Genomic DNA, 72,089 nt, shown 5'->3' on the forward strand with positions numbered 1-72,089 from the left:
GAGAGAGAGAGAAAAATATAGATATCTATATAGATATAGATATAGATATATAGATACATAGATTTTCTAGTTTTACAATCAGGTACTTAATAGATAATGTGTTCTCTGGATCCATTAGTAATTGAGTGGTATATATTAACTTCTTCAGTCTAGATCCATTATTGCACCATCACGTTTCGTCTCTTCTTCCAGTAGTATCTGTTTTCCCACACTAGGCAAATACAATTCTTATTGTTATTAGTAAATATACAATTGAATATTGACATCTTTGTTATCTTTTTCTCATAGTATCAATAAAATCAGTTTTAGATTACTTTTCTAGCCAAAACATATCTTAATTGCATTTGTACTTAAGATCCATATGTTCAATCAGTATCCTGTTTTCGCTTTTTTAAAAAATTTCCCACTAGTATTCAAAATGTCTCTATTGTTTATAATTTGAAAGTGAGTTATATTTGGGTAACCAAAAGCTTCATTATTCAAACTTCTTAGTGTTTTCCTGTTTCCCTTCTTATATCAAAATCTAATATTCTAGTTAAAAACCTTATCTTTCTAGTTATCATAGTACTTCTATTTCTAGCAATTATCTATTCTCCACCATATTCAAACATCTAGTTAACAATATAGTATCCCATCCAATGGCTCAAAACCTCCATTTTCTTCAGCCTTACTCTAGCTTTCTTTCTTTGCCGACTAACTTTTCCAAGTCAATGCATTTGAATCATCAAGTAGTTTTTCTTCTGTTTTTCTGTATGTTGTTTGGAATAAGAAAGACCATTTGGTTAAAGTATTTTTGGAGGAACGGACCCCACTGATGTTCATTAAACAGCCTCCTTCCTTCTGCAATTCCCCACAGTTCTCCTAACAGCTCATTCAATCAGTTCTTCTTCCTTTTCCTCGAATATATCCTGAATTCTTTTCTTTTCTTTTCTTTTTTTTTGAAACAAGTTTTATTAATTTTCCAATTTTACATCCAAATATTTAGAAAGCAGCGTGGTGACTGGGTAATCAATAGTCCAATAACAAGATCTTTTGTACATGTCTCAGGTTACCATATCACATTCAAGTTAGTACATTTCTAATTATAACACGATCAGTTCAGACATTTATCAATATATTTTTTTTTACTTATACATATCCATGTCCTGTTTTTAAATTTTATCCCCCTCAGCTCCCGGTTTGTCTTCTGCCTGCTCTCTTCTCCTGTGGACAGCACGGCTCTCGACTCTCGGCCCATTTGGCGGCCCGGTTATGGCTCCCCGTTCTGGTTCTGACCAGACTTGTCTGGCACCATAATAGGCAGCCAGTTCCCCCACCCCATATCTCTGTCCCCCAATCCTCAATCCTTTCTGTGTATGTAGAGTGGAACTTGATTGCGCGGCTTCCGTCTTGATTTTTTTTTGACCCCCTGTGCTTCTTGGATGAGTTCCCGTTAACGGCATAAAATGACGCGAGTTTTCCAATTGCATTTTTTTTATAATTCCGGGCTGTTTATTTAATGACTTAAAGGTGTAAACTTTGCAGAGGCAGTTATAACTATGCTTATCCTTTGCCGAAACTGTTGCATAAATATATCTTGTGGGTAGGAAGAATGTGTGTGAAACTCTCTCTCTCTCTCTCTCTCTCTCTCTCTCTCTCTCTCTCTGTGTGTGTGTGTGTGTGTGTGTGTGTGTGTCAGTGAGTGTGTCTGTCTTGTGGCACTGTCGTCTTTTTTACAGAATAACGGAAGAGACCTTGGAGGTCTTCTAGTCCAGCCCGCTCCTCAAATAGGACACCTTGTAACATTTCAGACCAATGGCTGTCCATTCTCTTCTTAAAAGCCTACAGTGATGGAGCACCCACAACATCTGGAGGCAGGTTGTTCCACAAGGAGAAGGAGGACAACAAGGAGGAGAAGGAGGAAGAGGAGGAAGAGGAAGAGAAGAGAGGAGGAAGAGGAGGAGGAGAAGGAGGAGGAAGAGGAGGAGGAAGGAGGAGGAAGAGGAGGAGAAAGAGGAGGAGGAGGAGGAGGAGGAAGAGAAGGAGGAGAAGGTGGAAGAGGAGGAGAAGAGAGGAGGGGGAAGACAAGGAGAAGGAGGAGAAGAGAGGAGAAGGAAGACGAGGAGGAGGAGAGAGGAGAAGGAGGAGGAGGAGAAGAGAGGAAGAGCAGGAGGGGAAGGAAAAGGAAAAGTAGTAGTAGTAGTAGTAGTAGGAGGAGGAGGAGGCTATGGGCTAAACTCTGCTGGTTTTTTCACTCTCAGATAACTTATGATCTGCACTGAGGCATACACAGAATTCTCCCGCCACTAAGTGAGTCAGCTCAGCCCAAAGGCACGCACTTCCACCCTCTGTTTCCATCGAAGAGCAGCTGAGGCCGGTCCATTCGTGGCTGAGGTCCCCCCCCCTCTCTCCCTACGGCCCTAAGTCCTGCAGCGACACCCGCTCTTCCTCCTCCACCACTGAAGACAAGCGCGACTTTCTCCGGGGCAGCCAGTCCCATAGTTTCGACTCTGGAGTAACAGAGAAGTCAAAAAAATATGAGCAATGAGCAAAAGTATCACAGGAAGCAGTGTTTTATTTACATATATATAGTCCTCAACTTACGACCATTCATTTAGTGACACTTCAAAGTCACAGCGGCACTGATAAAAGTGACTTCTGAATATTGCTTACGAATATTGCAGCGTCCCTGCGGTCACGTGGTCAAAAATTCAGACCATTTGGCAACTGACACACATTTATGACCATCGCGGCATCCCAGGGTCACGGGAATCACATTTTACGACCTTCTGACAAATCAGGCGAGGGAGCCAGATTCCCTTCACCATGTTACTAACTTAACACCTGAAGTGATTCACTTAATGGTGCCAGGAAAGGTCATAAACTGGGGAAAAACTCACTTACTGACTGCCTCATTTAGCGACAGCAATTTGGGGCTCCAGTGTGGTCGTAACTTGGGGATCCCTTGACTTCTGACCATAATGGAATCTGCTTATTGCAGTCGCAAGACATGACAGTTGTAAAACAGATAGATTGATTTCAGGACATTTTGTGCAGCCGTCGTTAAAAAAAAAATCCCCCGGTCATTAAGCGAAGTGGCAGATTTGGGTGAAGCTATCACAAAATATGCCAAATGGCCGCAAAAAAGCCGCAAGCAGTCATGCTATCAAAGTTAGGTGCAGCGACCGCCAGAACTTTGGAACTGGGTTGTAACCAGCCTTCAAGTCGGTTTGTTGTAACTGCAGCCATTAAGTGACCTGTCGTAAGTGGAGGACTATCTGGTTAGAGAAAGAGAGGCTGGCCTTAACCTGGAATTCAGCCAGGCTGGATTCAGTTTGGTGGAGTCACACTGCCACCTGCTGGCGGACAGCAGCTAAAATTCCCCCAAGCGGAATAATAATAATATTGTAATACCAAATCACAGAGTTGGGAGGGACCTTGGAGGTCTTCTAGTCCAACCCCCTGCAAAAGGAGGAAACCTACCGTATACCATTTTGGACAAAATGACTGTTCAATTTCTTCTTTAAAACCTCCAGTGATGGAGCAAGCACAACTTCTGATGGAAAGCCTTTCCACTGTTTTTAGGAAATTTCTCCTTAATTCCTTAATTTAGTTTCCACCCATTGCTTCTTGTCCTGCCTCCAGGTGCCTTGGGGAATAACTTGACCCCCATTTTGGATGCTGACCCCCCTCTTCTTTGTGGCAGCCCCTGAGATATTGCAACACTACTATCATGTCACCTTCTCTTCATTAAACTGGACATACTCAATTCCAGCAGCTGTTCCTTGTATGTTTTAGCCTCCAGTCCCCTGATCATCTTTGTTGCTCTTCCCTTCACTCTTTCTAGAGTCTCTACATCCTTTTTACATCGTGGTGACCATAACTGGATGCCGTATTCCAAGTGTGGCCTTACCATGGCCTTGTAAAGTGGTATTAACACTTCACGTGATCTTGATTCTGTCCCTCTGTTAATGCAGCCTAGCACTGTGTTGGCTTTTTTGGCAGCTGCAGCACACGGCTGGCTCCTATTTAAGGGTTGGTCCACTAGGACTAAGTTCCTTCTCACAGTTACTGCTGTTAAGTCAGGTTCCACCTATTTTAATGAAGAAGAGGTCAGAAGATCCTATTGTCTGAGATGGTATATAGGTTCTCAGAGGGGCTGGACTAGAAGACCTCCAAGGTCCCTTTCAGCTCTATTCTATTCTATTCTATTCTATTCTATTCTATTCTATTCTATTCTATTCTATTCTATTCTACTCTACTCTACTCTACTCCACTCTATTCTGCTCTATTCTACTCTACTCTATTCTACTCTATTCTACTCCACTCCACTCCACTCCACTCCACTCCACTCCACTCCATTCCATTCCATTCCATTCCATTCCATTCTATTCTATTCTATTCTATTCTATTCTATTCTATTCTATTCTACTCTACTCTACTCTACTCCACTCTATTCTACTCTACTCTACTCTACTCTACTCTACTCTACTCTACTCTACTCTACTCTATTCTACTCCATTCCACTCCACTCCACTCCACTCCACTCCACTCCACTCCACTCCACTCCACTCCATTCTATTCCATTCCATTCCATTCCATTCCATTCCATTCCATTCCATTCCATTCCATTCTATTCTATTCTATTCTATTCTATTCTATTCTACTCTACTCTACTCTACTCCACTCTATTCTACTCTACTCTACTCTACTCTACTCTACTCTACTCTACTCTACTCTACTCTATTCTACTCCATTCCACTCCACTCCACTCCACTCCACTCCACTCCACTCCACTCCACTCCACTCCATTCTATTCCATTCCATTCCATTCCATTCCATTCCATTCCATTCCATTCCATTCCATTCCATTCCATTCTATTCTATTCTATTCTATTCTATTCTATTCTATTCTATTCTATTCTATTCTATTCTATTCTATTCTATTCTTTCTTCTTCCTGATTCTATTCTATTCTATTCTATTCTATTCTATTCTATTCTATTCTATTCTATTCTATTCTATTCTATTCTATTCTATTCTATTCTATTCTATTCTATTCTATTCTTTCTTCTTCCTGTTTCTATTCTACTCTACTCTACTCTATTCTTCTACCTCATTCCATTATTCTATTCTATTCTATTCTATTCTATTCCATTCCATTCCATTCCATTCCATTCCATTCTATTCTATTCTATTCTATTCTATTCTATTCTCAATTCTATTCTATTCTTATTTCTATTCTATTCTTTTCTATTCTATTCTATTCTATTCTATTCTATTCTATTCTATTCTATTCTATTCTATTCTATTCCATTCCATTCCATTCCATTCTCTATTCTATTCTATTCTATTCTATTCTATTCTATTCTACTCTACTCTACTCTACTCTACTCTACTCTACTCCACTCTATTCTACTCTACTCTACTCTACTCTACTCTACTCTACTCTACTCTACTCTACTCTACTCTACTCTATTCTACTCCATTCCACTCCACTCCACTCCACTCCACTCCACTCCATTCCATTCCATTCCATTCTCTATTCTATTCTATTCTATTCTATTCTATTCCATTCCATTCCATTCCATTCCATTCCATTCCATTCCATTCCATTCCATTCCATTCTATTCTATTCTATTCTATTCTATTCTATTCTATTCTATTCTATTCTATTCTATTCTATTCTATTCTATTCTTTCTTCTTCCTGATTCTATTCTATTCTATTCTATTCTATTCTATTCTATTCTATTCTATTCTATTCTATTCTATTCTATTCTATTCTATTCTATTCTATTCTTTCTTCTTCCTGTTTCTATTCTACTCTACTCTACTCTATTCTTCTACCTCATTCCATTATTCTATTCTATTCTATTCTATTCCATTCCATTCCATTCCATTCCATTCCATTCCATTCTATTCTATTCTATTCTATTCTATTCTATTCTCAATTCTATTCTATTCTTATTTCTATTCTATTCTTTTCTATTCTATTCTATTCTATTCTATTCTATTCTATTCTATTCTATTCTATTCTATTCTATTCTATTCTATTCTATTCTATTCTATTCTATTCTATTCTATTCCATTCCATTCCATTCCATTCCATTCTCTATTCTATTCTATTCTATTCTATTCTATTCTATTCTATTCTATTCCATTCCATTCTATTCTATTCTATTCTATTCTATTCTATTCTATTCTATTCCATTCCATTCCATTCCATTCTCTATTCTATTCTATTCTATTCTATTCTATTCTATTCTATTCTATTCTATTCTACTCTACTCCACTCTATTCTACTCTACTCTACTCTACTCTACTCTACTCTACTCTACTCTATTCTACTCCATTCCACTCCACTCCACTCCACTCCACTCCACTCCACTCCATTCCATTCCATTCCATTCTCTATTCTATTCTATTCTATTCTATTCTATTCCATTCCATTCCATTCCATTCCATTCCATTCCATTCCATTCCATTCCATTCCATTCTATTCTATTCTATTCTATTCTATTCTATTCTATTCTTTCTTCTTCCTGATTCTATTCTATTCTATTCTATTCTATTCTATTCTATTCTATTCTATTCTATTCTATTCTATTCTATTCTATTCTATTCTATTCTTTCTTCTTCCTGTTTCTATTCTACTCTACTCTACTCTATTCTTCTACCTCATTCCATTATTCTATTCTATTCTATTCTATTCCATTCCATTCCATTCCATTCCATTCTCTATTCTATTCTATTCTATTCTATTCTATTCTATTCTATTCTATTCTATTCTATTCTATTCTATTCTATTCTCAATTCTATTCTATTCTTATTTCTATTCTATTCTTTTCTATTCTATTCTATTCTATTCTATTCTATTCTATTCTATTCTATTCCATTCCATTCCATTCCATTCCATTCCATTCCATTCCATTCTATTCTATTCTATTCTATTCTATTCTATTCTATTCTATTCTATTCTTTCTTCTTCCTGATTCTATTCTATTCTATTCTATTCTATTCTATTCTATTCTATTCTATTCTATTCTATTCTATTCTATTCTATTCTTTCTTCTTCCTGTTTCTATTCTACTCTACTCTACTCTATTCTTCTACCTCATTCCATTATTCTATTCTATTCTATTCTATTCTATTCTATTCTATTCTATTCTATTCCATTCCATTCCATTCCATTCCATTCTCTATTCTATTCTATTCTATTCTATTCTATTCTATTCTATTCTATTCTATTCTATTCTATTCTATTCTCTATTCTATTCTATTCTTATTTCTATTCTATTCTATTCTATTCTATTCTATTCTATTCTATTCTATTCTATTCTATTCTATTCCATTCCATTCCATTCCATTCTATTCTATTCTATTCTATTCTATTCTATTCTATTCTATTCTATTCTATTCTATTCTATTCTATTCTATTCTATTCTATTCTAGTCTAGTCTAGTCTAGTCTATTCTAGTCTAGTCTAGTCTAGTCTAGTCTATTCCATATTTTCTATTCTGTTCTGCTCTACTCTGCTCTACTCTATTACATTACATTACATTACGTATTTTCTATTCTATTCTCTTCTATTCTCTTTGGCCTTTTAGAGCTATTGCTGCCTTAAAGTTAGCTAAGAGTTGTTGCATGAAGAGGAAGCTTGCTAAATCACCAGGAAATGCTCGCTAGAAACGGAACCTCAAATGTAGACACAGACAGGGCGACTGTCTGAAGAGATGTGCTTAAAATATATTTAAAGCTGGATGATTATGCTGAAATATATTTTTGCTGACTCTGCAAATAATGCAAGAGACAAGGGGAACGTACAAGGCTGTGTGCGCGCGCTAAGTTAGTGGCAATGGGGGAGTAAATGTGCTAATGGTTGCTGAATCCAGGGAATCCTCAACTTACAACAGTTCGTTTAGTGACTGTTCAAAGTTACAACGGCACTGGAAAATGTGACTTATGACCGTTTTTCACACTTACGACCATTGCAGCATCCCTTGTGGTCACATGATCAAAATTCTGATGCTTGTCATATTTATGACATTTGCAGCATCCCGGGGGGGGGGGGGACCAGATTCACTTAACAACCGTGTGTCTCACTTAACAACTGCAGTGACCCACTTAACAGATGTGGCAAGGAAGGTCGTAAAATGGGGCTCAACTCACTTAACAAATGTCTCACTTAGCAACGTCAATTTTGGGCTCAATTCTGGTGACAGGCCAAGGACCTACCTTGTATTGCCCCTGCATCCTAAGCAATATTAATAAACATTAGTGGGGGGGGTCTTAGGGTGACCTAAGAGGGGATGGCTTGAAGTGGGAATATCTGTAAAAATGCATTATGGGAGGCGTAGTCTTTGCCCACGACTGTTGGGAATGATCCCTTTCTTCAAAAAAAAAGTCCATGAAAGAGAAAAGTTTTAAATGCTTAAAAGACAACAAAGCAAGACAAGAAGCAATGGGCAATAACCAAGGAGAGAAGCAACCTAAAAATAAGCAGTGAGAACAATTAACCGGTGGAACAGCTTGCCACCAGAAGCTGTGGGTGCTCCAACACTGGATGTTTTTAAGAAGAGACTGGACAGCCATTTGTCTGGAATGGTATAGGGTCTCCTGCCTGAGCAGGGGGTCAGATTAGATGATCTCCAAGGTCTCTTCCAACTCTGGTTATTCTGTTATTGTTATCCCCCTGGATAGAATAGAGCTGGAAGGGACCCTGGAGGTCTTCTAGTCCATCCCCCTGCCCCCTGCGTCTCAGACAGGTGAATGTCCAGTCTCTTCTGAAAAATCTCCAGTGATGGAGCAGTGCCCACGATTTCTGGTGGCAAGCAGTTCCTGTGTCCTTTCTTCTGGGCAGAAGAAAGCTGTTGTAAATTCCCGCCTTGGTGTGCGGTTTAGTCAGTGTTGCACGCCGGGCAGAACCAGTTTCCCGGGACAACACTATTCTTTCACTTCAAGGCCGTTCAGTAGAACCCAACCCACAGTTTAGAAAGTAACGGAGACCTGTGGGCACCAACTCCTGACGTAGTCTTACCCGAAGAGGAATCCTTCTCCAGAAGGTTGAATCCTGCAGGGTCTTCTCTGAGGGCATCGAGTTTTTCGTCCCAGCCTTCCCAGTTTGCCTCTTCCACGCTAGAAAAAGACCCCAGGAGTTATAAGTAGCAGTAACAGAATCTCGCCAGTCTCCGCAGGTGTCCTGCGTTCCTTTTTTTGCTCAAGAGAAGGTCCATTTCTGAAACGGCGTGTTTCATACCCCAAGCGGGCATGTGGTTAAGCTTACCGGAAAAACCACCGTTGGTCTTTCTTCTCCTCGGAGCCGACGGTGAGGAAGCAGCCAGCTCCAGATCCAGTTTCTCTCTATCTCCAGAATAGCAATGGCTCTCTGCAAATAGAGAGTGGTTGGTTGAAGAGAACTTATAAATCAGAGAGAGGGAGAGAGAGGAAGGGAGGGAGAGAGAGAAGGAGGGAGGGAGGGAGAGGGAGAGAAGATATAGATGTGAGAGAGAAGGAGGGAGAGGGAGAGGGAGAGAAGAGATAGATGTGAAAGAGAGAGAGAGAGGGAGAGAGGAGGGAGAGGGAGAGAAAAGACATGAGAGAGATAAGATAGATAAGAGATGGATGGATGGATGGATGATAGATAGATAGATAGATAGATAGATAGATAGATAGATAGATAGATAGATAGATAGATACCGTGTTTCCCCCAAAATAAGACCGGGTCTTATTTTTCTTTTTTCTTTTTGGCCTCCAAAAGAGGCACCAGGTCTTATTTTCAGGGTAGGCCTTACCTCACCTCCGGCACTGACAGCACCACCCAGCTGGTCCACTTCTTCTGGGGCCGAAGTTCTGCAGCTGCATTTGGGCCTGCATTTTGCAGTCAGGCCTTTCCGGAAGGCCTAAGCAGCTGAGTACTGAGCTATGGATCCAGGACTAACCATCTAAAGTTCACTCCTTTTTCATTTAATTTTATAGTCAAAAATTATTTTCGAGAGTCTCTTATCCTCTTAGGTACCTGTTTCAAGACCACAAATTCTTTTCCCCCCCTATACAACAGTGGTTCATCTCTCACTGTCTTCAATATTTCCTCTCTAATTGTTTTTTTCACGAATCTAACATGTACCTCCCTGGGGACTCTATGCCTCCTTGCGTAACTTGAATTGAGTCTATATATTTGATCTACCTCTCCTTCCATCTCATCTTTTCCCACTTCTAGAGCCTCAGCAAACAAGCTAGTAATCAAATCTGTTAGGTCTTCCTCCTTGTCTTCAGGTATGTTCTGTAATCTTAAAAAAAATGTGATGCTTTTTCCATTTCCAATATTGCAACTGTTCCCTCCAAGTTTTCATTTGCCTGTGCTGGTCTTTGATTTTCTTCTTTTATTTCCTTCCATCTTTTTCTCCGTTTCTTCTGATTTATCTTCCGTTTTCTGAACTCTTTGCTCATTCTTTGTAATCATTTGTTGAAAGTTTTCTTATATTGAAGACCTGCTCCTTTATCTTATCCAGATTGTTTCTTGTCTCCTCATGGTTTCTTTTTTGTATCTTCTTTACGTGAAACAATTGCTTCCTCAATTGCTTGTAACGTTGTTTGCATTTCCTTTTGGAAATTGTTCACTTTTTCTTGTTGAAGCACAGCGTCAATCGATCTTTGATATACTGGGCTGGGTGCCCCAGATGAAAGTTCTGAAGCAGGTTTTTTAGCAGTTTTAGAAAGATTTGGGATACTTATTCTGTTTTTTCTTTCCCCCCCCCTCCCCAGTTACTTTGTCCTCAATTATGCCCCCTGGAAAATATCTGCAAAGAAAAACAAATCTTAGATAGATAGATAGATAGATAGATAGATAGATAGATAGATAGATAGATAAGGGAGGAAGGGGAAGAGGACTATGATGTCCTTGGTGCTCTCTGAACTTGACTGTTATCTTGCAGACATTTCATGACTGAACAAGGGAACATGAGACAATCAAACACTAAATGACAGCCTAATCAAGAACTACCAGTGACACTGACAAGGAAAGCCAGTGGTACATAAATAGAACAACTGCCCCTGCCTTCTAGCACTGACGATGTTACCTAGTTGGGTCATGAAATGTCTGCCAAAAAACTACCAAGCTCAGAGAGCAGCAGCTGAACCCTGAACTAACAAATCTTCTCTTCTACCGAGTCTTTGAACCTGGTTCCATTTAAGCCACCGCTGGGCCAGAAATGGCCCCCGTCCCGATCGAAGGGGCCTTACCTGCAAGTGCCAGATGCTCTGGCTGTACCCGGAGACGTTGGTAACGGTTTCACTCATCAGGGCAATCAGCATATTGAGCAAGAGGATGTAGGTCAAGATGACGAAGAGGAGGACCAACAGCATCGCAAAGTCACTGTACTTCAACTTCTCGTTGTACTCCAGGTCGCCCATGCCGATGGTGAATCTGAAGAGCTGCAGGGCAGTCTGAAATAGCCCCGAATATACGGCCTGGTCTTTAGAGTCGTCGCTGAGCGGGAGGGACTCGTTGCGGGCAGAATGGGAAGCGTCCCCGGTGAGAATGACGAGAGCTGCAAGGAGTCATTGGAAATTTCAGCCCTTCCTCCGCGCAATGTTTGGGGGAAACTCCTCCGTTTAAAGGAGAGGAGACCCAAAGTGGCTGGTTGATCTTTGGAGGACCCCTTACTTCTTCAACTGAGCTTATTGTTTCATTTTTGTTTGCATCAAGATCCCAAGAAATGTAGACTCTGAATTCTTTACTGCATGCTCTTTCCATGGCTGAGTCTTTCACTCATTGATTCATTCCTTCACTCATTGATTCATTCATTCACTCATTCACTCATTTATTTATTAATTCATTTACTCACTCATTCATTCACTCATTCACACTCATTTATTCACTTTCATTCGTTCACTCATTCATTTAATTCATTTACTCACTAATTCACTCATTTACTCATTCATTCACTCATTCACTCACTCGTTCCTTTATTCACTCATTCACTCATTTATTCACTCACTTATTTATTCATTCACTTTCATTCATTCACTCATTTATTCACTCATTCATTCGTTCACTCACTCATTCAATTCATTTACTCGCTGATTCACTCATTTACTCATTCATTCACTCATTCACTCACTCGTTTATTCATTCACTCATTCATTCAGTCAGTCATTCACATTCATTTATTAATTCATTTACTCACTGATTCACTGATTCACTCACTCATTTATCATTCACTCATTCATTCACTCATTCACTCATTCATTCACTCATTCACTCACTCATTTATTAATTCATTTACTCACTGATTCACTCATTTACTCATTCATTCACTCATTCACTCACTTTTTTATTCATTCACTCATTCATTCATTCACTCATTTATTAATTCATTTACTCACTCATTCACTCATTCACTCACTCGTTTATCATTCACTCATGCATTCGTTCACTCATTCATTAATTCATTCATTTACTCATTCACTCATTTACTCATTCATTCACTCATTCATTAGTTCGTTTACTCACTCATTCTCTCACTCATTCACTCATTCATTCTCATTCACTCATTCATTCAGTCACTTGTTTACTCATTCATTCGATTTCTATGGCCACCCTTCTCAAACAAGAGACTCTGTCTGGATTCAGCTGGTGGAGCTTCTGTCTGCTCAAAACTGAAATCTACTCACCCTTTTTAAAGCACACTTGCCACAGAAATCCTTCCTAATGTAAATTCTAGCCCAGCTATCGTAGACAGGATTCCCAGAGTTCAAAACAGACCTGGGATACCAAGAGAGGACCTCTCCTTGATCCTTGGCACCCTCCTGCTCGGGTGGAACTAAGAAAGAGCTTAACTTGGCTATGCTCACCTGTGCCTCCCCCATCACCATGACACTCACCTGTTGCAAAGCCAAATAGGAAGATCACATAAACCATCAGGAAGTGCAGAAGGTCCCTCAGGATGGCCTGGAACGAGAATGAGAAGCAATATGGAGATGGCTGAATTTCAAACTCGGCACCTTTAAGACGGGCGGACTTCAGTTCCCCAAATCCACCAATATATCAAGGTGCCCAATTTGAAAATCACTGCTGTAGGTCATTCACGTCTATTGCCAATGTTGCTAACACCAGTTAACCGGGCAGGAAATAAATAAAGACAGGTTGTCCTCCTTTAACAACTGCCTCGTACAGCAATCTTTCGCACTCATGACGAAAAAGCAACGTTGCCACCAAGTAATGTTGAAAAAGTAACCTTGTCCTTGCATTTACAGCCTTTGCAAGAAAGCAGAAGTCAGATCGTGAACGTTGCGATGTTCCACTCTGGAACCACGTCACTTAATGGCCAAGCTACCAGTTTAAACTGTGGTTTCTAAATGAGGGCGACCTGTAATTTGAACTGGCTTCGTTTAGCTTCTGAGCTGCCCTGTGAAATCAGAAGCAATCCAATCTTTGGAAGCGGAAATGATCCGGTTGTTTGATCTACCTTCTGGATCATCACGATGTAGATTCCCATCTGCTGGAGACCTCGGGTGTAGTAGAGCATGTTCACCCAGCCCAAAAGCAAGGCGAACACCATGGGCAGCACGTATTGTTCCACATCTGCATAGTACATCACAGATGAGGCCAGGATGGCAAGTGCCTGTACAAACCTACAAAGTCCAGAGAGAGAAAGAGAAGCAGAGAAGAGTAACTAAGACGATTAAAAGGCCCGAAGGCAAAACATATGAAGAACGGTTGCAGGATTTGGGTCTGGCCAGTCTAGAGAAAATAAGGAGACAGGGGGGTGACATGATAGTCGTCTTCCAATATTTGAGAGACTGCTGCAAAGAAGACGGGGGTCAACGTATTTTCCAAAGGACCGGAAAGCCAGACAAGAAAGAATGGAACTGCTCTACAGTTTCGGCTGGACCATGTATGTGCCGAAGCTTTGCTCTCTTGATTAAGCTATGTTCTTTTGATTAAAAGACTCCTTAAGGTAAACAATGCCTTGAGGTTCTTTGAAGAAGTGCATCTGTCAGCACCATGACACAGAGTTTCCCAACCTTTTGGGGTTGGCAGACCAGAGCAGGGGGAGGAGGGAAGGAAGGGACGGGGTTTTGGGGGGGGGGAGGGAATGCGTGCGCATGCACATGTATGTGCATCAGCCCCCATTGCTCGCATGAGTGGGACTGTGAACCCCCGCGGTGCTTGCGGTAATGAGCCAGCCACTTATGTGGCCCGGTGGCAAATAGGCTGCAGCCCAGAGGTTGGTGACCTCTGGCTTAGGGAATGAACAGATAAGAGAGGACAAAGCCCACAGCTGTATAACGGGCAGAGAAAAAAACAGAAAAAGGACGTGCCCTGTTTTCTCAAACTGTACAAAGAATCAGCGGGAGATTTATACTTTCAGGCCTGCAAGATTCTGTTAATGCAGCTTTACAATAAAGTAGAATTAGCTCATCTGATCATGTTTCCTGGCTGGTTTACCAAAGGTGTAAAATCCCACTGGGTGATTTTGAGGCAATCACTAGGAGACGGAGAGTTCTAGTCTCACCTATAAAGCTGGCCAATTGACCGTGGGCCAATCCTTCTCCGTCAGCCCAACCCACCTCACCGCGTTGTTGTCGTAGGTAAAAATATAGGAGGAAGGAGTAAAGTATTATGCGTGTTCCCTACCTTGAATTATGTATAAAAATAATGAAGGTGGGATAAAAAGAAATTAAAAACAAAGCTAAAGGGAATGTAACAGGAGCATCTCTGAAAAGCAAAGCGACTGACAATTATATGTGACAGCCGCTAGGATTTGGGATCGATTAGCGGTAAGACCGGTGCATATTATATCTAACCCTTCCAGAAAAACAGCAATGCGTACGCACGCACAGGAATATTTCGAAGCAACTGTCCACTAGGAGACTTTTCCACGAAAAGCGTCTTCTCCAGAAGTAAAAACTCTGAAAGGGAATAAACAGGGAGAGAGGTCAGAACACTGCATTATGACAGGGATGTGGGAAGGGGTGTGCAAGACTGGGTTCACACTGGCTAATTGTTAATTTTGGGGCGATTCTGCAAGGCTCTTCAGAGTGCTTCCACCTAGCGTGCCAGTCAGCTGTGCCACAGTTCATGCCACGGCACGGTGGCAGCAATTTTTTGAGAAGAGTGGGTTCTTAAACCTTTAACCGCAGACCACTGGTCCCATATCAATTGCAGGAATGCAAGTATGAATACAATACAATACAATACAATACAATACAATACAATACAATACAATACAATACAATACAATACAATACAATACAATACAATACAATACAATACAATACAATACAAATGCAAGTATGAATACAGGTAATCCTCATTTTATGACAATAGGGACCAGAAAAATTTGTTGTTAAACAGTGAGGTTGTTAAGTGAAACACCCCATGATTGCAATTTACCATCTTCCCTACTGAATGTTGATGGAGATTCTCTATCCTCCAGGTCAGGATTGTCCCAAAGGGTTTTTTTTCACGAGGCAACTGGATTTTCTTGTTTTTCTTTGAAGACGTTTCGCTTCTCATCCCAGAAGCTTCTTCAGCTCTGACTGGGATGGTGGGGAGTGGAAGGATTTATACTCCTCGCAGACAGCTGGTCATTTGCCTTCTTTTGGAGAGTCGTTGAGGCCACTTGGAGGTTTGTCTATGTCCCCAGGGTCACCTGAGTGGTGCAAATGGGTGTGGAGATTTCTTGGAACAGATAAATCTCCAAGCAGCCTCAAGGACTCTCCAAAAGATGGCAAATGACCGTGTCAAAATCCATTTATATCACATTCATAAATGTATGTTTAAAACATTATCCCCCCCCCCGGATTCTGCCATCTCCCGAGGAAGGAGGAGCGGATGTGGATTCAGCCTGCCTTAGGTTATTTCAAAGACCAAGGGAAACCTTTTGAACTGGGGGAACAAAGGGGAGGGTTAGGGAAGAAGGCATCTGGCCTGTGTCTCCATTTGAATCTGTAAAGGAAGAAGGCAATAACCGTAAAGATCCGAAGTTCCCTTTTTCCCATGAAAGGGATGACACGAAGTAAATGATGGGGGGGCTGACCAAATGGGGTTGAGGGAAGGGGGGTTGAACCGGGAACTCTTTATAAAGTTTCAATCTGTAAAACAATACCAGGTCCTGTCTTGTATTTCCACAACCAAACATGTCCTAGTAAAAATTCCTTTTGGACTAGAACTCACTCCAAGAGTTTTTGTTTTCCTAAGACGTGGATGGGGGTGGGTGCTGACAGACTGGCTGTCTGCAAGGAGTACAAATCCTTCCATTCCCCACCATCCAGTCAGAGCTGAAGAAGCTTCTTGGAGGAGAAGCGAAACGTCTTCTAAGAAAACCAAAAAAAGTCCAGTTGCCTCTTTAAAAAGCACCTTTGGGATAATCTTCCCTGTTGGCTTTCCCATTGACTTTCCTTGTCAGAAGCTGGCTGGAAAGGTCACAAGTGGTGATCACGTGACCCTCCAGGATGCCAAAACCATTATAAATGCATGGCACTATCTAAGATTGCAATCTTTTGGTTGCTACAACCAGTGCTTTTTTTTGTAAGAAAAAAGGTGCCGGAACTCACACCTTGTTAATCTTTTTTTTTAAAAAAATAATATTCAGTTCTTAGCAGGACCGGTGATTGAGAAGTAATTAGTAATTTTTTTTCATTTTTAAATTTGGGGTCACACTTTTACACTAAAAATTTAAAGATTTTCAATTCAACGATTTTTTTAAAAGAAATTATTTACCTTTCCGCACTTTGTCAATCACTGTACATACACCCACACATGTCAGTTGTGTAACAAAACATAATGGTTGCCGCCTGCAATAAGCACTCAGCACGTGACCACATGACCAATCACAAGCCGATCAGTGCCACAAGCCGAGCAGCGCCATCACAACCAGTGTGGACAAAGTATGCATGCATTGGACTCGACACACAAGCAGCCCGCATTTAATGATTTTGCCACCGACTTGCTACGCTCGACAGGGTGATTCAAGTCCACGTGGACCAAACATCAATTTTTCAAAAGTTACTTTTAAAACGCGGAAAATCTGTGGCTTCTATGACAAAAAAAAGCACTGACTACAACAGTCATTAGTGCAAGAAGTAAGACACTTCTTCAATGCTATTTGAACTTCCGACTGTTCTTAAACGAATGGTCGTAAGTCAAGGGTTGCCTGTAGGTGGAGTTATGACAAGCACAAGGCTGCAAACACCATTTGTAGAAGAGGCATTCCATCTTGACCATGATTAGGACTGCAATTTCCCTTGCTAAGCAGAACGGTTGTTAAGTGAATCCCACCCAATTATATGAACGTTTTTCAATTGTGGTCGTGTCGAGGACTACCTTTAGGTATTCTCCTTTTTTTGAGAGAGAGAGAGTTCAGATGGACTTACAGAAAGGGTCTAACTCAAAATTACCCCATTCCCTTTATCAAAGGCATCCATTTATTTAAAGACTATTTACCTCACCCTTTAGAGGCCGGTAGTAAGCAGTGGCTGTAAAGCCCAGCATGAAAATCAGATGGAGGACTAAACTGAAGAAAAACCTTTTTCTAATGAAGCATTCCCACTTGTGCTGAAGTAGCCACTGCCGTTGTTAAGCGAATCACATGGTCATTAAGTGAATCTGGCTTTGCCTGCTGACTTTTTTTTGTCAGAAGCCGGCTGGGGGAAGTCTCAGATGGCGATCACATAACCCCGAAATGCTGCAACCATCATAAATACGTGCTACCAGCTAAGGTTGCAACTTTACAGTTGCTGCAACAAGTCAAGAAAGTCATAGGTGCAAGCAAGACCCTTTTTTTCACTGCTCTTTTAACTTTGGCTGTTAAACAAATAGTCGTAAGACAAGGACTGCATCTATGAAAAATGCATTTGTGGTTAGAGGAGCTGTAAACGAAAAGGACACCTTACCTGAGCAATGAGGAGATAAATACCACCAATCAAAATGAACACAGGCCCAACAAGTCTTACTACGTCCTTGATAGTCATTGTCATTGGACGAGGAGGCTGTAAACACAGGAAGAGAACAGGCTAAGAACAGAGACTTCGGCACCGAGGATATGGCAGATCCTTCAGGTCAGTGTTCCCCAACTTTGGCAGCTTTAAAATGGGTGAACTTCAACTTCCAGAATTCCCCAATCAGAATGCTTTAAGATTGGTGGACTACCAGAATTCCCTGGTCAGCCTGTTTTATGAGGGGTGGACTTCAACTCCCAGAATTCCCCAGCCAGAATGCTTTAAGATGGGTGGACTTCAACTCCCAGAATTCCCCAGCCAGCATGCTTTAAGATGGGTGGACTTCAACTCCCAGAATTCCCCAGCCAGCATGCTTTAAGATGGGTGGACTTCAACTCCCAGAATTCCCCAGCCAGCCATGGGAATTGAAGTCCACAAATCTTAAAGTTGCCAAGATTGGGTACTCCTGGTGTAGATCTTCACAACAGCAGTGATTCACTTAGCAGCAGTGGCAAGAAACGGGAGAAAACTCACTGAACAAATCTCTCACTTAACAACAGAAATTTTGAGCTCAATTGTGGTCGTGTCGAGGACTACCTTTAGGTATTCTCCTTTTTTTTGAGAGAGAGAGAGAGTTCAGATGGACTTACAGAAAGGGTCTAACTCAAAATCACCCCATTCCCTTTATCAAAGGCATCCATTTATTTAAAGACTATTTACCTCACCCTTTAGAGGCCGGTAGTAAGCAGTGGCTGTGAAGCCCAGCATGAAAATCAGATGGAGGACTAAACTGAAGAAAAACCTTTTTCTAATGAAGCATTCCCACTTGTGCTGAAGTAGCTTGTTCAGAGGCTCCAGGACCACCATTTTGTACCGGTTCTGTGGAGGGAAAATGCCAGGGAATTGAGCAACTGCTAGTGTAGAAAATGGAGTCAGAGATGCTGACACAAACTTGTATTTATATAAATAAAAATGTTTTACATCTACATAGATTCAGCAAACTAGATAGGCAAACAGGGGCATCGTAAGGTAAATCAACACAACAGGAACATCATGGGGTAAATCAACACAACAGGAACATTATGAGGTAAAACACAGCAGGAGCATCATGAGGTAAATCACACAGCACAAAAGGGCGCTCAGAAGAAAAAGGCGGGAAAAGAGGGAACTTCCCCCTCCACACCCACAGCAACCAATCACAGCACAGATTGCCTCACATGGCACTCTCCCACAAATCAACTACAAGATGCAAATATTTCCTTTAACTAAGACAGTTGTTCTCCGTTGATAACAGAAGGATAGGAAGTAACCTGAGATCTATTAGATTTTTACTTTTAAATATGTGTGTATCAGTCATTTTCCTCTCCTTTTTGAAATGTATCAACATGAGTGCATCTCTTTGCCTCAGGGGTATGACTCCCACTATTCTTTTGGAAGGGACCCACTCTGGTTTCTAAACTGTCAGGGAATTGCTCAGCCGGTGTCCAAATGAAATCAGAGACACTGACACATACTTGTAGTGCTGTGCAGGTTCTGAGGTTTTGCTTGATAAAAAATACAGGAAACCAAAAGCTGCCTTTAAGCTTTACGTTTTTATTCAGCTGAACAAAGATGGGCTCCTCTAAAAGAGAGAAGCCCCGAATGACAAGAAATCCTTGTATTTATTCTTTTTGATTACATAAGCAATCCACCCAGCGAAGCTGACACACATAAGATAAAGATTTCACCCAGTAAGTCTGGCACACTCTAGTTAAGAAGGGAGAAAGCAGAAATAGCTAAAAATGTTCCCTTTTGGGTGTTCCCCTAAAGCAGGGGTAGGCAACCTCGGCTCTTTTATGACTCATGGACTTCAACTCCCATAGCTGACTCAGGAATTCTGGGAGTTGGTCCATGAGTCATAAAAGAGCTGAGGTTGCCTACCCCTGCCCTAAAGACATTGTACGTTCCCTGGTGGTTTGGGACATTGGGTGTTTTCCTTGTTGTCCTTTCATGACCCTGCATCCATGACTCTGCAAGTGCCCAAAGACAATTGATACTTCCTATGCTGTCTCCTAATTCCGTGTCAACAGTAGCTTTATATAAAGAAATATATTTTACATCTACATATACAGCAAACTAGATAGTCAGGCAAACAGGAGCATCGTGAGGTGAATCACAGAGCACCCAGAACAAAAAGGCGGGAAAAGAGGGAACCTCCCCCTCCACGCTCACAGTAACCAATCACAGCGCAGATTGCCTCACACAGGAGCCAGCACTCTCCAATCAACCAACCACAACTGTGTGTTTTGGCTCACTGTACAACCCCATTGCTCCAGCTGCTAAATTTAAATAACTTAACAGAGAAGGAAGGGAGATTCAAAGTACACCTTCTCTGTTAGTAGCATTGTCTTCAGTCCCCACTAGACCAGTGGTCTCCAAAGTGGTCAGAACTGAACCCCAGACTGAGGTGTTTGGAGACCCTTGTGTTGTGTTGTGTTGTGTTGCTGAAATGTTTGGAGACACTCTCTAGATACAACCCCTATAATTTCAGCCCAGACCAGTATGGGGAAAGCATTGAATTTATCTAAACCTCCACATATAGAAACTGGATGAAAATAACACTGCCCTTTATTCACAAAGCAGTTCAAAGAAAATAGAATAAAGCACCTTATAAATTCTAAAAAAATGATCCTGAGCCAACTTTTTCAAAAAGGGTTTCCCCAGAAGAAGGAAGGAAGAATGGATGGATAGATGGATGGAAGGAAGGAAGGAAGGAAGGAAGGAAGGAAGGAAGGAAGGAAGGGAAAGGAAAGGAAAGGAAGGAAAAAAGAAGGGGAAGAAGGAAGGAAGGCAAAAAAGAGGAAGAAAGGAGAAAAAGAGGGACAGTGGAAGGAAGGAAAGAAAGAAAGACGAAGGAAGAGGAGAGGAGAAGGAAGAAAAGGACAGAGAAGATCCAGAGAAGGACCATCCTTGACTGGATCTACTCACTGGAGTGTTGTTGCTGTAGGCCAGGATCTCCAGCACTGAATTCTCCTCACAGGTGTCAATGGAGGTCAGATCGTAGAGGGAGACGTGGATGGGACCATAAGTCCACTCGGTGAACTTGCGCGAAAGTTGCTGGAACTTGGGATCCTTGATCTCTCGGTGGAGAATGTGCTTGAGGATCTGGGGAGACCAAAACACTTGAGTTGGTGACAGGGCTGTCTCTAGGGCTCAAGTCAAAATGATCTTGGTATCCAGCCATCATCTTGGCATTCTTGAAGTCACCTCTGATAACTAATCTATATAATAATAAAAAAAACCTTCTCCTCGAACTTGATTCTCTTTGGAATTTATCCTCTTGCACCTGACTAGTTTCATCACTCCTTTTTTTCTACTCTATCTCCAAGATCAAGAAAATGTGATAGAATGCACAATGAGGTCAAGGTAACACACCACAACGTAGTCAGACAAACAATACGGTTAAGTACAGTTAGTCCTAGACTTACAACCACAATTGAGCCCCCCCAAAATTTCTGTTACTAAGCAAGACAGTTGTTAAGTGAGTTTTGCCTCATTTTAAGAACTTTCTTGCCACTGTTATTAAGTGAATCACTGCACTGCTTAAGTTAGTCACACGCTTGTTAAGTGACTTTGCTTGCCAGAAGGTCGCAATATTGATCACATAACCCCAGAACACTGCAACCGTCATAAGTACAGGTCAGTTGCCAAGTGTCTAGATTTTGATCACATGACCAAAGGGATGCTGCAACGGTCCTAAGTATGAAAAATGATCATAAGTCTCTTTTTTCAGTGCCGTTGTAACTTCGAACGGTCATTAAACGAATATTTGTAAGTCATGGACAAGGAGGGGGACTACCTCGACTTTCCCAGTCTTCACGGCCAGCTTCAAAGGGGTCAGCTTTTTCCTGTTTTCAATCTCTTCCAACTTGCAGGAAGAGTCGATCTCGGCCCCTTTCATCAGGATCATGTCATACATGTTGACCACGAGCTCGGTGTTCTTCTTCGTGTCATTGGCCACCATCACCAGCGCATGGAGGACAGTATTGCCCATGGAATCTTGTTCGGTCAGTCTGGCCTTCTGGTGAGGGTTATCCAGGAGGTACATGACGGTTTCTGGCTGGTTGGTGCAAGCAGCCAAGGACAGAGGAAGTTCACCTGGGAGAGAGAGAGAACGATGGCCCAAGCTTGCATTGAGCATCTAGATCAGGGACGTCCAACCTTGGATACCTGAAGACTTGTGGACTTCAAATCCCAGAATTCCCCACCCAGCATGGCTGGTTGGGAAATTCTGGGAGTTGAAGTCCACAAGTCTTCAGGTGCCCAAGGTTGGACGTCCCTGATCTACAGTCAGTGGTGGGATTCAAATACTTGAACAACTGGTTCTCTGTGTGGATGCCACTTTTGGAAGTCCGTTCTCGGCCTGGGCAACAAAAAAAATTAGCTACCAGTTCTGCCGAAGTGGTGCGAACCGGCTGAACCCAGCCACTGTCTACAGTGTCCCCTGGAAAAACATTTGTACAGCAAATGGATTCAATTGCATTTTTTGCACCATAGCATGCCCGACATAATCCTCTCCCGTGTTCAGCATCTAGACAGGGAAATCCTTGCTTAACAACCGCAATTGGGACCTGTAGCTCTATCACTAAGTGCCATGAAACATCACATGACTGCAATGGGCCGACAATCTCACTTCCCCTTGGGCAGTTAAGCAATGGGACTGCAGTTTAGGCTTTTACTTCTGCTTTCTGTATTAAGTCTGCTTGTCACATGCTGGTTGCAAAGCCCAAGAACAGCAATCGTATGTCCGTGGGAAGCCGCGACAGTTGTAAATTGTTTTTTCTTTAATCTTTCTTACTTTTAACTCTTTTATGGTTAAAACATGTTGAGTACCAAAAAAGATGAGTACCATACACATTTTTTCCTGCCTGAGCAGGGGGTTGGACTAGATGACCTCCAAGGTCCCTTCCAACATTATTATTATTATTATTATTGTTATTATTATTATTATTATTATTATTATTATTATTATTATTATTATTATTATTATTATTATTATTTTCCCATAAGGAATAAGGTAGCAAGTCACAAGGCAGCCGACACCGACAAGTTCTAGCTTATGCGTTGAGTACCAAACAAATGATGAGTACAAATTTTGGGTTAAAATGCGTGGAGTACCCAATTCGATGAGTGTGCTGGACCAATATATAGTCATCTGGTCCATTATATAGCTAGCTTAGGAATTAAGAACTGTGTTAGAGCATTTAGGGTTAAAAGCTGTATCCTTAAAATAACTGTTAGACCATTTAGCATTTAAAGGCTTAAATGCTGTCTCCTTAAGAGATGGCCTCTGAGAAATGTAGTCTAGTTGTTGGTCGGTCCTATATCTTATCATGGCTGACTGTTCTTTAGAAGGCCAGATCCTAAAGCTAAAACTCAAATACTTTGGCCACCTAATGAGAAGGAAGGACTCACTGGAGAAGAGCCTAATGCTGGGAAAGATTGAGGGCAAGAGAAGAAGGGGACGACAGAGAATGAGGTGGCTGGATGGAGTCACTGAAGCAGTAGGCGTGAGCTTAAATGGACTCCAGAAGATGGTAGAGGACAGGAAGGCCTGGAGGAACGTTGTCCATAGGGTCACGATGGGTCGGACACGACTTCGCAGCTAACAACAAATATTTTATCTAGTCAGTGGGAGTGGCTTCAAAGTTTATTACAAGATGTCCTGGCTACATGCCCAGGTTGTAAAAGCCTTTGTTTAATCAAGCATCGTGCACACATTAATTGGCATCTGTAACCATGCCTAGCTGAGATGGGGAATTATTCCTTTTTAGCTGCGAGAATGGACAGATATGAATATGGACAGATGTACCTACAGCAAACGTAAGTCTCTGCTTAGGATTCCTGGACAATAAATATTTGTTTAAAACCATTTTTTGGAGTTTATGCTATCTGGATCGGGGCTATAACGCATCTCAGTCTACAATCCAGAATAATGAGTTTCATGTAAAAACTCATCTAGTCCTAAAAAGTTCACTTGGCTGTAAAAACCTCTGTGGGTACCCACTTGTGTCTCTGCGGAATGAAAACTGGGTTTTCTTCTGCTGCCATACCGAAATAAAAGCACGCCCCTTTGCGCTGCTGCTGGAAGAAGTGACCAGAAGCTTTGACGTGGACATCAGCACCATTTTCCATCAGGAGCTTCACAAGATCTAAGTTCCTCTTCTCGATGGCGATGTGGAGAGCTGTGTGGCCTGCAGAGACGGTGAAAAATGGCAGTGGAGAAAGATGGAAGGGTTATCCGTGGTGTCTGGAAGTTTAGGTCAAAAAAAGGCAAGATTACTAATTAGATGATGTAAGATGGTGTGAAATAGAACATGTCTGAATAGATAAGATGTGTATCCTGAATATTAGACTGTGCGATGACTTTGATCATGGGAATTTTGGTCACTCAAAATTTGGAAACTGTAATCAGTTGTTAAATTTAAATATTAATGGGGAAACTGGAAATTGGGAAAACTGATTAGGACATGATTGTCTACAAAGATTGAATGTTAAAATAACTAGGATATGTGTAAGTTAAACATTACTGATAACTGTGAAAATGTTATTTTTATTCAATCGATAGAATAAGAATTGTATTGGTTCAATTGAGAGACAGTAAATGTGAAAGGGGAAAAGAGAGGAAATATTTAATGTGGTACTTTGAGATTTGTATTATAGAAATGTGTATGTTATTAAACTATCGGTCAACCCAGCCGCCATGTTGCTTTTGAAATACTTAAATGTAAAAATAGAAAATCAGTAAAACTTTTAAAGCAAAAACAAAAAAGGCAAGATGGCAGCCGCCATAGGGCCATGTAGAAGAACCAAGATGATGATGAACAATCAAGATGAAGAAGGAGAACCAAGATGAAGAGGGAGGAGGAGGAGGCAGCAAGAGAGAAGAAGGCAGCATAAAGGAGGAAGGAAGGAAGGAAAGAAGGAAGGAAGGAAGGAAGGAAGGAAGGAAGGAAGGAAGGAAGGAAGGAAGGAAGGAAGGAAGGAGTTCCAAACTATCCCAACTGAAGACCGACTTCCAGCCACCCCACCCTACAAAGCAGAGTACTCCACCCTCACCGTCCCAAGAAGAAGCCTTACCTTTGTAGTGGCTGTCAGTGCAAGCGGTGTTGATCAGAGGCCTAGGATTCTGGGTCTCCTTGTCTATCTTCAAGAGCAAAGGGATGGTGGGGTTGTGTCCGTCTTTCAAATTGAGCAAGGCCTTCATCAAACAGGTCTTGCCCGTCTTCCCATCTGGAAGAAAGAAGTCCAGGAAAGGATGCTCGGATGGTGCCTGCCCCATCTTCCATCTTCCTAGAGCAGTGTTTCTCTGCGTTGGACACTTGAAGATGGGTGGACTTCAACTCCCAGAATTCACTGTGATATATATATATACCACCGGATCACCCTGTCAGTATTGGTGGGAGTGTTCTTGGTGGGTCCTTGATTAGGCTGTGGTTTACTGTAGCTCCTGTATATAAACAGAGAGCAAATCCCACACTCCCTTCTAACACTGATGATGCTACCCAGTTGGGTCACGAAATGTCTACAAGAAAACCACTCAGCTTAGAGAGCACTAAGGATTCCACAATCATCTTCCTCCTCCTCCTCCTCCTCCTTCCAACCCCAATTTGTCTTCTAGCACTGATAAAGTTGCACAGTTGGGTCACAAAACATTTACAAGAAAACCATCAAGCTCAGAAAGCAGTAAGGACTCCACAGTCATCTTTCTCCTCCTCCTTCCAACCCCAATTTGTCTTCTAGCACTGATAATGTTACCTAGTTGGATCACGAAATGTCTACAAGAAAACCACCAAACTCAGATAGCACTAAGGACTCCACAGTCATCTTTCTCCTCCTCCTCCTCCTCCTCCTCCTCCTCCTCCTCCTCCTCCTCCTCCTCCTCCTTCCAACCCCAATTTATCTTCTAGCACTGATGATGTTACCCAGTTGGATCACGAAACGTCTACAGGAAAACCACCAAGCTCAGATAGCACTAAGGACTCCACAGTCATCTTTCTCCTCCTCCTCCTCCTCCTCCTCCTCCTTCCAACCCCAATTTGTCTTCTAGCCCTGCTGATGTTGCCCAGTTGGGTTACAAAACATTTACAAGAAAACCATCAAGCTCAGAGAGCAGTAAGGACTCCACAGTCATCTTTCTCCTCCTCCTCCTCCTTCCAACCCCAATTTGTCTTCTACCACTGATGAAGTTGCCCAGTTGGGTCACAAAACATTTACAAGAAAACCAGGAAGCTCAGAGAGCACTGAGGACTCCACAGTCATCTTCCTCCTCCTCCTTTTCCTCCTTTTCACAACCCCCCTCCCTTCGAGCACTGATGATGTTCCCTAGCTGGGTCGTGAAACGTCTGCGAGGAAACCACCCAGCTCCGAGAGCACCGAGGGCTCCAGAGTACATTGCTGAGCTACAAATATTCTCTTCTATTGGCATCTTTATGAAGCTTATCCATTTTTTTTACACTGATGTAAAGGCACGAGAGTCAGCAAGAAGCGATCTACCTCTATATTTAGTGTCACTGAGGAAGCTGGACGTTTTCTGCAGATAATCGCTCAGGCCATTGAGCAGTTCAGGGTCTCCTGCTAGCACGGCATCGAAAATGCGGTCCCTGTTGAAGCGATGTGGGTCATCCGGTCTGGAGAGGAGAAAAGAAAGGAAAGGGGTCCAGGAGGGATTCGATCCTTCAGTCCTCTGGCCAGACCATTTGCTCTCTAAAGATCTGCCCAGAAATACCCTGGGCTCATCCACAGATCCCCTCACCCACCAAGGGGCTGGACTGGAAGACCTCCAAGGTCCCATTCTATTCTATTCTATTCTATTCTATTCTATTCTATTCTATTCTATTCTATTCTATTCTATTCTATTCTATTCTATTCTATTCTATTCTATTCTATTCTATTCTATTCTATTCCATATTTTCTATTCTATTCTATTCTATTCTATTCTAATATTCTATTCTATATTCTATTCTATTCTATTCTATTCTATTCTAATTCTATTCTATTCCAATATTATTCTATTTTATTCTATTCCATATTTTCTATTCTATTCTATTCTATTCTATTCTATTCTATTCTATTCTATTCTATTCCATATTTTCTATTCTATTCTATTCTATTCTATTCTATTCTATTCTATTCTATTCTAATTCTATTCCAATATTATTCTATTTTATTCTATTCCATATTTTCTATTCTATTCTATTCTATTCTATTCTATTCTATTCTATTCTATTCTATTCTATTCTATTCTATTCTATTCTATTCTATTCTATTCCATATTTTCTATTCTATTCTATTCTATTCTATTCTATTCTATTCTATTCTATTCTATTCTATTCCAATATTATTCTATTTTATTCTATTCCATATTTTCTATTCTATTCTATTCTATTCTATTCTATTCTATTCTATTCTATTCTATTCTATTCTATTCCATATTTTCTATTCTATTCTATTCTATTCTATTCTATTCTATTCTATTCTATTCTATTCTATTCTATTCTATTCTAATTCTATTCCAATATTATTCTATTTTATTCTATTCCATATTTTCTATTCTATTCTATTCTATTCTATTCTATTCTATTCTATTCTATTCTATTCTATTCTATTCTATTCCATATTTTCTATTCTATTCTATTCTATTCTATTCTAATTCTAATTCTATTCTATTCCAATATTATTCTATTTTATTCTATTCCATATTTTCTATTCTATTCTATTCTATTCTATTCTATTCTATTCTATTCTATTCTATTCTATTCTATTCCATATTTTCTATTCTATTCTATTCTATTTTATTCTATTCCATATTTTCTATTCTATTCTGTTCTGTTCTGTTCTGTTCTGTTCTGTTCTGTTCTGTGTTATTCTATTGATCCACTGCAGGAATATGCCCCAGTAACCATTTTATATGCTTTTATCTCATTCAGAATGGTAGCAGCTTCATGTTTGTCTGCAGGGCTGGCCCAAATGTTAGGCAATTAAGAGCTTTGTTTCGTGATCTTATTATCAGAAAGGTAGTTCTTTTATTTCTTTGAGTGTGAATAGCAATAGTGTGATAGTCCCTGCCTGCCAAATTCTAATTTTTGGGACCTAACAGACAAGGAAACGGAGGTGGGGAGGGAGGCGGAATAAAGCAGCTTTTGATACCATTTCATAAAACCCCAAGTTGGGATCTAAACAGCTTAAATATTATTGATGCTTGTTAAAACTGAGGATAGATCACCGTCAGTTTCTTTCTAAATAGATTTTATTTTCTTTAATTGTGAAAGCCACTTTGGTGTAGCGGTTAAGACACCAGGCTAGAAACGGGGAGATTATGAATTCTAGTCCCACCTTAGGCATGAAAGCCAGCTGGGTGACTTTGGGCCAATCACCAGGAGACGGTGAGTTCTAGTCCCACCTTAGACATGAAAGTCAGTTGGGTGACTTTGTGCCAATCACCAGGAGATGGTGAGTTCCAGTCCCGCCTTAGGCATGAAAGCCGACTGGGTGAGTTTGGGTCAATCACTAGGAGATGGTGAGTTCTAGTCCTGTTTTAGGCATGAAAATCAGCTGGGTGAATTTGGCCCAATCACCAGAAGACAATGAGTTCTAGTCCTGCCTTAGGCACGAAAGTGTTTGGGTGATTTTGGGTCAATCACCAGGAGACGGTGAGTTCTAGTCCTCCCTTAGCCATGAAAGCCAGCTGGGTGACTTTGGGCCAATGACCAGGAGATGGTGAGTTCTATTCCCGCCTTAGGCACAAAAGCTGATTGGGTGACTTTGGGCCAATCACCAGGAGACGGCAAGTTCCCACCGGTACCAGGGATAATGACTTACATTTCAGGTCCTGACAGATAATTCAGATTCACCCGAATCCGTGGGGAGGGGGGGGCTTCCTTCTGGAAGGGGGTGTCCAAGGGCGGTGGTCCATGCTCCTTCCCAGCTGGCCTCTTGGCACCTGCTTTCAGATCCTCTCCAAGGCCATCGTCTGTCTCCAGGAAAAAGCGGGATTCCGCCATCGTCCAGGTTGGGAGTGTTGTTGATTCAGTGTCAGCCTGTGCTCCAAGCAGCTGAGTCCGATGAATCTAAGGAAGAGGAGGAGGAGGGGTAGGGAGAGCCTTTGGTATCAGAGGGAGGCTCTGATGCACTGCAGGACTCTCAGCCTGGCCCCTCCCGTCGTGTTCCTCATGAGGCTCAGCTGTGTGAGTATGAGGTGTCGGACTCAGAAGAGTCACAGCTGAATCTGTTCAGAGAGGCTAGAAGCAGAAGGCAATCCAGCAGAGCAGAGCAATCAATGAGGCAACTCAGTGAGAGGAGGAGAAGGCAGTGAGAAGCCACACCTTGGGACTGGTAATAAAAGGGGAAGGTGTGGGCGGGGCTGGTTGCTGAAGGCAACCGTTTGGAGACATTCAAAGGAAATCCTGGTCTGTTCTTGCTACTTCTGTTTAACTCTTGTTTGTTGACTGTTGATTGATATTTTGATTTATTTATTGAAGGAAATATTCGATGGCTTTTTTGTTTGAACTGTAAATAAATTTGGGTTGGGTTTTTTCAGCCTGTTGACTGTAAAAAGGAAAAAAGGGTTGTCCCTGACACACAAACAGGGCCGGTCGTAGGCTGGAACAGAACAGTTTGCCTTCAGCCCCCCACCCCTTACTATTATGGAGCTGCTACGTGCTGAGAATGCCCAGCTCACCCAGCAACTCGCTTTGTTGGCAGCTCAGGTGGCTCAATTACAAGCTCAGGTCCATGCTGCACCACCACCACCACCATCACCCAGGAGAAAATGCCAAGTTTTCATGCCGGATAAATTTAATGGCAATCCAGAGACGTTTCCTGCTTTCCTGGGACAATGCCAGCTATTTATCAGCGTGAGAGGAGCTGATTTCCCCACTGACCGGGATAAGGTGGGGTTTGTGTTACGCCTTCTCTCTGGTGATGCAGCTCGTTGGGGCACACCCCTGCTGGCCCAACCCTAGTCCATTGTTGGACAATTTTGTGGGGTTTTGTAATCATATGCATCTGATGTATGAGGACCCCATAAAGACGCAGACTGCAACCCGACACCTGAAAGCTCTGAGGCAGGGCCGACAGCCCCTATAGGGCTATATCAGCAATTTTCAGCTGCTTAGCCAGGATTCAGCCTGGAATGAGGCGGCACTCGTGGACGCTTTCCAGGATGGATTGTCGGAGGAGATGTTGGATGAGCTGGCCCATGTTGATATTCCCTCAAACCTCAATGGGCTGATCCATCTTTGTCTGCGGATCGACGCTCGGCTGCAGCACCGAAGGAGTCGCCATGCCACCCCAGAGACCCCTGCGGCCCCTGTAGTGCGTGAGACCCCGGTTCAGAGGGAGGAGCCAATGGAGCTAGGTGCTGCCAGGCCTCGTGTCAAGTTTCTGATGTATGGGCTTTTCAAGTGACTCTGAGGCATTGTTTACCTTAAAAGTCCTTTATTAGCCTAATACACCAACAAATGCTTGCTCAAAGGGAGTCGGAATCTGAAATCTCCGCCCCTTGCACAATGTATTAAAACACAATTCTCCACCTTTCTAATTTTGTCATTAATCATATTCTCCAATAAATTTAAAGAATCAGTTTCCCTTCCGTTAGAAAAGGGCTTATCTTCTTTAGATAGAGAGATGGCCTTGAAGGTGCAATCCTACTCATCCCCCCTCCCAACCTTAAACTAAATCTTTTAAAGCAATACACAAGTTTAACATATGAAATGGCTACTTCTTCATCTCTTGTCAAGCAATAACATTCGATGTTAGCATTGACACCTCGTCTATCGGTGGCAGAAATGAACAGGTGACGTTCGGGGGGGTTGTGTTTTTACTGTGGGGACCCTGGGCATTTGGCTGCCTTCTGCCCAAAGAAGCGATGATGGGCGTCAGTGACCAAGTCTGCCCCGAGAAAGCCCCCTACTCCTCTGTCGGGAAAATGCCCCAATCCCGATCTAAAAGGTATGTTAGGCCGGGCATCCCACAACACCGAGCGACGTCTTTTTGATGCTGCCTGTGGACCTCCACGGCATCTGATATTGGAGGCATGTCTGATCCTCCCAGGCAAGCCGAAGGGGATTCCAGTCCATGCCTTAATTGACTGGGGCCACCACAAATTTTATGGACTCGGCATTTGTGGCCAAATGGGCTGTTCTCCAGTGGCCGGTGGAACCACCCATGTTAGTGGAGACTTATCGATGGTCGATTGCTCCTTTCTGGGCCAATTAAGGCCGCCACGCAACCATTATATATGGCCATCAGTTCCCATGAAGAGGCCATCCAGTTCTATATCACCTCAGATCTGCATTTCCCCGTGGTCTTGGGACTGGCGTGGCTCCGGATGCATTTTTTCACCTAATGAGATGGACTTCAAATTACAATCTTGCATTCTGAACGGACCAGTATTGTAACCGTGAGTTATTGACATTGGAAGCATGAGAAATAAAAGTAGTTTGTTTATTCCGTTTCATTTGAGTTTATTCCGGCTGTTTCAAGAGGGATCAGCATTCACATCTTTATTTGAAACAGAACAGCGACTTTGCTGCGATTATAGAAACAGGGCCGGTCGTAGGCTGGAACAGAACAGGGAGGCTGGTGGGGTGACAGTGGCAGATGGGCCAAAGGCTGGCCACAAAGAAGTGGATGAAAAGGGGATGTGGGGAAGGGGTTGGGCTAGACACGGGGGTCCGAGGGGCCAGTCCACCCTCTCTCAGCCCAGCCTTCCTCGGTGTTGTGGGGAGAAAATAAAGGCCAGGGAAAAATAGGATGCCGTAAAATTGGCAAGTAAAAAGAAGGAGAAAGAGGAGGAGGAGGAGGAGGGGAGGAGGAGGAGGAGGAGGAGGAGGAAGAGGAGGAAGAGGAGGAGAGGAAGATAAGGTGAGGACGAGGAGGAGAAGGAGGGGAAGAGGACGAGGAGGAGGAGAGGAGGGGAGGAAGAAAAGGAGGAGGAGAGGAGGAGAGGGCGAGGAGGAGAGGAGAAAATGGAGAGGAGGAGAGACCATATAGGTAATCCTTGAATTACAACTATTAATTTACTCGTAATTAGTTCATTTAGTGACTGTTTGAATTTACAACGGCACAGAAAAAAGTTACCTATGACCATTTTTCACACTTAATGACCGTTGCAGCATCCCCCATGGTCACATGATCAAAATTCAGACCCTTGGCAACTGGCTCATATTTATGACGGTCGCAGTGTCCTGGGGTCACGTGATCCCCTTTTGCGACCTTCTGCCAAGCAAAGTCAACGGAGAATCCAGATTCGCTTAACAACCATGCTACTCAATCAACAACTGCAGTGATTCACTTAACAAGTGTGGCGGGAAAGGTCGTAAACTGGGGCAAAATTCACTGAACAACTGTCTCGCTTAGCAACAGACATATGACCAGCCGTGGCCACCAGGACTATCTGGAAAAAGCTAAAAGAATGTCAAACCGTTTCTGAACTTTCCAAATTTAGAACTTTCCGGAGGAAGCAGAGAGAGAGGAAGTGGACCAGGAGAGTTGTTAACAGCCAGGACGGCTTTTGCACAGCTGGGGTTGTGTGTCCATTGTGTCCTTTCCTGGATCAGGGAACCCTGTGCAGAGTTGCGCCTGCTTTGGCCATTTCCTGGCTGGATTACTGCTCTTTGTGGGGCTGCCCTTGAAAAGTAGGTGGAAGCTGCAGCTATTATACAAGGCAGCAGCTCATTAATTTCCACCAGGGGCATCGTTCCTTCAAAGGACTTGTGGACTTCAACTCCCAGAATTCCTCAGCCAGGCATGCTGGCTGAGGAATTCTGGGAGTTGAAGTCCACAAGTCATCAAAGGGCCAAGTTGGAAGACTCCTGCTTCAAAGCCACGTTGGCTGCCAATCTGCTGTCAGGTTCAATTCAAGGGGGTGGGGGTGGGGGTCACCTGCGAGACCCCTGCTATTTGCAGGACCCCCCTCTAGGATCAGATTTCCCATCCCAGCAGCTCCAGCCAAAGAGGTCTGCTCTTAGTCCCACCCATTATAAAGTACCCTCTGGGGAGATCCCAGGAGACAGCCCTTGCCCTATGGAGCATCAGCCCCCACCCCACCCCACCCCTAGATTAGATTGGCCCTCAGGCTGTGGGTATTTTGTATGTCCTAAAGATGGGGCTGGGGGGGGGGTAGAGGATCAGTTAGAGCAATGTTTCTCAAACCTGGCCACTTAGTCTGGACTTACTGACTGCTAATTGTCCTATTGGGAAGAGGAAGAGGAGGAGGAGGAAGGAAGGAAGGAAGGAAGGAAGGAAGGAAGGAAGGAAGGGAGGGAGGGAGGGAGGGAGGGAGGGAGGCCTGAATTTTAAGAAGGGAGGGAGGGAAGAAAGATGGAAGGTTTGAAAAAGAAAGGTCTGGAGTTTAAGAAGGAAGGAAGGAAGGAAGGAAGGAAGGAAGGAAGGAAGGAAGGAAGGAAGGAAGGAAGGAAGGAAGGAAGGAAGGAAGGAGGGAGGGAGGGAGGGAGGGAGGGAGGGAGGGAGGAAGGCAGGAAGGCAGGCAGGCAGGCAGGCAGGAAGGAAGGAAGGAAGGAAGGAAGGAAGGAAGGGGAGGAGGAGGAAGGAAGGAAGGAAGGAAGGAAGGAAGGAAGGAAGGGAGGGAGGGAGGGAGGGAGGGAGGGAGGGAGGCCTGAATTTTAAGAAGGGAGGGAGGGAAGAAAGATGGAAAGTTTGAAAAAGAAAGGTCTGGAGTTTAAGAAGGAAGGAAGGAAGGAAGGAAGGAAGGAAGGAAGGAAGGAAGGAAGGAAGGAAGGAAGGAAGGAAGGAAGGAAGGAAAAAATGGAGAAGGAAGAAGGGAGGGAGCAGGAGTTGAAAGGAGAGAAAAAAGGAAAGGATGGGGATGGAGGAAAAGAACTGTAAAGGGGAGGAGGGGGATAAGGAAGACAGGGGGAAGCATCCAAGCTGCTAGTCCTCAGCCAACTGGAAATGACCCCACCCGACTGCTTGTTCAAGAGAGGGAAGCGTTATCATTTGAGGAACTTAACTCTTTCTTTAGAAGCTTGTGACTCGGGGTGGCAACTTCACAATGGCTCTTCCGGAGAGAAGCTTCCCCCCACCCACCCACTCCCCAACTGAAGAAGCCTCAGCTCCATTACAAAAACCGCACACACGGCTGCTTCCTTGCGGGCTTGCAATTCGTCCGTGTGGTGTGTTTGTGTGTGCACACAGAAGCAAACACAAGCGGAAAGAAGAGAAGATCCGCAACAAATTGTGGCTGGGATCGCAGCTCCGTCGTGATGGCTTTCTGCCACCCCACCCAGTTTCCACGGGCAGAAAATATTTCAAATTAATATATCTAAGCATTGTCGACTCTCATTTAGGTGGGAGGGGGGGTATTTATGTACAATTCTTAAAAAAAACACATTCCTGGGCTGATTGAAAATATAATAAACAACCCTCCAAATCAGGATTTCTTAAAATGTGGTCTTAGGATGCCTGGGGGTGGGGTGGGGGGGGGTCTCTCAAGACCCTCTCAGGGGTCTGCAGACTCAAAATTATTGGTCAGCCCACGTTGAAAAATAATGCAATATCAAAACCCCATCAAACAATTGCGAGAAGCGGCACTGTGTCAATCCTGCAGTAAATATCAATAAATATAAACCTTACGAATGAAATATCATTTTGCATCTTCCAATAATGTGCAAAACTGGGAACGGGTGGGAGAATTAAATTTAAAAAAAGCTCCAATCCAAATTTATTTATTTATTAGTTGAATTTATATACCGCCCTATTCCCGAAGGACTCAGGGCGGTTCACAGGGCAGTTAAAACAGTACAAAAAAAGAGAATAAAATGAAATGAAATTAGTACAAGCCCACAATTAATAATAACAATAAAAATTAAAATTTTAAAATTAATTTGATTTAATTAATATAATTTAAAATAAAGCCATTTTTACCTATCTGATTCTGGAAAAGAGGAGACTGGGTTCTGCATGAGGCAGAAATCCAACAGGTTCAGTTCCCACCTCTGGGAACACATATTAGGAGGTGTTTCACTTAGCACTGCCCGGCTAAATTGAACACATCCGAATAGCAGCAATGCAAAAATATATATATATAAAAATAAACAGCCTATTTTCTGCCCCTCGTCTAAAAACCAAACTGTCCATCACTTTTGATCTTGTCACCAGAGGTGCCCTCTGCACATGCTCTAAAGCCGTCTCAGTCCTGAGCCAAATGGTCTTATTTTAGGGTTTGGAAGGACATTTATTAAGATTAGTAAGAAGATACTCACTGGCAAGTGGATTTTTTCACCAGGCTTAATTGCCCCAGATTTCTAGAATCCTTTGCAGGGATCTTCAGCGACCGAGTTTAGCTGGCAAACCCTAAAAAATTGACATGGTTTTTGGAGCCAGGCAGCCCAACGCAGCCTCTCCACCGCAAGATCCGGCAGCAAGGAGGCAGAGCAAAGGTTCCACCCAGTGCAGCGAAGCCTGGAGTAGCTCTGCCAGCTGTTATGAAGGAGGAGGTGGAGGAAGCGGTTGAGGTTCCCAGCACGAGAAGACAAATGAGATCAGAGGCTCAGCCGTCAGATGTGGGCATTGCACCGCTTCTTTTTCTTTCTTTCTTTCTTTCTTTCTTTCTTTCTTTCTTTCTTTCTTTCTTTCTTTCTTTCTTTCTTTCTTTCTTTCTTTCTTTCTTTCTTTTCTTTCTTTCTTTCTTTCTTTCTTTCTTCTTTCTTTCTTTCCTACCTCCCTCTTCCTTCCTTTTCTCTTCTTTCTCTCTTTCTCCCTCTTTCCTTTCTTTCTTTCTTCCTTCTTTTTTTCTTTCTTTCTTTCATTCTTCCTACCTCCCTCTTCTCATCCTTCCTTCCTTTTTTCTTCTTTCTTTCTTCTTTTTTTCTTTCTTTCTTCCTTTCTTTCTTTCATTCTTCCTACCTCCCTCTTCACTTACTTCCTTCCTTCCTTCCTTTTCTCTTCTTTCTTTCTTTCTTTCTTTCTTTCTTTCTTTCTTTCTTTCTTTCTTTCTTTCTTTCTTTCTTCCTTCCTTCCTTTTTTCTTCTTTCTTTCTTTCTTTCTTTCTTTTCTTTCTCCCTCCCTCCCTCCCTTTCTCCCTCCCTCTTTCCCTTCTTTCTCCCTTCTTTCTCCCTTCTTTCTTTCTTTCTTTCTTTCTTTCTTTCTTTCTTTTTCTTCCTTCCTTCCTTCCTTCCTTCCTTCCTTCCTTCCTTCCTTCCTTCCTTCCTTCCTTCCTTTCTTTTCTCTTCTTTCTTTCTTTTAAATAATATTTTATTGATTTTCTCTTTATTACATTTCATTAGTGCTTAGTAAACAACGTGTTGTCTGGGTTGATTTCTTATATTTCTTATATTTAATAATACAAGTTAAATTCTTACTCTCTATCCCGTTTTACCAGCCGTTGATAAAATAAGTTCCATGTTTGAAAATATTCTGCATCTTCTTTGTCTTTAATCCTCAAAGTGAGTCTGCCCATTTCAGCACAGTCTAATATTTTCCTGATTATCTCTCTGTCCAATGGTGTTTCTTCCTTTTTCCAGGGCTGAGCAAAAAGCATCCTTGCTACTGTCAATAAATATAATGTTAAATATACACTTTGTTTATTAAGTTTTTCTGGAATTATGCCTAATAAAAAAAGTTTAGGTTTAAAATCTACATTTTTCCCTAACCAAGTATGTATTTTTGTCCAAAGTTTTTTTTGGGTTTTGGGTTGGGTTACATTTCCAACGTTTACTAGACATATCTTTAAACATGTTTGCTAATCTGGCAGGTGGCAAGTGCCATCTATAAAACATTTTATATAGATTTCCTTGATATGAAGTTGCCATTGTCAATTTATACCGGCAGTTTCTTTCCCATAAATTTTGCCATTTCTCTACTTCTATATTATATCCAAAGTTTTTCACCCACATTATCACGGTTTCTTTCACTAATTCATCTTCCATTTGGTAACCTTCGTTGTTAAGTGAATCTCTGCATCCTGGCTGAGGAATTCTTGTGGAGTTGAAGTCCACAAGTCCTAAAAGGGCCAAGTTGGGAGACCCCTGTCTTAAAGCATCCTGGCTGAGGAATTCTGGGAGTTGAAGTCCACAAGTCCTAAAAGGGCCAAGTTGGGAGACCCCTGTCTTAAAGCACCCTGGCTGAGGAATTCTGGGAGTTGAAGTCCACAAGTCATCAAAGGGCTGAGTTGGAAGACTCCTGCTTCAAAGCCACATTGGCTGCCAATCTGCTGTCAGGTTCAATTCAAGGTGGTGGTGGTCCTGCTATTTGCAGGACCCCCCACCCTGGGAACAATCTTGCTGAGCAATGTCAATTTTGGGGTCCACTGTGGTTGTAATTCAAGGACTTCCCCACCTCCTACTGAACGATTGTCTTCATACAGACAAACAGCTGTGTAGAAATGTTGATAAAACTGACTGAAAACTGAACACTTCAAGGTTGTTACTTGAGGGGCTGCCCCAAAGAAGAGGGGGGTCCACCTATTCTCCCACAATGGATGGGAACAGATCAAGGAGAGAAGCAACCTGGAATTAAGGAGAAACTTCCTAACACAGAGGACAATGAACCAGTGGAACGACCTGCCACCAGAAGTTGTGGATGCTTTGTCACTGGAGGTTTTTAAGAAGAGACTGGACAATGGTCTAGGCCTAGGGTCTCCTGCTTGAGCAGGGGGTTTATTTATTTATTTATTTATTTATTTATTTGATTTGATTTGATTTGATTTGATTTGTATACCGCCCTTCTCCCTAAGGACTCAGGGCGGTGAACAGTGACATAAATAATAGAATGTACAAATATAAATATTGAAAATAAATTAAACCCTAATTTAGCCCAAATGTAGAAGATAGTTACCTTAAGATAATAAGACTAGAAGACCTCCAAGGTCCCTTCCAGTTTGATTCTGATTCTGTCCCGTTAGCAGACATTCCTTCACTTTCTATTTTGCTAATATTTTAGGAAATATTTTGCTATTTTGCACTCCTGTAAGAATTTTGTTTTCCTCACACGTGTAGAGCAGGTAATGAGGTAACATTCAGGCGATAACAGGGGCACGAGTGACTCAAAAGTAGAGCCTCCTCATCCAGGAATGGGTGCAAGTGGCGCGCACCTAGTGGCCCTCTAAGGGTGTGCACTTTCTGTAGCCCTGCCTGCCCTCTGGAACACCAAGCAACACACACACACCCCTTTCATACATGCACCCCATGAGAGAAATTGAGCCCAAAGTGGTGGTGTCTGGTTTCTTCGGCAGCCACTTGGTCTTTTCGTTTGTTGTGAAAGCAGGAGAAAGTAAATTTTAAAAATTTTAAGATGTTTACTCTTGACCTTTGGCCTTAGGAAACCTCCGTCTCTGTGATGAGTGGAATCTATTTTGTTATTATTTCATTCTATTCTGTTCTGTTCCATTTCATTCGATTCTACTCTAATGTTTCGTTCTATTCTGTGCTGTTCTGATATTATTTCATAATCATAATCATAATAGTAAAGTTGGAAGGGACCTTGGAGGTCATCTAGTCCAACCCCCTGCTCAAGCAGGAAAACGTATACCATTTCAGATAAAATGGCTGTCCGGTCTCTTCTTAAAAACTTCCAGTGTTTCATTCTAATATTTTCAAACTCAGTAAAAAAAAATGATACAATTTTTTAATCAATTTTTTGTCAGGGGTCAATAGCATCGGATCAAACATTGTCTGGTCTTTATAGAAACCATATATTTTAACATTTTTATTACATCTCGATTTCATTTGCATTCGAGGCCACCGTGATAAGTCCATACCATTCGAGAACATTGCTGGCCTTTATGTTTAACCACTGTCTGTCTAAAGTGCAAAAAAAAAAAAAGTTCCAAGGCTTGTGGGATGTTTCTTCTTTTTTGATCCTTGTGAGAATTTTTTTGCCCCCTGTCTTAGGTTTGTCATGTGCAATCCCCCAGGGGTCCCACAGAATCAAGTGGATATTTGCTTAAAAACCCAAAAATGCTTTCTTTGAAAAGAAAGAGGTCAAAAGAGAAGGGGAAAAAATAAGATTGTGTAAAAAGGGATGCGGTGAGGATCAGAAAGGTTTTTAAGTCCTGCTTTGGTGCCCTGCGGGGGAGGGGGGGCAGGGGGTCCCCAGACAGCTGCCTGATGCATTATGCTCTGATGTGCATGGATCGAATATCAATGTAAGTGTCTAGTCCTCATGGTGGAGAAGGCGACCACATTTGTTTTTTTCAAATGGGTGGTGGGAAGGGAAATTCTAGGAGACCTAGAACTGGACTTTATTCAATGTCTGGGGTGGGGGAGAAAATTGTACAGAGTAAAAGCAAGGAATTCTTGCATAAAATGAAATGAAATTGTCAGTAAGTTGTGCAGAGGTCTCCTTGAACTAACAAGAAGTTGCACAGACAAGGGAGGGTACTGAAAGCAGTAATAGTCACACAGTAACCACAAGAGACACTGAGTTGTGATAAACAGAAAAAATATTTTACTTTGTGATTGAAAAAACAAAGCACGGTCAAAAATAAACAGTCCAGGTCATACACAATAGCAACAGTCCAAGTAGTAATCCAAATACAAAGTCTTCTTACCGGTCCAGAGGTCAAAAACACATTTGTTTAGGTTTAACACAGTAGTAAACCAACAATAGCAGTATCAGAGTAACTCCACGTGACCGTGGAGGAATGCTGCGACGGTTGTAAGTGCGAAAAACGGTCATAAGTCTCATTTTTTCAGTGCTGTTGGAACTTCCAACAATCACTAAACGAATGGTTGTAAGTCGAGGATGACCAGTAGTATAGGGCTTAAATGCTGGAAAAATTTTTAAGGGCAGGAAATCCCCTTTTTAATCACTCTGACCAGCAACAGCAGCAGGAAACAAGTGAGACCGCAGTTTAAAGATCGTCCTCAACTGACAAATGTTCATTTAATGACCGCTCAAAGTTGCAACAGCACTGAAGAAAAGGACTTATGGCTGTTTTTCACACTTACGACCGTTGCAGTGCCACCATGCTCACACGATCAAAATTCAGACGCTTGGCAACTGACTCGTATTTATGACGGTCGCAGCATCCTGGGGGTGGTGGTCACGTGATCCCCTTTTGCGACCTTCTGACTGGCAAAGTCAATGGGGGAAGCCAGATTCACTTAACGACCGGGTTACTAACTGAACAACTGCAGTGATTCCTTTAACAAGTGTGGCCAGAAAGATAGTAAAATGGAGCAAAAAAAAATCACTTAACGAATGTCTCGCTTAGTGACACAAATGCGGGCTTCAATTGTGGTGGTAAGTCCAGGGCCACCTGTTGTTCATTTCTGCTAAAATGGACAATTGTCCAATAAGGCCAGCGATGTCCTTTTGATCCTGCAGCAGTGTTGCCGTCTTTCATCAATTTATGTTGGATGGATATTAACTCCCATAATTCCCCAGACAGCATGGCTGGAAGCCCACCCATCTTAAAGCACGCTGGCTGGGGGATTCTGGGAGTGGAAGCCCACCCCTCTTAAAGCAAGCTGGCTGGGGAATTCTGGGAGTGGAAGTCCACCCCTATTAAAGCAGGCTGGCTGGGGAATTCTGGGAGTTGAAGTCCACCCCTCTTAAAGCATGCCAGGTGGGGGATTCTGGGAGTGGAAGTCCACCCCTCTTAAAGCAGGATGGCTGGGGGATTCTGGGAGTGGAGGTCCACCCGTCTTAAAGCAGGCTGGCTGGGAAATTCTGGGAGTTGAAGTCCACCCCTCTTAAAGCATGCCAGGTGGGGAATTCTGGGAGTTGAAGTCCACCCCTCTTAAAGCAACCTGGCTGGGGAATTCTGGGAGTGGAAACCCACCCCTCTTAAAGCACGCTGGCTGGGGAATTCTGGGAGTGGAAGTCCTCCCCTCTTAAAGCAGGCTGGCTGGGGGATTCTGGGAGTGGAAGCCCACCCCTCTTAAAGCATGCCAGGTGGGGGATTCTGGGAGTGGACGTCCACTCCTCTTAAAGCACGTTGGCTGGGGAATTCTGGGACTTGAAGTCCACCCCTCTTAAAATGGCTAAAGTTATAAACACTGTCCTGAAGAACACAACTATCCCTTTGCAGCTTTTAGCTGCAGCCACGCAGAGATTATTTTGCATAATTCATTTAACAAAGTGCATCATCCGATACACCCGCTTTAAGACGTGCCACCATAACACAGGTCCCCTTCCCTGACTCCGTGCTTTTCATCCCAATATTCAATACAATCACTTATCCTTAACATTCCTCTTGCCAAGCACTGCATTAGCCAACTAGTTTCTGGGAAAATGCAGTGTTTGTGTGTGTGTGTTTGTGTGTGTGTGTGTGTGTGTGAGAGAGAGAGAGAGAGAATTAATGCCTTCTTTCCCTGGGCTGCTTTCCAGTATTGTGTAGGGCTGATCTATTTTCCCGGCTGCTGATGAAGAAAAGGACAGGGGGGAAAATGTGCTTGTTTCAGTTGGACTGCAACAATTCCTGTTCCCAGAGAAGGGAAACAAATCTTTCCCAAGAGCGCAAAGGCAGCCAGGCTTGGCTTAGAAAGGCGACTTTCTTTAAATAAACCATGGCTTGCCACATTTTACTTTCCGGGTATTGTCTTCTTGGTATCCACTCCTGCTGACCTCAGCTGCCTTCCTTATTTCATGATAAATCTCTGTATCAGCCTAGAACAGTATTTTTTTCAATTTTGGTGACATTAAGAGGGCTGGGCTTCCACTCCCAGAATCCCCCAGGCAGCATGCTTTAAGAGGGGTGGGCTTCCACTCCCAGAATCCCCCAGGCAGCATGCTTTAAGAGGGGTGGACTTCCTCTCCCAGAATTCCCTAGACAGCATGCTTTAAGAGGGGCAGACCCGCTCTCAGAATTCCCCAGCCATTCAAGCTTCAAGATGGGTGGACTTCAACGCCCAGAATCCCCCAGCCAGCCTGCTTTAAGAGGGGTGGACTTCCACTCCCAGAATTCCCCAGCCAGCCTGCTTTAAGAAGGGCAGACCCACTCCCAGAATTCCCCAGCCAGCATGCTTTAAGAGGGGCGGACTTCCACTCCCAGAATTACCCAGCCAGCATGCTTTAAGAGGGATGGGCTTCCACTCCCAGAATCCCCCAGCCAGCCTGCTTTAAGAGGGGTGGACTTCCACTCCCAGAATTCCCCAGCCAGCCTGCTTTAAGAAGGGCAGACCCACTCCCAGAATTCCCCAGCCAGCATGCTTTAAGAGGGGCGGACTTCCACTCCCAGAATTACCCAGCCAGCATGCTTTAAGAGGGGCAGACTTCCACTCCCAGAATTCCCCAGCCAGCCTGCTTTAAGAGGGATGGACTTCCACTCCCAGAATTCCCCAGCCAGCCTGCTTTAAGAGGGGTGGACTTCCGCTCCCAGAATTCCCCAGCCAACCTGCTTTAAGAGGGGTGGGCTTCTGCCCCCAGAATTCCCCAGCCAGCAGGCTTTAAGAGGGGTGGGCTTCTGCCCCCAGAATTCCCCAGCCAGCAGGCTTTAAGAGGGGTGGACTTCCGCTCCCCAAATTCCCTGAGGTCAAGTGATAAAAATTCAGACACTTGGCAACTGACTCACATTTATGATGGTTGCAGTGTCCCCGGGATGTCACTCGATCCCCTTTTGCGACCTTCTGCCAAGCAAAGTCAAAGGAGAATCCAGATTCGCTTAACAACCATGCTACTCAATCAACAACTGCAGTGATTCACTTAACAACTGTGGCGGGAAAGGTCGTAAACTGGGGCAAAATTCACTGAACAACTGTCTCGCTTAGCAACGGACATATGACCAGCCGTGGCCACCAGTCCAGGACTATCTGCCAAAGGCTCAGAGAATGTCAAACCGTTTCTGAACTTTCCAAATTTAGAACTTTCCGGAGGAAGCAGAGAGAGAGGAAGTGGAAAAGGAGAGTTGTTAACAGCCAGGAAGGCTTTTGCACAGCTGGGGTTGTGTGTCCATTGTGTCCTTTCCTGGACCAGGGAATCCTGTGCAAAGTCACACCTGCTTTGGCCATCTCCTGGCTGGATTACTGCAATCTGCTCACTGTGGGGCTGCCCTTGAAGAGTAAGCGGAACTGTAGCTGGTTTACAAGGCAGCAGCTCCTTAATTTGCACCAGGGGCATTGTTCCTTCAAAGCATGCCTGGGTGAGGAATTCTGGGAGTTGAAGTCCACAAGTCCTAAAAGGGCCAAGTTGGAAGACCCCTGTCTTAAAGGCGATAACAGGGGCATGAGTGACTCAAAAGTAGAGCCTCCTCATCCAGGAATGGGTGCAAGTGGCACGCACCTAGTGGCACTCTAAGGGTGTGCATTTTCTGTAGCCCTGCCTGCCCTCTGGAACACCAAGCAACACACACACACCCCTTTCATACATGCACCCCATGAGAGAAATTGAGCCCACAGTGGTGGTGTCTGGTTTCTTCGGCAGCCACTTGGTGTTTTCATTTGTTGTGAAAGCAGGAGAAAGTAAATTTTAAAAATTTTAAGATGTTCACTCTTGACCTTTGGCCTTAGGAAACCTCCGTCTCTGTGCTGAGTGGAATCTATTTTATTATTATTTCATTCTATTCTGTTCTCTTCCATTTCATTCGATTCTAATATTTCGTTCTATTCTGTGCTGTTCTGATTCTATTTTATTCTAGTATTCTGTTCTAATATTTCACTCTATTCTATTCTGTTCTATTCTAATATTATTTCATTCTATTCTAAATATTTCATTCTATTCTATTCTAATATTCTATTCTAATATTATTTCATTCTATTCTAATATTATTTCATTATTTCATTCTATTCTATTGTTCTAATATTATTTCTTTCTACAATAGTTAGTCCCCGATTTATGACAGTTGAGCCCAAATTTCAATTGCTAAGCAAGACAGTTAAGTGTCAGCTGCCCAGATTCGTTGGGAGGTAAAATGGGAGGGGGGGGAGGGCAAATAAATTTCAGAAAAATTTTTTGCGCCATTTTATAACCTTTCCTGCCAGTTAAGTGAATTATTGCAGTTGTTAAGGAAGTCACATGGCTCTTAAAGTGAGTCCAGCTTCCCCATGGACTTTTGCTTGTCAGGTCGCAAAAGGGGTCTAGATGACCTCCCAAGGCACTGCGACCATCATAAATATGACTCAGTTGCCAAGGGTCCACACAACCATGGGGACGCTGCAAGGATCATGTGAAAAATGGTTGTTATCGTTAGCTGCGAAATCATGTCCGACTCATCGCGACCCTATGGACAACGTTCCTCCAGGCCTTCCTGTCCTCTACCATCTACTGGAGTCCATTTAAGCTCACGCCTACTGCTTCAGTGACTCCATCCAGTCACCTCCTTCTCTGTCATCCCCTTCTTCTCTTGCCCTCCATCTTTCCCAGCATGAGGCTCTTCTCCAGTGAGTCCTTCCTTCTCATTAGGTGGCCAAAGGATTTGAGTTTTAGCTTCAGGATCTGGCCTTCTAAAGAGCAGTCAGGGTTGATCTCCTCTAGGACTGACCGGTTGGATCGCCTTGCAGTCCAAGGGACTCGCAGGAGTCTTCTCCAGCACCAGAGTTCAAAGGCCTCCATTCTTTGGCGCTCAGCCTTTCTTATGGTCCAACTTTCACTGCCATACATTGCAACTGGGAAGACCATAGCCTTGACTATACGCACTTTTGTTGACAGGGTGACGTCTCTGCTTTTTAGTGTGCTGTCTAGATTTGCCATTGCTTTCCTCCCGAGGAGCAAGCGTCTTTTAATTTCTTGGCTACAGTCCCCATCTGCAGTGATCTTGGAGCCCAGGAAAATAATATCTGTCACTACCTCCATTTCTTCCCCATCTATTTGCCAGGAAGAAAATCTTTACAGCATCGGACTTTCCTTTCACCACCAGACACATCCACAGCTGAGCGTCCTTTCGGCTTTGGCCCAGTCGCTTCATTCTTTCTGGCGCTACTAGTACTAGCCCTCTGCTCTTCCCCAGTAGCATATTGGACGCCTTCCGACCTGAGGGGCTCATCTTCCAGCGTCATATCGTTTTGCCTTTTGGTACTGTCCATAGGGTTTTCATGGCAAAGATACTGGAGTGGGTTGCCATTTCCTTGTCCAGTGGATCACGTTTTGTCAGAACTCTCTGCTATGACCTTTCCGTCTTGGGTGGCCCTGCACGGCATAGCTCATAGCTTCATTGAATTATGCAAGCCCCTTCGCCATGACAAGGCAGTAATCCATGAAGGGGCAAAAAAAATGGTATTACTGTTCAAAATGGTCGTAACTCACTTTTTCAGTGCCATTGTAACTAAATGAACAATTCTCAATTGAGGACTACCTCTATGCAATCTTCAAATATTCCAAGGGTATATGAACGTCTCTTATTGCCCTCACGTGACTCTGCACAACACAACCTGCGCAGGCTTGATAAGCCACAGAAATCCTGGGCTAAATTGTGGTTGTTAAAGTCAAGGACTACCTGCACCCCCATTTTATCAACGTTGTCACAGCACTTTGAACTTGCTCGTTTTTTCTGTCCTTTATAACTGCAACGTTCAGGATTATACCTCCCAAAATAGGTTCTGTCTGGCGCAAATTGCCCTTCTTTTAAAAGATGGTTGCTCATGTTGCAACAGGGGAATGCTCAGATGTTTGTTGAAATTCAGGATGTGCCAGTTTCCAAAGGCACCATAAACAGGACACAAACCGTGTGACGCCAAAGTACACAGGCGCAGCTAAGCTCAGCAAGCCATGGTTAACGCCCTCCCAAAGCTCTGGTGGCGGCTTAAGTTACGTTGGCTTTTCCGTGCTGGGAGTGGTGTCATTCAGTGAGATTTTACTGTCATTACAGATTCACTCTTGAATTCCCCACCCTTCGTCTTTCAATGAGTGTAAAAATGCTTAACATTCTTTTGTTATGACTTGCTAAAATTGGTCATGTGCAGTGAATGTCCTGTTGCTGCTGCATTAGTGGTTTGACCCCATTTGCTTCAATTCTTCTGTCCAACACCACAAACATTTAAGAAACATTAAGCAAGGAAGAATTCACTTAATTTTCCATACTGTATAGCAACCTAAGACTTATAAATGCGTTTTCCACCTTTGGAAGCAGCAGCTTTTTTACTAATGGTTTGCTAATGGTTCCAGGTAAAAATCTGCATTTTCAGACTAGTAGGAAAATCACATGGGCCTTAATAGATATATAAGAATTCTTTACCTGCAAAATTTTCAGTGATAAATCTAACATTTCCCCAATAATGTAATGGGGTTGCTTATTATGCCAGCATATTGTTCTGTGCCTGTATTGTATATTGTGGCTAAAATTGTGCCATTTTGGGAGATTCCTGAGATTTAATCCTTTTTCCTCCCAAAAGGGAAGTTCTAAGACCAAACTAAACTAGGCCAAGTATATGCATGTAAGACCTCAAGCTAGCAACTCTAAAGAAGCCTGCCCATCAGTTGTAACTCACTGACGAAGCTAAATCAAGTCACCCAAATGTTGAACCTGGTTTTGGCTTGTGCTGGTTATGCACACGCAATTAAGCAAACCAGATTTGCCAGAAGCAAACACTGGTTTTGGCAAAACATGGTCATGCGAAACAGCCGTAAATGCGTAACTGGAGGGAAACCGATCAGAACTTTGAAACTGGATCTTAATGGTGATTCCACGTCATCCTGCTGGAGTTGTCTGGAAGTTGAGTAATGGCAACTAGATTCCTTTTCTTGTTGGTTCGAAATGTTGAGTAATGGCAACTAGATTCCTTTTCTTGTTGGTTCGAAATGTTTTGCTACTTACGGAAGAAGCTTCAGCAAAACATCAAACCAAGAAGTCTTTTTTTTGTCTAAGGTCCTAAACAGAACTACCAATTTTTCTCAAATTTGAAACAACTCATTTGTCACTTCATGCAGACCTATATGGAAACCTAAAGGACTGATCCATCCAGGAATGCAATGAACAGAAAGATTTGTACCAGAGTAAACATCTTTAGGCAGAAGATTTTCCACAAACTTAATCAAAAATATTATCTTATTCTGATGTGTTTTATAATTTTAATCTTCATCTTTTTATGGCAGAACCAGAAAGAGGCATTAACAAAGGAGTTACTATTAAGTAATGTGCAACAGAAAACTTTATTAGCATTGACACATACAGTCTAGCTGTTACGGAACCTTGCATTAACCATACATTAAGTCATTATACTGCTACAGTGCAAACAAATGTTACTGGCAACTTCAAAATTGTTCAGAACACCTAAATGCCTCCTCTCAGACGGAGAACAAGATGGAGAGTGGACTCTTTCTGGATGTTGTAGTCAGAGAGGGTGCGGCCATCTTCCAGCTGCTTGCCAGCGAAGATCAGCCTCTGCTGGTCGGGAGGAATGCCTTCCTTATCTTGGATCTTGGCCTTGACATTCTCAATGGTGTCACTGGGCTCCACCTCCAGGGTGATAGTCTTCCCAGTCAAGGTCTTGACAAAGATCTGCATGCCGCCCCTCAGACGGAGGACAAGATGGAGGGTGGACTCCTTCTGGATGTTGTAGTCAGAGAGGGTGCGGCCATCTTCCAGCTGCTTGCCAGCGAAGATCAGCCTCTGCTGGTCGGGAGGAATGCCTTCCTTATCTTGGATCTTAGCCTTAACGTTCTCAATGGTGTCGCTGGGCTCCACCTCAAGTGTTATGGTCTTGCCAGTCAAGGTCTTGACAAAGATCTGCATGCCGCCCCTCAGACGGAGAACAAGATGGAGGGTGGACTCTTTCTGGATGTTGTAGTCAGAGAGGGTGCGGCCATCTTCCAGCTGCTTGCCGGCAAAGATCAGCCTCTGCTGGTCGGGGGGAATGCCTTCCTTATCTTGGATCTTAGCCTTAACGTTCTCAATGGTGTCGCTGGGCTCCACCTCAAGTGTTATGGTCTTGCCAGTCAAGGTCTTGACAAAGATCTGCATGCCGCCCCTCAGACGGAGAACAAGATGGAGGGTGGACTCTTTCTGGATGTTGTAGTCAGAGAGGGTGCGGCCATCTTCCAGCTGCTTGCCGGCAAAGATCAGCCTCTGCTGGTCGGGGGGAATGCCTTCCTTATCTTGGATCTTGGCCTTGACGTTCTCAATGGTGTCACTGGGCTCCACCTCAAGTGTTATGGTCTTGCCAGTCAAGGTTTTGACAAAGATCTGCATGCCGCCCCTCAGACGGAGAACAAGATGGAGGGTGGACTCTTTCTGGATGTTGTAGTCAGAGAGGGTGCGGCCATCTTCCAGCTGCTTGCCGGCAAAGATCAGCCTCTGCTGGTCGGGGGGAATGCCTTCCTTATCTTGGATCTTAGCCTTGACATTCTCAATGGTGTCACTGGGCTCCACCTCCAGGGTGATAGTCTTCCCAGTCAAGGTCTTGACAAAGATCTGCATGCCGCCCCTCAGACGGAGGACAAGATGGAGGGTGGACTCTTTCTGGATGTTGTAGTCAGAGAGGGTGCGGCCATCTTCCAGCTGCTTGCCGGCAAAGATCAGCCTCTGCTGGTCGGGGGGAATGCCTTCCTTATCTTGGATCTTGGCCTTGACGTTCTCAATGGTGTCACTGGGCTCCACCTCAAGTGTTATGGTCTTGCCAGTCAAGGTCTTGACAAAGATCTGCATGCCGCCCCTCAGACGGAGAACAAGATGGAGGGTGGACTCTTTCTGGATGTTGTAGTCAGAGAGGGTGCGGCCATCTTCCAGCTGCTTGCCGGCAAAGATCAGCCTCTGCTGGTCGGGAGGAATGCCTTCCTTATCTTGGATCTTAGCCTTGACATTCTCAATGGTGTCACTGGGCTCCACCTCCAGGGTGATAGTCTTCCCAGTCAAGGTCTTGACAAAGATCTGCATGCCGCCCCTCAGACGGAGGACAAGATGGAGGGTGGACTCCTTCTGGATGTTGTAGTCAGAGAGGGTGCGGCCATCTTCCAGCTGCTTGCCGGCAAAGATCAGCCTCTGCTGGTCGGGGGGAATGCCTTCCTTATCTTGGATCTTAGCCTTGACATTCTCAATGGTGTCGCTGGGCTCCACCTCCAGAGTGATGGTCTTCCCAGTCAAGGTCTTCACAAAGATCTGCATTTTTTTATCTGCAATGACATAGCATGGAAAAATCAGAGCAGTCTGGATCAGAATATAAATTTCTAAATATACAGAAACCTAACTTTACAAAAATATTCAAAAACTTATTTTGAAGTGAAAATAAAGCATCCTTTTTATTTAATCACCCATATCAATGGGACTAAGGCAGATATTGTTCCATCCTATACCCAAAACCCCTATCCTGAACATGAAGGTATTAAAATATTTCTGTTGCTGTATTTTTATTTATCTCATTTCCATACTTCCTATTTCACCCAGGTGATTCCAATGCTAATGTGTGAAATAGTAGCCCAGTTCATTTAGAAATGCAATTTTGGGCTACTGAGTTGAATTTCTACATTCCCATATTTATAAGCAATATACAATGTATAATTTCCACTCTTATTTAAAAAAAAACAAGTACTGCAAGAGTCTCTGCCCCTGAAAGTCACCCCTTAAATTCCCGATGCCATCAAAATTGCAACTAAATAGTTGTAGCTATAGCATATAAGTGAAGAATGTCCAATGGACTCTTGCCTATTTCTATTCTTTCTGACTTAAGATCACCCATTCTACAAACTGGAAAATCTTCGGTCAGAAGCTGGCACCATTCTTCTATGTTGGGACTTCTAGTCCCCATGAATACTGCATCTGACAATCAATATCCAAGGCTATCTTGAAGTGCCTGTAAACAACTCCAGGGGACTGCTAACTCAGAAAGGTTACTAGCATAAGGTTACCTATTAGCATAAAAATACCGCATTTAACCATATCAGGAAATAATTCAAGACTGCACCAATTGCCATGCAGGTCAAGGTTTCACCCAGCAGTCCTATATGTAAACTGCCCATTAGGCACTTAATACTGAGAACTGCATTAGAAAGCGAATTTTATATTGTTCAATAGGGTTTTTCAGCCCTGTGTGATAGCACATATAGGCAGTCCTCAGCTTATTCATTTAATTACTATTCAAAGATATAACAGCACTGAAAAAGCTGACTTATGACGGGTTTTCACACTTATGACAGTTGCAGCATCCCCACAGTCCTGTGATCAAAATTCAGATGCTTGGCAACTGACTCATTGATGACTATTTCAGTATCCTGGAGTCATGGATCCTCTTCTGGGACCTTCTGGCAAAGTCAATGGGGAAGCTAGGGCATAAAATGGGGCAAATCTCACTTAACAAAATGTCTCACTAGCAATCTAAATTTTGAGCTCAATTGTGCTCTTAAGTTGAGAACTACCTTGTATGTATCCAATTAACTAAGGTTCCTTTGATCCCCAGCCCTTTCTAAATGTAAAAATTCAGATCAGAATGATGCTATACAGGTAGTTCTCTACAGTTCATTTAGAGGCTGGTCAAAAGTTACAACGCACTGAAAAAGGGGACTCATGGCCATTTCTGGAATGTATGACCACGCAGGATTGCAGCATCCCCATGGTCAAGTGATCCAAATTTGTGTCCCAGTCCCGTGATCAACTCTTGCAACCTTCGGACAAGCAAAGTGAATGGGGAAGCCAGATTCACTTAACCGGTTTACTAACTTAACAGCTGCAACAATTCACATAACCGTGGCAAGAAAAACATGTAAAATGGGGTAAAACTCACTTAGCAACATAAATTCTGGGCTGTTGTGGTCATAAGTCGAGGACTATCTGTAACGCCTTTTTTTCAACGTCACTTTTTGTACTGTCAACTTAACAGTGCCAAGGAATTGCACGCACACGCGCACACACACTCCAATCAAGCCAGTAGCCACCATAGGACGCCTTATACTTTAGTGGTATAAATACTCCTTTAATGGGAGATTTACTCCCAAAGGGGGGGGGGAAGAAACCGAACCCACCGCCCTCTTCCCTCAAATGGGCGCAAACTACCAATACCCCACAAGGACGGAAGTCCTAATTAGCGCCAAGTAACGAGCGCCAGGCTGGGAGGGAGGGGGGGAAGCTCACTTACATTCGTCTGGGAGGAGGGAATCCTACCGAGCAGCAGAGCTTAGCCTAAAGTAGTACGTGGAGAGGATCAGGCCGTCGAAATCCATAACTAACCCTTTCCCTAAAGGCTTTTGGGAGGCTGAGGTTTATCGAGAGCCGTCTTCCAATTTTACTCCCAGGACCCTTTTTTCTAAATTTTGACCTCTCGGGCGCCGAAAGCGGCCCCTTCAGCCGCCCCCCCCGCCGCCGCCGCGGAGCCAGCCTTTCTCCTTTTGCGGGGGTTAGTCAGGGCCCTCCTCACGGGCCCGCGCCTCGCCACAATGGGCGATAGTGACGCCACCCGGAGCTAAATATATCTTAAAAATAACTAATGAAGAGTAACGCTAATAATAATCTGTTCTCCATCAGCTTACCGCTTCAGTCAGGCAGCCGAGACACAATATTGCAGCGCTGTGACCGTAGAACCAACACCGAGAATTTTCTTCTTCGTAACAGTCTGCCCAGCAACGCGGCACTCCTATTTATAGGGTGTCGCTTTTCGTCGTTCCGCCCTTCAGCTTCGCTTTAATATCCTTCCGCGTTAAGAAATAGTCCCCCCTGGAGAACGTTCTCAAGAGCGCGTTCTGCCTCTCGTTTTCCTCTCATTCGACGAATTTTTTTTATTTTTTTTTTAAAAAAATTAAACGATATAGTTTTGTCTGTTAATATCGGTCTCGGAGGGATTAGGTGGAGGAAATTAAGGGAGGAAGGATATGAAATATAGGTAAAAAGTCCCTTGTCGTCGGAAGAATAATTCTACGAAGTTAAGAGGTGGGGCTTAAAGTGTTGCTCGGCCGCCATTGGCGAGAGAGAGAAAGAACGGACGCTGATTGGCCTCTGCTCGATGCAATCGATAGGAAAGCTCTGGAAAGATCGGGACTCTGCGCCTGGGAGGTTGGGAAGGGAGGGAGAAATAGCCCACAGAAGCCCGCCTCTGATTGGTGCGCAGTGAGGTCATTCTTGTTGCTAAGGCCCGGGGTCCCTGAGAAGCAGATTTCGAGAAAGGGCAGGAAGGAAAAAACAGGCTGATGGCCTGTTGGCGCATGCGTAGAAGAGCCAAGTGGGTGATGGGTGGGGGTGGGGTTGGACTGTTTTGAGGGGCAAAGGGCGGGAAAGAGTCTCTGAGGCGGTTAATCACTGATCAAGGGTCAGAAAATATAAGCAAAAAGAGAGGAAAGTGTACATAAAAGCCTTTTTTGAGTTAGAAATCAGATTATACTTTAGGGTCTGGATTTTTTTTCTTTCTGCCACTGCTTTTCTGAAGAGGAAGTTTGACTGCCTTGAGAAAAAGCTTAATTTTCTTTTGTTTCTTTTCCTATTTCAGCATGAAAGTTCCTTTTTTGGGTTACCATATATGGTTTTTAAAAGACGTTAGTATAGGGAAAAAATAAGGGAAGGAAGGTGAAAAGGAAAAAAGAAAGAGAAGGAAGGAAGGAAAATGAGAAAGGGAAAAAGATGGAAAGGAAGGGAGGGAGGAAGGAAAATGAAAGGGAAAGATAGGAAGGAAAAAGGAAATGAGGGAAAAAGATAGGAAAGGAAAAGAGGAAGGAAGATGAGAAAGGGAAAAAGATAAGAAGAAAGAAAAGTAAGGAAAATGAGAAGAAAAAGATAGGAAAGAAAGAAGCAAGTTGAGGGAGAAGACGAAAGAAGCAAGGAAGGAAAAAGAAAAGGAAAATGAGAAAGGGAATAAGATAGGAAGAAGAAAAGGAAAGAAGGAAAATGAGAAAAGGAAAAAAACAGGAAGGAAAAATGAAGATGAGAAAGGGGAAAAAAGATGAGAACAAAGGAGAAGAAAGAGAAGGAGATGAGAAGAAAGGAAGATTAGAAAGGAAAAAAGACCAAGAAGGAAGGAAGGAAAATGAAAAAGAGAAGGAAGAAGAAAAAGAATAAAATGCAAGAATAATACTCGGAAGGGCCTTTTCTTAAAATGCCAAGGCCCTCATGTGATAAATAGTTCTGAAAGGACAGAGCCTTCCTTGTCAGTCAGATTTGGTTTCAAAAACATGGAAGGCAACAACGTAGCTGCTAAGGATTGTTTTTCCCCCACTGCTCTACTCCTGTTCCTGGAAAATCCTGTTTTTCCTCTCCTCCAGGAAGAGGGAAGCCAGAGACTGAACTTGTTTGCTTCTTTGGTTGTATTATATTTGAAGAGGTAAAAGGCATCTGAAATTCAATCTTTTGTTTATGCTGTTGGCTGCAAGAGTTTCTTCCTTGGATCTCTCCCAAAAATTAGTTCCTCTGCCTGAGGAAGAACAAAACTATGGTGTAACTATGGCTTGTTTTAATATAAAGATAATGATCAACTTATGACTGGACACTTAGCAATCATTCAAAATTACAACAGATATGCCCTGGCCTACTTATGATACAAATTCACATTTTGGGCATTCAATGCCTTGACTGCATTTATGATTGATTGCAGCATCCCACAGTCACGGCACCATAAATTACAACTTTTTTTCCTGGAAACCAGCATTTACTTTTGATTTCCGACAAAAAGCACCCATTACAGACAATGGATTCACTTAATGACTGCTGCAAAAGAGTTTGTTAATTGGGCACATTTATGTGGTGACCCACTTAAATGACCAGCACAACCATAATTCCAGACTCGATTATGGATATACATTGAGGACTACATTTATAAGCAGAATTACCTTCTGTTATGCTGGCCTATGACTGTAATAAAGATTTAATTGATTGAAGTTTGATAGCAAATGGCTGGATATCTTCTTTATTGTACTGCCTTCTCTAAGAGAAATCCTAAAAGAGAAGTGTTTGAGGATGGATTAGGAAACAACAGTTTGGCTTGGTGAGCAAATGCAACCTCAATCAGAGGTGTCCAGTAAAAGCCACAATGATATCAAAATGATAGTTTGTCTTTTGCTCATAGTGCAAATAGATAATTTGCCTCATTTATAGCATGACATTCGTGATCCACGGGTCATCATTTGTCTCCCACAGGTGACCATGGACACTTTTCAACTATGAGATCTGTATTTGAGCAACTTTGTCTTGTTTTTCCATGGTTTATTTTTTTTTTTATTAAAAAGTTTTAACATACAATTTTTCCTTTAAAAATCCCCCCTCCCCCTCCCTTCTCCCTCCCCCCCTACCTCTCCCCCCTCCCCCCCCACTTCCCAGAGCTAAATACAAGGTATATAAAAAAAAACAATCATAAACAACCATATACTAACATCCATAAACTCTAAAATCCATCACTCTCTAGCTTATATAGGATAATATATATATATATTAAATATATATAGAAAAACAAAAATAGAAAAAGAAGAAAAGAAAGAAGACTTATTCAAATACTACATGAAACTTCTTAACCCTATAAATCCATTTTCTCCATTCCATAATATAACGTTCTTGCGAAAAATCTTAGGCCAAAATCTACACCATCTCTGCCAGGTCAAAAATCTTTGAAGTCACTCTCCTATAATCGGCAGTTCCTCTTTCTTCCATTACTGAGCTATCAAAAGTCTTGCTGCCGTAATATATTCCACCAAATTTTTATCCAAAAAGCCTTGATCTTTTTACAAGTCCACCATACATGAAAATATGTAACATCTTCATCTCCACATCTCCAACATTTTGGCTGAAAGTCCGGATACATACTTGCAAACTTTTTAGGATCTAAATGCCATCTATAAAGCATGTTATAAAAGTTCTCTCTTTACGTTCCTAACCCAAATCTTTTCCCACGTGTCCATTGCGATAACTTCCTAGATGTTCGTTGTGGAAGTTCCATAAACTTCTGCTGGTCTTGCTCTTTTATTATTTTCTTTTTGATCGTTTTAAAGCAGCACACGTCACCCTCCGCTCTCCAGGATCATCCAAAGAAATTGTAGCTTGATCTCCTCCAGCACCATTCTCCTCTGTCTGTCCATCCTCAGTCTCTTGATGTTCTCCTTCTCCAGATCCCTTTGCAGCTTCCAGAAGTGATAATGAGGTTGCTTTTAAAACGTTATTATAAAAATCTCGCACCTGCATCACAGTCATCAGACGGTACCTTTTACCTTCATACATCACCATCAACCCAACTGGAATCTCCCATCTGAACCTTATATCTCGTTGCTTGAGCTCTTGCACGAGGAATATAAAATCCTTCCTTCTCCTTAAAATCTTTGGAGGAATTTCTTTTAAAACCAAAACTTCTTGATCAGCAATCACCACTTTAGAATCATAGGCAACTTGTATAACTTCATCTCTAATTTCCCTCTTAGTAAAATAAACCACCACATCTCTAGGCAGCTTTCTCTGTCTTGCAATCCATGAATTCACACGAAACACTTTATCCATGCCTCCCTTTATTTCAGATGCTGGCTGATTCAATACCACTTCCAGAGCCTCAGAAATCAGCTGCTTTAGATCTTCCTTAATATTCTCTTTTAAACCTCTAATTCTAACAGCAAACTGCATCTGGTAATATTGAGCAAGACTCAATTCTCTGTCCATTTTATCTCTTAAATCTTCATTCTCCAGTACTTTTGCTTCTAATATAGCATTCTTTTGAGTCAAATCTTCCACTTTTTCCTCCAATTCTTCCACACATTCAGCCACTTTATACACTGAGGACAAAATGTCTACCTTCATCACCCTGAACTTCTGTTCCATCCTCTCTTCCATTCTCTCCTCCAATTTCTCCAATTTCGCCTCCATCTGTGCAAATTTATCACCCATTGATTCCAGAATTACCTGGGCATGTTTTTCAAGAGCATCTTGTAAATCCTTCGATGTCAATACATCAGGAAGATGCAACGCCTGCAATGATGATTGTTGTACCGGAGAAGTTCCAGCACTCCGAAGAGTTTTTGAGGGAGGTTTAGCCGCCATCTTTTTCACTTGTGACGCACTTTCACTTTAAGTTTAAAAAGTCCATCAAGCTAGAGAGTAGAATATAATAATCCTCTTCACCTTTTCCTCTTGTACCGCTCTGCCTGCTCCTTTTATTCCATAGTCCTTCCTTCAGGCAGGGGTGGTCGCAGACGCCTGGCTCTGCTCCATGAAGTCCGGAGCAGAGACGCTGACCAGCTGGGAGCCACCCAGGCTACGGGGGAGTTCAGTCCTTCAGCCGCCCAAGCTACAAGCTCAGGCGGCCCCGGAGAACTCAACCCCTACCTGGGGCCTCACCCCCTCCTCTTCTCCCGAGGAGGGGGCTTCAAATTCGCCCGAACAGCTGATCGGCGCTGTTTCGGGCGAAAATCACTCAGCTGAGCCGCGGGCAGCCCGGGAAGGCTGTCTCCGGCGCCGCGCAGCCACCGGAAGTCCCGTTTTTCCATGGTTTATTGAATGAAGTTCAATTGACAGGGATCCGTGCAAGGTGTTAAGCTGCCAATCGTGCTGGTTTTAAACCAGCATTTTGGTTCTACACCAAAATCAAGCTGGACATATTTTGGCTTAGTGTGTGGCAGAAACCCATCATATTGAAGGTTCCTAGTGTAATAAAAGATATATTAAGTGGAGATTGTGGACTTGTTTTCAGTTATACATGCTGTTTATATTCGGATTAAAGATTAACTAGCTCCATTAAAGTGATATTAACAGTAGCAGTATTAACAGTATAACAGAATTGGAAGAGGCCTTGGAGGTGTAAAAACAGATCATGCTACACTAAAAACAGATCATGCGAAACCAGTCTTATTTGATTCTTTAGTCATGTGACTAAATTGGTGGACCAGCGGAATGCTGTGGACATGGTATACTTGGACTTCAGCGAGGCATTTAACAAAATAAACTATAACCTACTTCTTGGAAAGCTTAAAAAAGGTGGGTTAGAAAGCATCAGCATCTGATGGATTTTTAACTGGTTGACAAACGGCACTCAAAGAGTAGTCCTTAATAGTACTACGTCTACATAGAGGAAAGTAAGCAATGGGATACCACAAGGTTCTGCCTTAGGCCCAGTACTCTTCAACATCTTCATAAATGACCTAGATAAAGGAATAGAAGGGGAGCTTATCAAATTTGCAGATGACATTAAGCTGGCAGGAATAGCCAACTCCCTAGATCATGGGTGTCAAACTCGCGACGTGTCACGATGTATCACGACTTTTTCCATTGCCGTCAATGGGGTGGATGCATGACGCATCTGGCCCGGAGGCCAGCAGTTTGACACCCCTGCCCTAGATGATAGGCTCAAGATCCAGACTTAAACACTGGGCCCTATCTAACAAAATGAAATGCAACGTAGAGAAAAGTAAAACTAAAAGTACACATATAGATTGGGCAAAACTAGGTTTAATAGCAACTGTGAGAGGGATGTTGGAGTCTTAGTGGACAATCAATTAAAAATGAGTTAACAGTGTGCGGCGGCAGCCAAAAAAGCCAATGCAATCCTAAATTGCATTAACAGAGTGATTCAATCAAAATCAGGTGAGGTACTAATACCACTCTACAAAGCCTTAGTAAGACCACTAGAATACTGCAACCAGTTTTGGTCTCCACACTGTAAAAAAGATGTTGAGACTCTAGAAAAAGTGCAGAGAAGAGCAACAAAGATGATTAGGGGACTGGAGGTCAAAACATATGAAGAATGGTTACAAGAGCTGGGCAAGGCTAGTCTATTGAAGAGAAGGACCAGGGGAGACATGATAGCAGTCTTCCAATATTTGAGGAGCTGTAACAAAGAGGAGGGGTTCCACCTATTTTCCAAAGCACCTGAAGGCTAGATAAGGAACAACAGATGGAAACTGATCAAGGAGAGATTCAACCTGGAAATAAGGAGAAATTTCCTGACAGTGAGAACAATCAACCAACGGAACAGACTGCCTTCAGATGTTGTTGGTGGTTCAACTAAGCTTTCAAGAAGTGACTGGACTGCCACCTGTCAGAAATGGTGTAGGGACTCCTGCTTGGGCAGGGGGTTGGACTAGATGACCCACAAGGTCCCTTCCAACACTGTTATTCTAAATTCTTCTAGTCCAGGGATGTCAAACTCGCAACGTCATGTGATGTGTCACGATGTATTGCGACTTTTTTTGCAATTGCCGGCAATGGGGTGGGTGCGGTTTTGCTAGGATGCATCCGGCCCGTGGGCTGGCAGTTTGACACCTCTGTTCTAGTCCAACCCCCAGTTCAAGCAGGGGAGCCTATATACCATTCTGGAAAAAAAGGCTCTCCAATCTTGTTTTGAAAGTCTCCAGTGATAACAGAATAAGAGTTGGAAGGGATGTTGGAGGTCTTCTAGTGCAACTCCCTGGTCAAGCAGCAAAGTTTATACCGTTCAGACAAATGTCTGCTCAATTTCTTAAAAACCTCCAGTGCTGAGCACGCACAACTTCTGGAGGCAAGCCGTTCCACTGATTAATTGATCTCTGTCAGGCAATTTCTCCTTAGTTCTAGGTTGGATTTTTCTCTGTTATTTTTCCAACCGCTACTTCTTGTCCAGCCCTCACATGTTTTAGATTTGGAGAATGGGCTGACCCCCTCCTCTCTGTGGTAGTCCCTCCAATATTCAGAGACTGCTAGCATGTCATCCCTATTCCAAGCTGTGAAGATGTCTTGATGTCCTCCTGCAAAGAATGGGAATTGGGTTATCTGCCCACAACAGATACAGATTACATAGTTTCTGTCATTTGCACAATGAAGTCATGCTATGCATAACTTCACTTGCTTCCCTCCCCCATAGATGCATAACAAAGCCACCTTACTTTGTTTCAAGCTTGGCTATTTTTTTTTTTAGTTCAGTGTCTTAAGTGGACCCAGCCCACAGTTTGTGATTCAGCATATATTGCAAGCCTGCAAAAAGGGCTGAAAGAGCTGAGCTGTTATACAAAGCTAACCATTTGTTTTCCATAGATAGTAGATAGATTGCATTTTTGTCCCAAACTGTCCCCGTAGATTCCTACTAAATTTCAAGAGACATTTTTTTTGGATAAAGCTCAATCTGCAATCATTTGCTGAATACAATAGGATGGTTTTGTGGAAAACCTCCATTAGTGGAAATTCATTGGCCCTGTACGAAGGCAGCGAATTATCTCCCCTTTGGAAACTTACCAAGCTTTCTCACTACTGTACTTCTATATTTTCCTAAACGACAGAGAAACTGAAAGCGAACTAGTTGGGCAATATTTTTAAACCAATATTTTTACATGTTATTTTATTTTGGAGACACCAACTGCCTCCAAAGCAACTCGTAGCTATTCAACGTGTAAAAGAAAATACAAACACAATTATATAAATAGCAGTCTGGACCACAAAACATGTAACCTTTTCTTAATGATGGCAGTTGGGAACAGCAGCTCCGTCAATAAGCAACACCGTCATTAAGCAAGACATCACATGACCATGATGGACTTATGATCTAACTTCCACAGTGGTTGTTAAGCGAGGCATCGTGTGACTGTAACTTGTTGATTTCTCCATTGACTAAGGGTTGGAAGCCAGCTGTGAAGCATGAAAATAGTGGTCCTATGGCCATGGGATGTTGCAGTGGTCCTAAACACATCATGAACGGCCGGAGTGTGCTCAAGACACCACCCTCTGTCTCAAAGAGATTGACACTATCACACGGACTGAACTACAGGCCACACCCTGGCAGCCTTAATCCAAGAAGCTTGGATCCCACAGACAAGTGAACGAACAGTACAGAGAACATTGTCAAGTTCCTCATGAGTCACCACCTCTCACTCAACCTGAATCACATAAGACATCACTCCTGATACCTTGTCTTATGTATTGAATATAGAGAGTTGTGTTAAAGTGAAACTAACTTAACTCCAACTGCTTGTGAAGCTAAAATGAAACTAACCTTAGATGACCCTGACTGTTAACTCCAACTCTTTTTGGAGGGAAATTTTGAACATTCATATTTGGGCGGGTTGTTGTTCAAGTATTGTAATTGGTTAAGGCCCTGTGGGCTCAGAGTATAAATTACAGGTAATTGCCTACAGTTCTCAGTTCTAGTTTGAGTCAATAAGTAATGTTGTATCCATGCTGCTCTGTTCCTTGCCTACTGAAGCCCAGTACACAATACCTTGACCCATCTGAGTCAATTGAGCATGAATCTGAGTAACTTTATTCATCAAAAAGGCAGATCATTCCTCACAGCAGCCTTGCAGATGATCTTGTCTCCTGTCGCTACCTAGCAGGGACCGAATCAACACAAAGAGGGACACTGGGCAGTTACCAACCGATGCGATAACACTGGACAAATCTTAATGCTTCACCACCTTTATCACCACAAGGTAATCTACACCATGGGCTCTTACCCATAATCATTTTTTTCACGGATAATTCTCCAGTTGTCTCTTCTGGCACTTCATCTCCTGAAGCTACTCAGTAAATTAATTTTTTGTCCTTGAGCACAGTGTACATGGAGAAGTGATAAAGTCCAAGGTGCCCTCCATTCCCAGGTGGTGATCAAGGTCTTGGTCAACCCACCCACCAGATCCTCAGGGAGAACTCCAGGACCTGTGTAAGGACCTGCCTCAACTAGGTCTCCGAAGAAAGCAGAACTCTTGAAACAGGCATTGTCACAAAAGGAACTTTTTATTGAGAGTTAGTGACAGCAAGGAAGCAAAGCGAGGTCTGTGGAAAAATCCCGCAAAAGCAGTATATCAAAAGCAGTATTCGTTACTCCTCCCCCCCAGGGTCACTCTGTCCATTTGATTTTTGGCCAATCCACAGGCGGTATATTGTTTTGGTAACAGTCTCCTCTGGCATGCTCTTCAAGGTCTTGGCTTCATTTTCCTTCAGCTCCAGGCGCAAACCGTCTTCCAGATAAGGGTGATGGCATCCGAGCACATTCCTTCCCCTGGGGAAGGGCAATATGGCATAGGAAAAGCAAAGCATGTTGTATATCCCCACATTGTAATGCCCTCTCCCAACAGAATGGCAGGCCCCAAAAAATGGTTATAGAAGCATGTATAAGCTAGCAGAGAAAGTAATACATTTCTTTGAGGATCTGACACCCTGTTTGGATCCCCATATGTTCCATCTAGTGCCTGAGGCTGGCTGATCAAATAAACTCTGTTTTCCCATAATGGAGGCTGGTGTTCTGTCCCAGCCTACGTGAGTCCTTGTTATGCTCACAAGGAGAAACCCCTCTTCCAACAAGCAGGCAAGAACCGCAAGAAAAAAACAAACTCCTTTTCTTATTCACAGACCTGAGTCAATGTCCAAGGCAAACAGACACAGTTCACAGAAACTCAATCCTCAACACGAACGGTTGCGTTCGGCAACCAGCACCTCCCACACCTTCCCTTTTATAATTCAGCCTAGGCTTGGCTTCCTAATGCCTTCTCCTTTGCCTTTGGAGCTGCCCCATTGCATTCCTCTGTCCTACTGTCTTCTCTTGCTGCTGCTTTCATGCATCCTGGATTTCTCCCAGCTGTGGTTCATCACTGTCCAACTCAGCCTCCCAGCTCAGCTGTGTCTCAGCCTGAGCGCAAGTAGAGGGGCCAGGCTCCCTGTCCGACTGTGAGTCTCAGAGCTCCTCAGAGCCTTCCTCTGACTCTAATGTCATTCCAGGCCCCTCCTCCTCATCTGAGTCCTCAGACTTCACAGGCTGGCGAAGAATCACAACCAGTGGCACCAGTGACTCTGAAAGTAATCACCAAATGCTCTGTTAATGTCCTCCACCACCAGATCACATCACAATTGTCCTAAGACCAAAAAAAAACCCCAGATCTAATGTGCAGCTGCTGGCATGCGTCAGGTTGTCTATGACACAAGGGAGGTCCACGGTTACCATAGAGGCCACAAACTTTGGAGCTTCCTTGGAATTGACACCACTAGGCAGCAAATTGAAATCCCCAAGCATCCAAACCTCAAGGACTGTATTGCCAGCCTAGTAGAGGTATCCAGCAGCCAAGGCAGGGATATTGCTGTGCAGTAGGGAAGGCAGTATACCAGCATCAATTTCAATTGGTCCCTGGTGTACAACCACAGGGACTTACATCAAATTATCTGTGCAGAAAGGCCTCTGAGAACATTCAACGGTTTGTGGATAAAAACAGCTCTTTGGTGTTTGTTGATGCACGGCCCGAGACTCAGGTGGACACAGTTCTGAGAAACGATATCCCTTGTGCCTTTTTCTTTTGGGATGAGCAACGCACAGGGGGAAAAAACAACAAACAGACAAAGAAATGAAAGGCACGAGATGAGATATAATCATTAAAATTGGTTTGCGCCAACCTAGTCGCTACCCATCTCTGTAGGGTTAAGGTTAGGGTTAGGGTCTACTCTGACAAGCTACCTTTAAAATAATTTCCACCCATCTTCCAGAGGAATTTTGTGTCCATGAAAATCGTAACGTTTGGCAATAATCTCTAGGGTTTCCAAATGCAGTGCCTGTACATGGAGATTTCTGTGGCGCAAGCAAGGAAAATTGTGATTGCTCCTGCAGTGCCTTTAAAACAGGTTGCTGTGCTATGCTGATAATTCTGTATGATTAAGTGGATAGCAAACAATTGCTGCCAGGAAAATTACAGGGCAGGCAAACATGCATCTCGACCTTATGACCAGCTTGATCACGTGGGTGCATTTAGAGTCCCCAGAAGAATTTAAATCAGCTTGAGCTTAAAAAAAAAACCACTTGGCTACGGGTTTAAAAAAAACAACACCCTACTACATGAAAAGAAAGTTCTGTGTGTTTACAAAACAGATATTGTATGGAGTCTTATACCTCATTACAGAAGGAGGTTGCTTTGATTATATAAAAACATTTCTATGCAATAGAAATTAAGAAATTAAGAAAACCAAGATCATGGCATCCGGCCCTCTCAATTCCTGGCAAACAGATGGGGAAGAAATGGAGGTAGTGACAGATTTTATTTTCCTGGGCTCCAAGATCACCGCAGATGGGGACTGCAGCCAAGAAATTAAAAGACGCATGCTCCTGGGGAGGAAAGCCATGGCAAATCTAGACAGCCAGAGCAGAGACATCACCCTGCCAACAAAAGTACGTATAGTTAAGGCTATGGTCTTCCCAGTTGCAATGTATGGCAGTGAAAGTTGGACCATAAGAAAAGCTGAGCACCAAAGAATTGAGGCCTTTGAACTATGGTGCTGGAGAAGACTCCTGCGAGTCCCTTGGACTGCAAGGCGATCAAACCGGTCGGTCCTAGAGGAGATCAACCCTGACTGCTCCTTAGAAGGCCAGATCCTGAAGCTAAAACTCAAATCCTTTGGCCACCTAATGAGAAGGAAGGACTCACTGGAGAAGAGCCTAATGCTGGGAAAGATTGAGGGCGAGAGAAGAAGGGGACGACAGAGAAGGAGGTGGCTGGATGGAGTCACTGAAGCAGTAGGCCTGAGCTTAAATGGACTCCAGAAGATGGTAGAGGACAGGAAGGCCTGGAGGAACGTTGTCCACGGGGTCGCGATGGGTCGGACACGACTTCGCAACTAACAACAACAACATGCAATAGGAAACCAAACAGATTTTATAGGACAGTCTTGTTTGCCTCCTAAGAAAAAGAGTTAACTAATGCATAGGAAATTGCTCTTTTTCTTCTATTTGTACTCAAAAGTAACCTCTTTTACTACATGTGTGGGAGGGGAGATCACAAATGGTGATCACATGATCCTGGACTATGCGCAAAACATTGTAAAGACACGCCAGTTGCCAAGCATCCAAATTTTGATCACATGACTGTGGAGATAATAATAATAATAATAATAATAATAATAATAATAATAATAATAATAATAATAATAATAATAATAATAATAATAAAGTTGGAAGGGACCTTGGAGGTCATCTAGTCCAACCCCCTGCTAAGGCAGGAAACCCAATACCATTTCAGACAAATGGCTGGCCAGTCTCTTCTTAAAAACCTCCAGTGTTGGAGCATTCACCATTTCTGGAGGCAGGTTGTTCCACTGGTTAATTGTTCTAACTGTCAGGAAGTTTCTCCTTAGTTCTAGGTTGCTTCTCTCCTTGACTAGTTTCCATCCGTTGCTTCTTGTCCTGCTTTCAGGTGCTTTGGAGAATAGCTTGGCTCCCTCTTCTTTGTGGCAGCCCCTGACATATTGGAAGGCTGCTATCATGTCACCCCTCACCCTTCTCTTCATTAAACTACACATACCCAATTCCAGCAACCGTTCCCTATATGTTTTAGCCTCCAGTCCCCCAATCATCTTTGCTGCTCTTCTCTGTACTCTTTCTAGAGTCTCGACATCTTTTTTACATCGTGGTGACCAAAACTGGATGCCGTATTCCAGGTGTGGCTTTACCAAGGCATTGTAAAGTTGTATTAGTACTTCATGAGATCTTGATTCTATCCCTCTGTTAATGCAGCCTAGCACTGTGTTGGCTTTTTTGGCAGCTGCAGCACACTTTTGGCTCATATTTAAGTGATTGTCCACTAGGACTCCAAGATCTCTCTCACAGTTATTACTACTATCGAGCAAGTTACCACCTATACTATACCTGTGCATTTGATTTTTCCTGCCTAAATGTAGAACCTTACTTTTTTCACCATTGAATTTCATTTTGTTAGATAGTGCCCAGTGTTCGAGTCTGTCCAGATCCTCCTGTATCTTAAGCCTGTCTTCTGGAGTATTGGCTATTCCTGCCAGCTTGGTGTCGTCTGCAGGATGCTGTGAGAGTCGTAAGTGCAAGGACCAATCATCTCATTTTTTTTCAGTGCTGTTGTAACTTTGGACGCTCACATCTTCCCTTGCTAGCTGGAGAATTCTGGAAGCTGAAGTCCACATGTCTTTTAAGTTGCCGAAGTTGAGAAAAACGTGATTATGTACATTTGTAAAAAAAAAACCTCTTCAGCGTAAACCACTGTTTTTACCTTTGGCCTGGCATGTGCCTTTCTGTGCCGAATTAACTTTTTGTAAATATCTTATTTTTTTTTGGAAAATACTCCTGCGGGCTGACTATTTTATTGACTGCAATTCTTCAAACCTCAACAAACCTTACAAATCTTAATTTATAAGCCACCCAAAATCACTGAGAGTGATCGGCTGGAGATATAAAACTTCTAAATAAACAAAAATAAATAGATACATTTTTCCTTTTTTTTAATTCATTAGCCTTGGTGGAGCAGTGGGCTGATGCCTCCTTAAGTAACACCAGCTGCCTGCAATTAGTGCAGGTTCGAGTCCCACCAGGCTCAAGGTTGACTCAGCCTTCCATCCTTCCCAGGTAGGTAAAATGAGGACCCAGATTGTTGGGGGCAATTAAGCTGACTTTGTAATAATGCCGCTTGGGGTGTGTGTGTGAAAGCCCTAATAAGCAGGCATATACATAGAATGAAGGCTACTGCTAAGCTTGTAAGCCGCCCTGAGTCTTCGGAGAAGGGCGGGATATAAATGGAATTAAAATAAAAAATAAAATAAAAAATTAAAGAGTTTTACAAAAACAAGATTTTACAATATATCCCCAAATCCCCCCCACCCCAAACCCGCCCACTTCCCCCCCCACTTCCCAGAGCTAAATATATTCTAAATAAAAATTATGCATAATATACAATTAACCAAATTCATAATGTGCTTTAACTCCCCTTTAACATAAATACATACAAAGTACCAATAACAATATCCCACTAAAATCTACTCATAAGCTAAATGGAACTTTTTAGTCCCATATTTATTCTGAATATAATCTATCCATCTCCTCCAAACTGAAATATATCTTTCCTCTGAATGATCTTTCAAGTAAGCAGAAATCTTAGACATTTCTGCAAGATTCGAAACTTTAAGCACCCATTCTTCTATAGTAGGCAAACTATCCTTCTTCCAATATTGTCCCACCAGTAACCGTGCTGCTGTTATCATGTTCAACATCAAATTGGTTTCTTTAACATCACAATCTACAACAATACCCAATAAAAACAATTGCGGAGAAAACTTTATCTTTCTCTTAAAAATCTTTTGAACATTCGGAACAATAGATACATTTTTCCAACTGAGTGGCAAATCCTTCTTTCTCTTCCTCCTGCTACTCTGGCAAACCTTGCAGAACTGTGACCTTTTGATGGAAAGTAGGTTGAGATGATCTAATGGTCTGGAAATGAGAGCCGGTCAGAGTCTCTTTGCACAAGCCTGAATGAAGTGAATCACTCGTTGACATCTCTACAGCACTAATTTTGAAAGGTAAAATGTGGAAGATTCCAGAAAGAAAAAAACAGAACAGGTTCAAGGAGATCGAACAGAAAAAGACCACAATCGAGAATGTTTGTTTTTTTTTAACTGGATTCATCCTAAACAACAATATTAATCGGAATACATTCTTTAAGTGCTTATTACAACAGCAATAGAGGACCAATTTATCAATTATGGATAGACTGACTTCCTAGCATCACAAGAATTCAATGCAAGGTGTATTGGATGTTTTTGTTAAACCTGGAACCTGGATAGCTCAAATTCAAGGGTTTAAAATCTCCTCAAAAGGTCTGTACTTCCCAAACCTGAGTAAATTTACCCCCAATTGGATAAATGTGTGTGGGGCTGTTTTGGGGGGGTTTTGGGACAACAACCTACAAACCCATTACCCATCACAACCGGGACATTTAAATTGATTTATAGATTGCCGTGGGTACTAAAATATATGTGAAAAATCTCCCAGAAGTATTCTTATTAAGACAAAAATTGATGGAATTCCCACAGGTGGATTTGTTGGGATAGTATAAAGATCATTCAATGATACTGGGTTTTTTTTCCATAGGTAATCCTTGAGTTACAACCATCCGTTCAGTGACTGTTCCAAGTTATGACGATGCTGAAAGAAGGGACCTGTAACTGGCCCTCGAGGTTCAAGAAGACTGTCTGAAAAGCAGTTTAATAATAATAATAATAATAATAATAATAATAATAATAATAATAATAATAATAATAATAATGTTGGAAGGTACCTTGGAGTTCATCTAGTCCAACCCCCTGCTCAGGCAGTAAAAACCCTATACCATTTCAGAAATGGCTGTCCAGTCTCTTCTTAAAAACTTTCAGTGTTGGAGCATTCACCGCTTCTGGAGGCAGGTTGTTAATAATAATAAAGTTGGAAGGTACCTTGGAGGTCATCTAGTCCAACCCTCTGCTCAGGCAGGAAACAAATGGCTGTCCAGTCTTTTCTTAAAGACTTCCATTGTTGGAGCATTCACCACTTCTGGAGGCAAGGAGTTCCACTGGTTAATTGTTCTAACTGTAAGGAGGTTTCTCCTTAGTTCCAGGTTGCTTCTCTCCTTGATGAGTTTCCATCCGTTGCTTCTCGTCCTGCCTTCGGGCGCTTTGGAGAATAGCTTGACTCCCTCTTCTTTGGGGCAGCCCCTGAGATCCTGGAAGATTGCTATCATGTCACCCCAAGTCCTTCTTTTCATTAAACTAGACATTTTTGAGCAGGGTAGTGTTTGTGAACACTACTATACATACATTTTGTGAGCAATTCTTTGATTTTAGTTTCACACTGAGAAACACCTGGAATACTGCATCCAGTTTTGGTCACCACGATGTAAAAAAGATGTCGAGACTCTAGAAAGGGTACAGAGAAGAGCAACAAAGATGATTGGGGGACTGGAGGCTAAAACATATAAGGAACGGTTGCTGGAATTGGGAATGTCTAGTAGTTTAATGAAGAGAAGGACAAGGGGTGACATGATAGCAGCCTTCCAGTATCTCAGGGGCTGCCCCAAAGAAGAGGGAGCCAAGCTATTCTCCAAGGCACCTGAAAGCAGGAGAACAAGCAACGGATGGAAACTAGTCAAGGAGAGAAGCAACCTAGAACTAAGGAGAAACTTCCTGACAGTGAGAACAATTATTTATTTATTTATTTATTTATTTTAATCCCATTTATATCCCGCCCTTCTCCGAAGACTCAGGGCGGCTTACAATTTAAGCACAAACCAATGTGCTTAGCAGTAGCCTTCATTCTATGTATATGCCTGCTTATTAGGGCTTTCACACACACCCCAAGCGGCATTATTACAAAGTCAGCTTAATTGCCCCCAACAATCTGGGTCCTCATTTTACCTACTGTTGTGTCTGTAAATAGTTGCAAACATGTAAAATAGCAGGTTGCAAAAGTAGGTTCTTGAAGCGGGAGATTCTGGTGCAACCATTGGTTAAAGTAGCAAAGAAGCGGGAAGATAGCGTTTGATGATTGGTTACAGTTTAAACAGTTCTACTATAAAAGCCTGAAACATTTGACAGTTGACAGTTGACTTATGTGTATTGAATAAACTCTTTCATTGTGAACCACTCTGAGTCATTGTCTACCTGAACCAAACACCTACCTCGGAAGGATGGAAGGCTGAGTCAACCTTGAGCCTGGTGGGATGCGAACCTGCACTAATTGCAGGCAGCTGGTGTTACTTAAGGAGGCATTAGCCCACTATTCCACCAGTGGAACAACCTGCCTCCAGAAGTGGTGAATGCTCCAACACTGGAGGTTTTTAAGAAGAGACTGGCCAGCCATTTCTGAAATGGTATAGGGTTTCCTGCCTGAGCAGGGGGTTGGACTAGATGACCTCCAAGGTCCCTTCCAACTTATTATTATTATTATTATTATTAAACCTGGCCTTTACATTGTTTAATATCCTGGAATTTGTAGCTTCCTAAAACATCCTTTCTTAATCCTTCCAACCAGCTCCTTCCAGCAAGCAATCTTTGGTTCATGATGCCTACTTTTAAAAAGTCTAGTTCTGAATTTGAGCCAATTGGGATTTTTGGGGGGATTTTTTTAGTCTAAACCTCCATATGAGATTTAAATATATTTTTTCCCGGAAGACCCATTAAGAATGATCCATATGAAAAGACCTCTTCTTCTGGATCAATCGTTTCTCTAATATAATTGCAAGATGCCTCTCAAGTTACTGGAATAATATTATAATTTTTTCTAGGGGAGTGTCCCAATCTCACTTTTCAAATAAACGCTAAGCAGAAAGCAGTTCTTAGCGGGTGACTAGATGTGTCTCAACAAACTTTCTGGATTTCATAATTACGGCTAGTCCTTGACACAATCATTCGTTCAGTGACCATTTCACACTTACAACGGGACTGAAAATTGTGTCTTGTGACCGGTTTTCACCACTGGCGGGATTCAAATATGCAAACAACCGGTTCTCTGTGTGGATGCTGCTTCCAGAAGTCCATTCTGGGCCTGGGCAACAAAAAATTAGCTACCGGTTCTGCCGAAGTGGTGCGAACCGGCTGAATCCCACCCCTGGTTTTCACCCTTATGACCATTTCAGCATTCCTGTTGTCCTGGGATCAAAATTCCAACACTTGGCAACTGACTCGTATTTATTTATTTATTTATTTATTTATTTTATTTTAATTCCATTTATATCCCGCCCTTCTCCGAAGACTCAGGGCGGCTTACAAGCTTAGCAGTAGCCTTCATTCTATGTATATGCCTGCTTATTAGGGCTTTCACACACACCCCAAGCGGCATTATTACAAAGTCAGCTTAATTGCCCCCAACAATCTGGGTCCTCATGACGGTCGTAGTGTCCCAGGATCTTGCGATTCCCCTTTTGCCACTTTCTGACAAGCAAAGTCCATAGGGAAGCCAGTTTCACATAACAGCTGTGTTACAAACTTAACAACGGCAGTGTTTCATTTAACAACTGCGGCAAAAAAAAGTCGTAAAATGGGGCAAAACTCCCTCAACAACTGCCTTGAGTAGCGATGGAAATTTGGGGCTCAATTTTAAGTCAAGGATTAGTGAGACCGAACGGAGCTGATCTGAAGCTAGATATTTCTCCCGTACTGGGTGTTGTGATTCAGGGTCAGCCTGTGGGGTCGGCAGTTGGGTCGGACGACTCAGAGGAGGAGGAGGGGGGTGTTGAAGAACTTGCTGAGGGGATTGGACAGCTTGATGAGAGCCCCCAGCCAGGCCCCTCTCATCTGGTCACGACACAGACCCAGCTGTGTGAGCCTGACAGCGTGGATGAAGATGACCCACAGCTGGCCCTGTTCAAGGACGCCCGACGCAGGAGGCAGTCAATCAGGAGTAAACAGAGGAAGGCAATGGGGCACCTCGGAAGGAGGCAGAGAGAGGCCATGCCCTGAACTGTATTTAAGGGGAATGTGTGGGAGGGCTGGTTTGCTGAAGGCAACCGCTTGGAATGTTCCTGTTTCATAGCTCCTGTTTCATGGTTGGTGTCTTGTCTTGCTCTGTTTTATGTGAATAAATTTGGCAGGCTTTATTCCAGCCTCTTGCCGTTTGTAAAGGGGTTGTCCCTGCTTTTGCTGCAGGGCTGGTAGCAGGCTGGTACAGAACACTGGGCAGCAACTTTTGCCTAAATAAATTGCAGAGATTGTGGGTGGATCCTTGCACAAGCTGGTTTAAAAGCAGCTGACCCAGGCAGGAAGACGTTCTGATTGGGCCTGCCGGGTGCCCTTTGCAATTTCTCCGTCTGAATCACAAAACGGGCAGGCTTCCCAGGAACCTTTGCCCTGCTGACTCATGATCATGCAAACATTCCCGCAAAGAGAGCAAGGCTGTAGGGTGTGGAGAGAGAAGAAATGTATTTGGAAACTCAAAAAGTCCTGATAGCAAAGGAACTTCGAACGCCCCACCAACTTTGTAAACCAGGTCACAGTCTCCAGTTTATTCTTTCTCTGTGCGCGCGCGCACACACACAAACACACACACAGGGCATGAGACTGTTTTCTATTTCCCAACAAAACCCCTTGTTTCTGGACTTCCTAGCAACAGTTGTCAGTGGAAACGGCCTTGGTGTATTTATTAACTCCTCACTTAGATCCAGTAAAGATCTTGGGCATTTTTTTTTCTTCAGATTTGCACAATGCAAAACAAGGTGGTGAAATTGGATCGGTCATGTGGACGACCCCATTTGCCCCTATCACGACATAAGACCGTAATGGGAAGGCTCCGTTGTGGTCATAACAGCTAGTCCTCAAGTTACGACCACAACAGTTGCCGACTATAGCAGGCAGTGCTCATCTCCGTCTCAAGGCAATTGAGCCAGTGCTATCCAAAGACCTTTTCCGCTGTTACTGGCCACGATGACAGTGTGGAGCACTGCTATCTTCCCACAGAAGTGGTACCTATTGATCTACTTGCATTTACATGGCATTTGAACTGCTAGCTGGGCAAAAGATGGACCAAGGAACTCTGGGCTGCCAGCAATAATAATAATAATAATAATAATAATAATAATAATAATAATAATAATAATAATAATAATAATAATAATAATAATAATAATAACAACAACAACAACAACAACAACAACAACAACACCAATAACAATAACCAGTGCTTTTTTTGTAAAAGAAAAAGGTGCCGGAACTCATACATGTCATACAACCCACTTTGCCTACCCTACAAGGTTCCATCCAAAAAAGGTGCCGGAACTCCGTTCTGAGCGTTCTATGAGAAAAAAAGCCCTGACAATAACAATAACAATAATAATAATAATGCGTAACAGTGATACCCATCGTCATCGGGGCACTGGGAACTATGTCCAAAAACTTTGCAAAACACATCGAGAAATTGCAGCTTCCTGCAATAACTCCAGCAAAGCTATAAAAAACTGCGCTACTCGGACATTTTAAGGAGGTACCTGGTTGACACCTAGGATGCTGGCAGCAGCCCGTGTCAACCATTAGGGCCAGTCAATTTGAGTGTTCAGTTGACTGAGTTTCATGTTTTATGAATAAAAGTATTATTATTATTATTATTATTATTATTATTATTATTATTATTTTCGAAGGGACCTTGGAGGTCATCTAGTCCAACACCCTGCTCAGCAGGAAACCCTATACCATTTCACACAAATGGCTGTCCTGTCTCTTCTTAAAAAGTTCCAGTGTTGGAGCATTCACCGCTTCTGGAGGCAGGTTGTTCCACTGGTTAATTGTTCTCACTGTCAGGAAGTTTCTCCTTAGTTCCAGGTTTCTTCTCTCCTGGATTAGTTTCCATCCGTTGCTTCTTCTCCTGCCTTCAGGGGCTTTGGAGAATAGCTTGACTCCCTCTTCTTTGGGGCAGCCCCTGAGATACTGGAACGCTGCTATCATGTCCCCCCTCATCCTTTTCTTCATTAAACTGGACATTCCCAATTCCAGCAACTGCTCCTTATACGTTTTAGCCTCCAGTGCCCTAATCATCTTTGTTGCTCTTCTCTGCACACTCTCCAGAGTGTCAACATCTTTTTTACTTCGTGGTGACCAAAACTGGATGCCGTATTCCAAGTGTGGCCGTACCAAGGCCTTGTAAAGCAGTATTAACACTGCAGGTGATCTTGATTCTATCCCTCTGTTAATGCAGCCTAGAACTGTGTTG

At 42.9% G+C, this 72,089-nt stretch overlaps 2 protein-coding genes across 2 annotated transcripts; both read right to left on the bottom strand.

Annotated features, from left to right (window-relative positions):
• Nucleotides 1-636: 636 nt before the first annotated feature.
• On the bottom strand, nt 637-36,475 carry LOC308659558 (transient receptor potential cation channel subfamily V member 2-like). The gene is given in 17 exon segments (XM_081313284.1): nt 637-2,489; nt 9,017-9,114; nt 9,263-9,321; nt 9,326-9,364; nt 11,218-11,525; nt 12,862-12,928; nt 13,446-13,611; nt 14,822-14,892; nt 17,878-17,973; nt 18,643-18,801; nt 20,890-21,066; nt 21,761-22,059; nt 24,015-24,155; nt 25,042-25,194; nt 26,458-26,591; nt 28,783-29,030; nt 35,187-36,475. Coding segments are annotated over 16 exon segments (2,247 nt in total). The 5' UTR covers nt 28,965-29,030; nt 35,187-36,475; the 3' UTR covers nt 637-2,391.
• A 10,453-nt stretch (nt 36,476-46,928) lies between these two features.
• On the bottom strand, nt 46,929-51,339 carry LOC308666333 (polyubiquitin-C). Its single transcript, XM_081325070.1, has 2 exons — nt 51,253-51,339; nt 46,929-48,906 (listed from the first exon to the last, which is right to left on the bottom strand). Exon 2 carries the CDS (start codon nt 48,896-48,898, stop codon nt 47,069-47,071), a length of 1,830 nt encoding a protein of 609 aa, XP_081181196.1. The 5' UTR covers nt 48,899-48,906; nt 51,253-51,339; the 3' UTR covers nt 46,929-47,068.
• Between the last annotated feature and the right edge of the window lie 20,750 nt (nt 51,340-72,089).

The sequence above is a fragment of the Vipera berus genome, assembly GCF_964194415.1.
Source record: "Vipera berus genome assembly, chromosome: 1".
Taxonomy (NCBI): domain Eukaryota; kingdom Metazoa; phylum Chordata; class Lepidosauria; order Squamata; family Viperidae; genus Vipera; species Vipera berus.

Bases quoted from the DNA above. Each gene is read 5' to 3' on its own strand.
- LOC308666333 (XM_081325070.1), bottom strand. From the start codon at position 48,898: ATGCAGATCTTTGTGAAGACCTTGACTGGGAAGACCATCACTCTGGAG.